Source organism: Amphiura filiformis, chromosome 3 (genome assembly GCF_039555335.1).
Source record: "Amphiura filiformis chromosome 3, Afil_fr2py, whole genome shotgun sequence".
NCBI lineage: Eukaryota > Metazoa > Echinodermata > Ophiuroidea > Amphilepidida > Amphiuridae > Amphiura > Amphiura filiformis.
In genome coordinates this window covers 57,041,033-57,100,836 of record NC_092630.1, presented here as the reverse complement: position 1 = coordinate 57,100,836, position 59,804 = coordinate 57,041,033, and the positions used below count along the sequence as shown (strand labels likewise).

The following is a 59,804-nucleotide window of genomic DNA, read 5'->3' as shown; positions in this document are numbered from 1 at the left end:
AGTTACTTCCGGGTTGCCGAGAAGGCAGGGAAAGTAGGCGGGGCTTGTGAGAACAACTTCTAGAATCGTTTGAGTCGGGACGGTAGAAACACCGAGTGCATTAAAAGTAACGAACCCAATGTGGTGGTGTGCCTTGGCCCCGACCTCGAAACAATTCAAAATGGCGGAATAAAATGGCCGTTTCTCGTTCGGGGCCTGAGAATAGACTTGATCCACCAGTCCTTCAACTGCTTACGCACGGTCATCGGGTTGTGCTTGCAGGTGAGGACTGGTAACGATTGCGTTCGAAAATTGGAGCATTTATTAGCTCATGAATAATTAATTAGTTCTTATACAAGCGAATCAAGCCTGCCGATACGTCTATTGTAATTACAATACTACTCGTGAATATTAATGAGATTCTCAATGACCTGACCTGGCTTGCCTGACCGCAATCACCTTTGCACTTGAGATAGTTGAAGAGTAGCCCAGATCAATATCGACTGATCGAAGCCGCCACTATCAACTTGCAGTCGGGGCTCTGCAGGGCTGCAGCGATCATGAAAGAATATTGAAATAATACTAAAAGAATATTTTAAAATAAATGCTTTATAAAAGTGGTCACAGCATTTCCTTTTAAGGATGTTATAATTTATTATGAATGAAATATTTGCATTGTTTACTATAATCATGACATTTGACATGAAATTATAAATAAAAGATAAACAAATTTGTATTGCCTGAATATTTATTCATTCTAATTTCACACATCATTTTCCAGGCCGTTTTCCATGCATTTTTGAGTTGTCGCTCGTCTCCTCATGCTTTAGCTCTTTGCAAAATATGCATGGTTTTTCCTTTTTTCCTTCATTTTTTAATACGCACGTGGGAAATTGAAAAAAAAAAAATAAAAATATTGATTGTAATACAATATTTCACTTTTTTTACTGTTTATTTTATTAATTGTTCAACTGTCTTGATTCACGTGTATTTTGTTTCTATGATATGACCAGTGTGTTTGTTTATATTAGGGGATGTCATTTTCTTCGAAAGGGAGTGGGTCATGAATATACTGGGGATCATAGAATTTTAGACCAAAAATAGAGGGGGTTATAATTTTTACCCCAAAATAGAATAGAAGGCTGATGACACAAAATTTGCCCAAGCTGCGCGTGCATTCTTTCAATTTACGCTCAAAATCTACGTACAATCTTTAGTTAATTCAAAATAATAAATAATTCAATTTTTTTACCCGCTCCGCGCACCTTCTTTACGCTTTTTTAACCCTATGATCAAAATTTTAACATGCTCCACACACTTTCTTCACATTTAAGTTTTGCATGCCTCGCGCCTTACTAGTTGCGGTGATGAATAATTTGTTGTCAGTCTGTGTAGGCGGGAGGGGGTCATAAAACTTTTCGACTCGAGATAAGGCAGTCGTAAAAAAATTAGCCATAATAGGGGTCATAAAAATTTACTTAGATTATACTGTTTGTAAGTCATGTATAAATGTGCAGTTGGGAGTGGGCCTAGGGACAGTGCACGGGATTGGTAGTCAGTATAGTGTAACGATACGGTAGTCACAATGTTACGCAACATACGTCACACAACTTACGTGGCGTAACTTACATTGCGTAACTTAGATTGCGTTGTTAATTTACATAGCGTGACACCCCTTTACGTTGCGTAACTTATGTTGCGTTGCGCGCAATTTACGTTGCGTTGCGTTGTTAAGTTACGCAAGCGTAACTTACGTTGAATAACTTACGTTGCGTAACCTAAGTTACGCAACTTACGCCACACAACTTATGTGGCGTAACTTACGTTATGCGTTGCATTGTTAATTTACGCAACTTACGTTACGCATAGCGTAGCGTAACTTACGTTGCTGCGCAACTTACGTTGAGTAACTTACGTTGCATTGTGTTGTTAAGTTATGCAACGTAACTTACGTTATGCAACATAACTTACGTTGCGTTGTTAATTTACGCAACATAACTTACGTTGCGCAACGTAACTTACGTTGCGTAACTTACATTCCATTGCATTGTTAAGTTACCCAACGTAACTTACAAACATAACTTACGTTGCGTAACTTACGTCACAATGTTACGCAACTTACGTTCTAATAACGGTAGGTACACGGCTAGGCTGTAGACTACAGCAAGTCATGCAAGTGTAACACCATGCATACATAACGATACGATGTGTGTATAATAGGTCCAGTCTTAGACTAATGTGTGTATGCGTGAGCGTAGACTACGGCAAGTATAATGCCCGATGGTACGATGCATGAGGGCCCAGCCATAGACTACGGTAAGTGTAATGCCTAAATGGAGAAATGCATGCAAGGCCCAGCCGTGAACTTGGAAAAGGTTAGGTAAATAGGATTACATGTACCGTACATAGTCATGGTACTACTACTACTGTTAGGCCTAGCATGACCAGTATTTTGTCCTACATTCATGCAAAACATATCATGACAGGCTAGGCCTATCCTACTCACATTTGAATACTACTTGGTGCTAAGCCTAAGCCATGAAGCCCGAGCCTAGGCATGCTATGCCTAGTCATAATTTTGGGACTCCGTTTTTTGGATCGAGTCTCGTCTTGTAAAATTGAGTGAGATCCAACCCATGATTTGGCATGAAGACATGAACTTACCTTTTTTAACATGAAGAATACCATCCATTCGATTTCAAGTGCAGTGCAGCGTCTGATGTACATGATGTAGGACTAGGACTCGTGCAGTTGCACAGCAGTTCTCGGTGAGGCAAGTTACCGTGTATTGACAGGTTGGTACTGAACTTTCACATGTTCAGCAGTCAAGTGGCTGTGCCATTTGAGTGCAGCACAGGCCTACTGACATGACCGACAGTCCGGCTTATTTCATTGTACTTCTACTTCTACGGTTCTACTATTGCCAAGCAACCAAGGAGTGTTGGACAGTACCAGTCAGATCATGACAGTGGGCATGGCCGTTGAATTTCTTTGTCTGTCTTGACTTTGAGACCGTGCATGACTGAGTAGCTTTCTGGAATCTGTAGTACTTACATGCTTTAATAGCCCGTGCCTAGGCTACACTGACAATGAATAACATACAAATCACGGTGTACAATCCATGTAGTTGAATCAGGCTGTTTGTTGAAAGTGCACATCCAATTCATGAACATGGTAGGCCTATGCCGGTGTGAATTGAAATCAAGAAAATGCCGATCGCCGAATACATGGCACAAAAATGCCTCCTATTTTGCTCTAAAACAACCGATGACTTCAAATAAACAGTCTAAAAGATCACCAGCAACGTCACCTTCAACTTCTCCAGCCAAAGTTTCAGCATTGACAACTTGGTTTGAAATTAAACATATTTTGATGTTTTTCCTATGGACGGTTACACAGACAAGCTGATGATCTGTCTCTGCTCTGATTTCTCACAAAAAATGTTATTTCATGAATATTCATCATGTATCAGCTGCCATATATGGCCGTACAACAAGTATTGCGCAGGCGTCAACCATATTGAGCTACTGCGCATGCACGCAGGATCCTGCGTAAAAACAATACAATACAAAAGAATTAATCGCCCCACTTTTTTTACACGTTTCGTTCTCAGGCCCCGAACGAGAAACGGCCATTTTATTCCGCCATTTTGAATTGTTTCGAGGTCGGGGCCTAGCCTGAGAACGAAACATGCAAAAAAGTGTCGAGAAATTTCTTTTGTATTTTATTGTTTTCACGACGGAATTCCGGGGTGCATGCGCAGTAGCTCAATAGAAACTAGTCAAACTCATCAGCAGTATTATCGTTGACGCCTGTGCAATACTTGTTGTACGGCCAGTAAGGGCTTGTAAAAGAGATGATTACATGATTAATTATTCATGAAATTGAATTTTTTTGTGAAATCAGAGCAGAGAGATGCCATCAGCTTGTCTGTGTGAAAGTGCATAGAAAAAACAACAAAATATGTTTAATTTCAAACCTGATTGTCAATGCTGAAACTTTGGCTGGAGAAGTTGAAGGTGACGTTGCTTGTTATCTTTTAGACCGTTTATCTGAAGTCATGGGTTCTTTTAGAGCAAAATAGGAGGCATTTTTGTGCCATGTAGACGGCGATCGGCATTTTCTAGTTTTATACAATTCATGAATTGGATGTGCACTGTCATGACTGTCAACAAGCAGCCTGATAAATTCAACTATACGGATTGTACACACACCGAGTGATTTGTATGTTATTCATTGGTCAGTGCAGGCTAGGCACCTAAGCATGTAAGTACTACAGAAAGCTCAGTCATGCACGGTCTCAAGACAGACAAAAAAATTCATTGTCGTGATGGTCATGAATGCATGAATGATCATGATGATTGCATACCATGGCATGATAGATAGTATCCTGAGTATGGCATACATCAATCATGTACATCAGATTCAGACATGCATAATTGACAAATATGCTGCACGAAGAGCAGAATGTTGTCATGTTCTTGAACCCGCCCAGGTCTTCATGTCATATTAAATCAAACCATGAATAGGCCTACAATGAATGAATAGCACCGGGGAATAGCATTAGCATGAACAGTGTGATCGTGATGGTGCTGGTTTACAAATTTAAATTACCATTACGATGTCCCAGTGTTTGTCATGTCTGAATCTGAGTATGCTTGTCACTGCACGACTGTCAATCCCGCTGTGAAAGTTTAGTGCCAACCTGTCAATACATTGTAACTTGCCTCACCGAGAACTGTGCTGTGCAACTGCACGTCTCCTACATCAGACGCTGCACTGCACTTGAAATCGAATGGATGTTATTCTTCATGTTACAAAAGGTAAGTTCATGTCTTCATGCCAAATCATGGGTTGGATCTCCAAGTCTCAATTTTACAAGACAAAGACTCGATCCAAAAACGGAGTCCCAAAATTATGACTAGGCCTCGGGCTTTATGGCTTAGGCTTAGCCACAAAGTATTCAAATGTGAGTAGGCCTAGAAGAATGATATGTTTTGCATGAATGTATGACAAAATACTGGTCCTGCTAGCCTAGGCCTAGGCTCGCCTAGCAGTAGTAGTAGTACCATGACTCTGTACGGTACATGTAATTCTGTTTACCTAACCTTTTCCAAGACGGCTGGGCCTTGCACACATTTCACCATTTAGGCATTACAAGTTACCGTAGTCTATGGCTGGGCCCTCATGCATCGTATCGCACTGTCAGGGGCAGGCATTATACTCGCCGTAGTCTCACGCATACACATTAGTCTAAGACTGGGCCTATTATACACACATCGTATCGTTATGTATGCATGGTGTTACACTTGCTGTAGTCTACAGCCGTGGACCTACTGTTATCCTACTGTTATTAGGACGTAAGTTGCGTAACATTGTGACGTAAGTTGCGTAACACTGTGAGTTGCGTAACATTGTGTGACGTAAGTTGTGTGACGTAAGTTGTGTGACGAAACTTACATTACTCAACCTAAGTTGCGCAACAGAAGTTGCGCGACGCAACATAAGTTGCACGACGCTTAGCGCCAGTTACGTTGGGTAACTTAACAACGCAATGCAAGCGTAAATTACGCATAGCGTAAGTTACGTTGCATAACGTAAGTTACGTTGCATAAATTAACACCGCGTCGTAAGGTACGTGGCATAACGTAAGTTACGTTGCATAACGTAGGTTACGTTGCATAACGTAAGTTACGTGGCATAACGTAAGTTACGTTGCGTAACTTAACAACGCAATGAAGCGTAAGTTACGCATAGCGTAAGTTGCACAAAGCAACGCAAGTTATGTTGCGTAAATTAACGATGCAACGTAACATTAGTTACGTCACGTTAGTTGTGTGACGTAAGTTGCTTAACATTGTGACTACAGTACCGTAACACTATACTGACTACCAATCCCGTACCGGAGTCCTAGGCCCACTCCCAACTGCACATTTATACATGACTTACAAACGGTATAATCTAAGGGGGATGTCATTTTCTTCGGAAGGGGGGGTCACATATATGTCGGTGACTGGAGTAAATTTTTTTTATGACCCCCTATCGCGGGCTAATTTTTTTTACGACCCCCTTAGGGGCTATGCAATAATTATTTGAAAAATCATGCAAACCTATGCAAAATATTGTTCAATCTTTAAAATTGAGTCATACCACAGTCCACAGACCATAAAAAGATCTGTGATCATATTCATACATAGTCATACACTTGCCGTACGGCAAAGGCAAAAGAACTAGCCAAAGGTGATAACTAAAACTTTAAAAAATCTCTTGGAAACCGGGTTGAAAAAGTAGTGAAATTTATTAAAATGGGATACTGAATTGATTTGCTTGGTTTGTTATTTAAAAGTAACTTTATTTTTAATCAATAAAATAGAAATGATATTATTTAAAATACGGTTAAAATAGTAAACACTTTATTTATATGTTATTTTTTTTTAAATCTTGTTTATTTGTTTGCCATTCATCGTATTTCGTAGTAAATTCATTTATTAAAAAGTTATTACACCCACGTGATCACAACTAATTAATTATTCATGAGGGCGTGCGCTCGACACTTTTCGAACGCAATCGTTACCAGTCCTCACCTGCAAGCACAACCCGATGACCGTGCGTAAGCAGTTGAAGGACTGGTGGATCGAGAAACGGCCATTTTATTCCGCCATTTTGAATTGTTTCGAGGTCGGGGCCAAGGGACTCAGGCTACTTTGCCACAGCTGTTCGTGTTTACTACAGTTTAGTATTTTGGGTAAGCTTATGACGTGCCACACGGAAATAGCTGAGAAAGTATACTATTTTTAAGGTAATAAGAAATTGATGCTAGTCTAAATCTGTTCTAAGCTTAACTTTAACTTAAGTTCATGGCTCACTGACTGACACACAGTGTCGACTTCCTATTCGATAAATATAAATTTAACAAACCGTTCAAACCCAAGGGAACGTCCATTATATATGAGCCTTATATGGAAGTCACCACTTGACTTCGATTATTCCGTGGTATTAAAAGCCACAAGTACTTGAGTACCATCACCCACGGTCAGCTGACATTATTTTAGCAGATTTAAAAATAAATAAAAATACATTTATCGTACATGAAAATGAATCATGATGTTATGATTTAAAAATAAATTAAAAATATAGGAATTATTAGCATGATTTAGTACTAGAGATTTATCATGTAAAATAATAAACAAAGTCGTTATTTTAATAAATCATGACAAACTTATAAAATTAAAATCATGCTACTATGCTAGCCTACAGTACCATCTAAATAAATTTAAATTAATTAATGAATGATAAATAAATGAAAGTTACCTGAAGAAATTAACAAAAATAATAACATAAACAAATAATATATTATACTTAGCTGTACAAATAAACGAAAAGGCCTGTAAAAAGAAAAAGATAAAGAAAAAATCTGAAATTAGTTCAGTGTAGGCCTACTTTTTAATTGTATTTTTACAAATTTAAAAATAAGATAGTGATATTAAATAATAAATAGTAATAATAATATTAGGTCTAGTAATAATAATAAATAATAATAATAATAAAATAATGATTAATATTTATAATAATAATTTAATAATATAATAGTAATAAATAAAAATAACAATAATAGATAATATAAATAAATAATAATAAACAGTAGTAATATAATATTTAAAAATAATATTGATTACAAAAAAAACATTTAAAAAAAACATTCATCCCATTCATTTATATCGTGTTATTTTCAATAATATTATCAAACTCATTTCTTCACTGAAAATTATAAAATAACTGTAAACAATTATAACTAAATATATAACTAAATATTAATTGAGTGACAGCCAATCGATCAAAACCCATCATAAACATCCAGGCATCCATTGCGAAGACGGCGTAAGAGGATTAGGTAAATAATAACAAAGAACTAGTATTATAATAATAAAGGACGTTCCCTTGGGTTTGAACGGTTTGTTAAATTTAATACTCCGTTGGTGAGCGACGGGCGACTGGTATTTCACCGAACGCAAGAAAAGGAGTTCTATCTGATTGGCTAGCAATCGATCGCTTAGGTCGCTTAGTAGTCAACTACAAACTCAAAACTGAGCATCGTATTCAATTCGATTGAAATCGATATTCTATTATTGCCGTAAATAAAGAGAGTGATAGTGTGTCAATAATGTACATTGTATTGCAGCTGGATTTTACATGCATTCTTTTATATCAATTTTTTCTCAAAGAGTTGAATATGATCAAAATTTTTACTCAGGATTTCAAATTTTTACCCGCAAATTGCAGTTAAACATATCCACAGCAAAATACCGGTCCTCACTAATTAGTGTATTTAATTTCCAGTTAGTGTATTTAAGATAAAACCTGACAACAAATAAAATTTTCTTGCAATAGAAATATCATATGGGATACTGATATGGTAGGCGCAACCGCCAGCGATGGAGCTGCTACGCGTAGCTGACTTTTTGCTCCGTGGAGCCAAATTGACCAATCATGATAATGTTAGAGTTTTTCATTACTCGGAGGTAAAACTGACTAATTAAGTACGACTTACTCATTACGTGAAGCGAATTTATTCATTAAGAATTTGCCAGACGAGCGTCACGTAGTTGCAAGATATCCTCGGTCACGAAAGTTAGGCCTATGATTCAAAAAGTAGTTTATGAAAAGTACGAACTGACTTATTATTAAGATGGACATGCACTCATAAGAAACTCATACAGTATTGTACATAACTATATAGCTAGGCAGAGTGGTGGTAAACTATGCACACAGTTCTGCGATCTGCAGTGTATCGCCGGCAGCTAATTTGTATAACTTGCGCGGTGTCCCTGCGGAATTCGACCTTCAGCAAACTGCAAACCAGTTCGGATTTACTTTATATACTAGTAGTAGGCCATACATACTGTAGTTACTGTCCGTTTTCCTATACACAATACTCAGTCGCCACCATTGACGCGTGACCTCTACAAATAGTGTATGTTAGAAGTATAGGCCATTGCCTAGTTGACGTCACTACTGTGTAAAAAATAACCGCCAATATTTAAAGTATTCTCTGAAATTCTAGAAAATATAGTTTTGCAACATGTCCTAAATTTTTAGCTAATTTAGGTGTTTGGAAATATTGGTACTTTTGTACCAAAAAATATGAAGAAATTATTTCTAAACCGTGTTAAGTCATTAAGTTTCTCATTTTCAAGAACGCTGGTTAACAATAAGCAGACTATTGTCTCATTTCGTAAACAAAAGCCCACAGTATTGTTACCTTGCGTTCGCTTTATAATCGTTCACCCAACTGAAACTATAATACCAGCTCATTGCTCATTGCACAGGTAAAACAGACACAAGCGTAGTGTGTATTTAACCAGAGAAGATCTGATGTAACATAGTTGAGCCGTTTTCATTGAGTGTTATCTTGGTTTAATAGCTTTTAATAGGGTTTAAGTCCTTCAAAGGTCGTGGTGAGTTCTACTGTAGACATGACTGCATCATGATTATTTTTAAGTCAACAACATTCAACAATATGATCACCGTGATAGTATGAGAGTATCAGTACCGTGGGTGTCAGTGATCCTGGCCTGACACAGTAGACAAACAGACAAACAAACAAACACGCCACACACATGACACATGCATGCAAGGTAACATTGACTATACACTAATCAAACAATGGTATTGATCCTGTACAACTGGTCGTGGTTTATTTACAATCGATTCATTTAAAATCCCCATAGTAAACATTAATTTTGGCAAGAGTTTTTCTCTCTGGAGCGAGGATGCATCCACTGGCTCCGCGTAATGAAAAGATCTAACATGATTGGTCAATTTAGCTCCACGTTGTGGCGGTTACGGCCAGCCATATATTGATCATGCGAATATCGTAAAACATAGAATAGAAACAGTGTGGCAGGCGCTCAAAATCTCAAATTGTATGCTTAGCCTGAGTTGCACGGCCTATCTCGAATAAAATCACCATGCGTAGTTGTTGAAAAACGTGAGGATTCATCGTACTATCACGGCAATTTATATCACGAAGATATAGGGATGATGACGGTGTGTGACACTGTACTGTAGTGACAGCATCATGCATGCATTACAATTTACATGATTGTAAAAATTTTTGTTGATGATGATGATGGCCATAGTCTATAAATTATCAAATTAAGTAATTCTTGGCCAAACTGGAACACTGTGAACGTACACTACATGGACGTAACGCGCATGTTCCAGTTTGGCCAAGAATTACTTAATTTGATTATAGATGATAGTAATATCCGTTTTTACTAATACTTCTACCGAAGTCACTCCCATTGTGGCCTGTACACCATCCGCAATAATCAACTTTTGAAAAGCACCCTAAACAAGGATTTAACCCTTGGCTAAAACAATACCCTAAACAGGGATTTTATTCCTTGCATCAAATTTCATACCCTAAATTTCATTTCCGCGTATTAGCAATTGCAGCTTTGCTACCCTTTTTTCCAATATTTCATGTTTTTGACACCCTAAACGTGTTACGCGCATATCGTGCCTACCCACGAAAAACTACCCTTTTTACGCATTTTCATTATCGCGGATGGTGTACAGGCCACAATGGGAGTGACCCCCCGGGCTTCTACCATGTCTACACTGGTTTTCAGAAAAGAACGGCAGTCCCTTGCTCAAATTGACGCGAGCGCCTGTTAATGAGCGACATACGCAGAGCTGAGCTTTGTGTTCACTTCAACTGCGCCGACCAACGATTTGTCGCACAATCGACCAATCAGATTATCGGTCTGTTGCTATGATTGTCAGATGATTGATTCCGCCAATCAGAACCCCACTTCCATGTTTACGCCCTACATGGTCTCAAAATGTAAACAAGTGCCGTTCTTCTCTGACAAAAACTTAAGTTTTGTACTAGGGCCAGAGGCACTTACATTGAAAAATTTGTTCAGCATGCTTGAACTATCCAGTACAAAAGTTGAAAGCATTTCAATGCTTGATCGAACCAATACAAATGTGATGCGATCAAGCAAAATGAGTCTGATGTCGATCAAAATCAAAATTCAAGCAAAATGAGTCTTGATGTCGATCAAAATCAAAATTCAGTTTTCAATCTCATTATATTGATATGAGCCATATGGCATATTCAGTGCTTTATTTTGCTGAAAACCCCATGATAGTTAGACTTATGATTCCAGAAATATAGCCATTTTAGTGTTGCTCGGAACAATAAATTACTAGAAGTTCAGGGAAGTTGAATACCATTTATTGATCTCAAAATCAACATTCCCGACATCCGACTCATTTTGCTTGATCACATCACAAATGTTTGTCAGGTCGCTAATAAACATGATAAAACCCACTTGAGAACACACAATCGCCGGTCATTTCTAAAGATATATTTATTTTATACTCGATCGCTTTTGCAGAAAACTGCAAAAAATCGCACGCATGATCAGTGTACTAATTCACTGTTGTATTTGCATACTGAGCATGCGCATGATTCGCTGTTTTTTAAAAGCGACACAAAGGCCTACATGTATGTTTGACACCCTCTGTCGGTCAATGTTCACTAAAATTACACACATAACTTGTGCAGTTGTAAACAACAATGATTCAGTCTGATGATAAGTAACCCATGAGTATAAACACAGCTTATTTACACAATGACTAATTTACATAGGCACAAAAGGCCGTGTTCATATACGTTACTCAGCCAAACATGGCAGAGTAGGACCCGGATGTCCTATCTTGACAACGTTATACCTTTTCAACAAGTATAGAGGTCATGATCATGATGTAGAAAGGAGAATTCAAATTTGTCATCAAACCACATCATTAGGCAAAAAACAAGTCTGTCTCAGTCCCGTTCTGTCTCGAACAAACGCACACCACTATTCACTGTGGTTTGTTTTTGAGTAAATCATGTAAAGAACAAACATTCATTACATTGCCTTGACTCTGGATACAAACAAAAAATAAAAACATATCGCATCTAGCTCATTTTCTAGAAGAAAAAAAACGCATAGCACTTTGCTTTTTTAGCAATGTATCTGAGATAGTATGTTCCTACATGATAATCAATTCCAAAATTGTTTCAAAGTCTTCAAATTCACATGATAGTCATCAAATTATTCAAATGTGGCCTGCAAACTATCATTGAAAACTGAGTTCCACATTCATACATCCTTGGAACAGTTTCAGACAATACTGAGGGATTATTGGTGTAGATGTTATGAGTCTTTTCATGGCCACTGAAGCATAGCCATTAGCCAATTACACTCACACAAATTGAAAGACTTGTAATTTTGGTGATGTTAGAGGTCATAAAATTTCTTATCCTGCCCCCTTCGGCCTGTCAAAAACTACTTGCCCCAATCCCTTCCCCTTGGCCTGCCAAAAGATCTTAACCCCCTAGCACATGCCACATTTTTGGGATTCCCAATATTTTGTATTTCTGTACCAGTTATTTTCTTTAAGCCTTTTTAGAGCTTTTTATTTAAAAGGTGCCCCCTTTCTGTTTGCCAAGAAATTCTCCCCCCCAATTTTACCATCCCATGGCTCATACTTATTGCACAGCCCCTTGGTGAACATTGACTGAAAGTGTCAGTTTATACCCAGTGGCTTTTGCAAAACAGCGAATCACGCACATGTTCAGTATACATGCAATTATGATGGTGCATATTTACATTGCTCAACTCCAAGGTTAATTGAATTACTTTTGTACTCGTTCATTCAAGCATTCCCTCAATGTAAGTAAAGTCCCTCTTGCCTTAGTAAAAGTTGAAACAAGTTATATAATGGCTTCAAGTTTTAGGGGTACTGTGATTCTTGCCATTTGGAAACCAGTTGTTTATGTAATCATTTACATCATGTTGGCCAGCCGTACATATTAAACTGCGTAACTCAATCAACGCTAGCTGCCAGTTGCGTGTGCTAACACAAAATTTGCAAGCCTGTTTAGTATCAGAATATCTTGCACAGTATTACTGTGCACTTTTGCAGTATTAAAAATTGGTGGTACAGCTAAGTAAAAGCTTCATATGAACTTAGGATTAAGTACAGCATCTCCAGATATCAGAACCTGGGATTATCCCCCTTCTCTTTTCAAACAAAAACAAGCTAGAATTTGTCCAAATACAATTACTTGTTTCTTCTTTTTTCTCTCTAGTACATTGTATGTAGGTGATGGTTAGCTTTCATCATTAATTATGTTTCATCGATGGACCATAAGTGAATCTGCACTGAATATGTGGATAGAATTACTAGTCAGATTTGTATTAGTTGTCATATTCTTGTAAGTATAATAATGTTTAAATAATTTATTGATTAAGAATAATTTTATGTGTTTTGACAAACTTTTAAAAATGACATTATGATTGCCTAGGAGCATGGTTTTTTAAGTTCATGCTCTGATGTCAATCATAATAATTAATGGACTTAATTTAAGTCCTACATTTGTATTATCCAAATAACAGAGAGATCTGTACAAAAGAGGTTAGGATAATTGAGCTTGGACTGTATGTATTTATCCAATGAGCCACAAAATAATGATTATTTGTTTAGTACAAATGTATTTTCTTGATTGAGTATGTTTGCTTGTGTACCTGATTTCCTTAATGTTTCAGAAATTTATTTGTAGTTCACACAATTGAATCATATATTGAATATTGTGCCATATCAATTTACTATCCCAATATAGTCCCTTGCCCAATAGTAATCCTGTCTCCTTGGAAAAAGTCATAAATTTGGTAAATATCTGATTATTATCCCATGGTAACTTTCGTAAGCTACACCAGTAACACCACAGACTACTACAGACTATTCACAAACAGTCCCCATGCTTTGTATATGGTCATTTTCACAGTAAAGGGTGTAACTTTTGATTTTTATGGTCAAAATTTCAAACCACTTAAATATGTTTCTGTTTACTGAAATCATGCATAGGAGCAACTTAAATTCCAGTAAAATAATGTTTCAAGGCTTAAACCTTTTGATTTCTAATAAAAAAAATTGACATTTCCATAACATTTTGGTTAAAATCCAAGAAAAAATGTATTTTACATAAGCTCAGAAAATTATGACATGAAAGCTGGAATACATGTGAAATCCCATTCCAAAGTAAGTCAACAGATATAAGTTACATTTTATACCATGTTTTGCTATGTTTGTAATTGCAGTTTTGAAAATTTTTAACATAAAGTGTCATTTACAATGGAAATTTCCCAACCTTAAACATATTTTTTAAGTTTTAATTGGGTTCCTAAAATAATTTGAATGTCTAACTTCATGTACAAATACTACTTGATAAAAGGAACCTCCCAGCCAAGTTTCACAGAAATTGGAGTTATTTTTTAGAATTGGCAATTCAAGCGATTTGTGTTTCGGAGGCTTCAGTTAACAACACAGGTGATCATAAAAGTAAAATATTTGGCTAACTACTGCAAGTTGACATGAAAAAATAGGTAAAAATATCACAATTACCAATTTTCATGCTTTGCTTCTAAGTATTGAATTTCAGTTGTGACAAAAATTAAATTATCACAGCAAGTCATGTTTTTTGTTTCGGAGGCTTCATGTTAACAATGGCTTAACACTGCAGAAGTATTTTTTTTGAAAACAACACTGTTGGGATCATCTACGCTGTTATTTTCTTGTGTGTATTGAATCAATGATTCTATGCAGCAGATATTGTAGATTTATAGCATGTTAACTTTTTCACCCATTTGTTAAGTATGGTGTTTTTTGCATGTGAAGCCTCCGAAACAGGCTTTTTGGGTATCAGTATATTTTTCAAACATTAACCATAACATCAACAATTTTTTTAATTTATGACATTCTGCACATATCAAGTAACAATTACAATGCAGATATCAGTATGAAACACCAATTTAGATATGCATAGATGATAATTAATCTTATTGTTGTTTCGGAGGCTTCATTTGTTTCGGAGGCTTCAATTGTTAATGGAAAGTTTGTATTGGGTCCCATTTTCAAACGGTGATATATATCTCCACGATTTAAAAACAAGTGACTTGAGGATCTACTTTGCTACATTTTGGTAAATAGATTGGATGAGCTCTTTTATTTATATTTGCCCAAGCTTGCTGAACAGTTTGTTTCGGAGGCTTCAAAAAAGTTAACGGAAAAATGGCTCCTTGAAGTCAAGATTTTATAAAAAATTTAAAAGCTTGCAAATCGACTAATTTTTGTTACCCATTTCAAGTTAAGATATCAACTGTTATGAATCAAGAAGAAGTGAAGAAATAACCAAGAATTATGAACCAAAGCTATACCCACAAAGTTTGTTAACAATTGTTAACGGAAAATGAAGCCTCGAAGCGACAAATCTCAAGTCCGGTTCTCAAAAATACAGGGCTGTTCACAATTAAATCTAATGTGGCAGTGTTTACTGAACATATGACCGTACTTTCAGGATAAGAAAAAAATATCCATGAACTAACTGAAGAAAACACAGGGTTTTACAAAAATGTTACTGTTTTTTATAGTTTTTCAAAATGGCAATATTAGGTACATTTAAGCCTGCTAAAACTGAACGCAGCAACTCCCGAAGATGATTATGCTACCCAAGGTAGCTGCTAACTAGATGACTTATGTGGCCAAAAATCATGGAATTCTGTGGCTTTATTAGAACGCTACGGATCAAAATGTTAAACATCCAAAGTTACACCCTTTACCGTGAAAATGACCATATTGTGAATTCCCGCATATTTATGAGGGCCGATCATTTGATCAAGCGTGTCTAACCATCATGCCTGCATTGCATGCCTTCGCGTAAAAGGCGATTTGTTACTTCTTTGATACATCCAATCACAATCCCATCTCAATTTTTTCCCAACCCCAAAACCAGTGAGTAAATGTGTATACAGTAATAGTACTACCAAAATATAAATTTCTTGCAATGCATAAAATATTGATACTGATAGATGTACAATATACATGGCATCATATTTTATCATATTATTATTATTCATCCCATTTTCTTTATGAAGTATTACAGAAGAGATGGAAGCATTTGTGAGAATAATTCAACCAGAGGAGCAGTGGTTGTATAGAAACCCAGTAGCCAGACCAGACACAATACCAACAGTTACATTATTTGTAAGTGTACGGTATAATGTTAATTGTTCTACTGACACCCATTGTCAAAATATCTGTGTAGTTAGTAGCAGGCAAATTTAGTTTCATAAGAAAAATAACCTTTGTCCATATTGAATGTTGATCTTTTTAAGTGGGGCTACTAAAAAAGAAAAAACAGACAAATTGTTGTATTCTTGGAGGCCTGGAACGGTCCTTGCTGAGAACTGTAAAAACAAACCAAAAACACACAAATTTTATTTTAAAAATCAAGTGGACTAAGTTTATTTATGGGATTTTTGTGATTTTTTGCAGTTGTTGAGGCATAGGGCTGTCATGATAAACTTGATGTTTGAGTTCTTTATTCCCATTGCAACAAATGCTGTGTTTTCTGGTTGTTCTCTTCTTCAATTTACCAAAATTATTATTTATGAGATTTTAGTAATTAGGATATTTACAGTTATGTAAGCATGGTAAGAACCGGTATATAATCTTGATGTCTTGGTTTGCTTTGTCCCCATTACACCAAATGCAGCATTTTATGCTCTCCGCTGTGATGCCGAGTTCTCTTCTCCAATTTTCCACTCCAATGATTAGCTTTATTTGCATGTAGATTATTCATTACTGCATAAAAAGGTTGCTACATGTATGTGAGCACACATACAAATGTAGTAAAAGTAATACAAGTAAGGTTCCAAGGAATGTAGATTATTCAGGTTCACAGATCAACAAGTATTTCATTTGTCAGTGTTTTGATTGGTAAGCTTAAGCAAATTGGGATGGAACAAACTAAAGGAAAAATAATAATCACACCAGTAAAAAATCTTAATTTCTATAGCATACTTGTAATGGAGGCTGTATCACAACCAATTAATAATTTACTTTTTTCTTTCAGACTATTGTGGTGACAGTACCACTTGCAGTAATTTTAATCTTTACCATAATTAGAAGAGACAAATTAGACTGTCAACAAGCCCTTCTAGGTAAGCAATGTTTTATTTCTATATTACAGCTAAACTTTGATTATTAGTTAAAAACAATAGATATATGACATAAATGGATCTTTATACATACAAACTTTGAACATGAAAGGCAAATATTGTGCACAATTTCTATTGATTTTGTACAAAATACTGTTACCGGTACTAATCAGTGTATTTAATCATGACAATGGAGGTAGTAAATAGAGATTTTACACAAACTGCATTTCCTTTGCGGACCGATTACCGAATAGGGTGCAATTCTACTAGTCTTATTACAAGACTACCCTACCCCGACCATAAACCCTAACCCTAAACTCTGTAAACAAAGACTGGACTCAAGTCCAGCAAGTTGTACCCAGTTTGGTAATTGTACATCCATTGCTTTGCAGGTAAAAAAGGACAATGGGTCAATCCATACCAAATCAAGGAGGGCTCCCACCTGACCCCCTCAGATTTACTTTACATTTTACTCAAATATTGTACCTGTAGAAATACTATAACAACCTGCAAGTTTGAGGTCTGTAGCTCTTACAGATTTTCTGTGGCAGCCATTTCAAGTTGGAGTGGACATGATCAGGTGGGAGCCTTCCTTGATTTGGTATGGATTGATCCAAATGTCAGTTTTCAAACGGAATCAAACCTCAATTTGGCAGAGCAATATCACACTGAGAAATAACATGGTACTGGATGAATAACATATAGCCTACTACACTACAATTGAGACCCCTACATACCTTTATACTCTTTTTTAAACACTTAAGAAAGTTCCTGCAATCTTATTGGTTCTTAGCAGTGTGATATGACACGATATCACACACTTTAGCATGTGTGCGTCGACGTGATACTCGTGATGCGCTTATTTGAACCAATCGGAGGTGCATAGCAACAACGGGACTGATCGATTCTAAGCCCTAGGTAATTCCTTGCAAAATGTAGGATTTGATTTGATTATACTTATGATTAATATGTGACGTGTCATGTCAAAAGGAGACACTTTTGGGCAGGTTATCAATTTTGAGGTTTTTACATATCTTAAATATAGAGATATTTTGCTCCACAATGCCGTTTTCCCCAATGTAATCGGACATTCGAAAGCGAAGATATTGAGTTCCTAAGTTATGGTATTATAAAATTGGAAATTGAGATATCGGCCTTTAAAAATATTATTGACAATGTTGAGAGTAGGAATTACCTTGAAAATGTCTCAAAAAATACAAGATGCCAGTTATATTTGGGTCTGAAAATATCAGACAATATTTTTAACATTAATAACATCACAAATTCGCAATAAACCGAAATTGTGAAAAAATTGTCCCGGGCAGATTTTTGGCTATTTCTCCATTTACGATCCTGCCCAAAAGTGTCTCCTTTTGACATGACACGTCACATATATGTATTTGAATGGAAGTGTTTAAGAATGAGAATAAAGGTATTGTTTTAGATGCATGCATCTATTGTCTCATGTAACACGCACCATCATCATTACTTAAAATAATGATGTTGCCCAGCAGCTGAAAACAAAACCTTTATTCTCTAACTGTACTATACAATGATTGAACTTTGATTGAAATTTTACACTATGTGCATGACTTTGTTAGTTCTAACACCCTTGTTATTTTGACTTTGTTAGTTCTAACACCCTTGTTATTTTGTTCAACTTTACAGCTTTAACATTAACACTCGTATTGAATGGAGTAGTTACAAATACCATTAAATTATTAGTTGGCAGGTAAGAACAACACTATGATCAGAGACTTAATTAAAAAGACTAGTTTGCTTCTGATGATCAACTCCCCACAGCCATGATTGGTTAAACAATGTACCTTCTGTGTCAGCGTTGTACCTTCTGCATCAGCGTACTTTTCATGGAATAACCCAATCATGCAACCTACATGACCAAACCTTCACCTTGCCTGGTGACAACCTTATTCAAAAACCTACGACCTTATTTGAAAACCAGATTGGTAAATTCTCAAAAGCTGTGTTTGCACCGTAAGCGTGTGGTCTTTGCGTAGTACGCTAGAAGCAAATATCTGTGCATACCCAAGTTGGCTCTCATGATCAAGAATTAGATATAGAAAGTTTCCTTATTCTTTTATTACTAAGACCTAACTCTTGAGACACTTTGTATGTTTGAAGGTGCAACATTAACCACAGACCATGCAGTTTTGCCATTTTAACTCACAACAAATCATAAAAATTGTTTCTGATTTTGATTGACAGGTGACGTCAGAAACAAACTAGTCTTTTTAATTGAGTCTCTGATTATAATAGACCTTCTGTATGCAGGGGCAGATCCAGAAGAGGAGGGCAGAAGGGGCACTACATCCTCAATCAAAAGAATCATGCACAAATGGCAATATTTTAGCCTTTCTGGGCCCCCTAATTTGATATTTTTTCAAATCCTGGATGTGCCTTTGGAATGTATTTACATGCCATGTACGTGGACATACAAACTATCCATGGTGCAACATTGACCGGGTGGAATATTTATTGTATTGAACAAATCAAGCATATAGTACAAAGAATAATGGGTGAAATAAAGTGACATCATTGGTAAATTCTAATTATATTCAACTTCATTTTAGGTGGCGCTGTTAAAACTACATCAGTAGTCATGGTAGTAAAGGTAGCAAAGTGATTAATTTATGTTCAAAACGTTTCAGCAAGCACCTGTAATGATAAAATGACTCCAAAATATGGCACTTTGTTTATTTGTCCCATATTATATTCCCAATTAGATTGTGTTCTTCTTACTTGTGTAATTTTAGAGGGTGATTAATTCTTTTTGAATTAAGTATCACTAATAAAGGTTCTTAATTACAGCAACAACAAAAAAAACTATCCATGGTGCTAGACATACTAAACATGATAAATAAGATTTTTAGTTCATTCATGGGGTGGGGTGCACCCTGCATGTGTTGTATTTTTAAGCCTATGTGCTTTTGGTCTACCTTTCATAGTGGCAAGGTTTAGCTACTGGTGTGCTGCGCTCTGTGAAACCTACCCAAGCTTGAATTATAGCACAAAAGCAATTAAAAATTGTAGTAAACATCTGCCTGAAGTAGTTGTACACTTTTAACCAAGTTTTCACATTTAAGTCATTTTCAGCTGGAGTATTTTTGTATTCTAACGGCCTATAAAATTGTTGCTATGTAACCCAATGATTTGAAGGAGTCAAACTATTTACATGGGAGAGTTAAAATTGTCTAATTGAAGAGAAACAAGGTGAATTTGCCTGGTTTGAGGGACTTTGTGCTTCATAAGGGAAACTGGAGGCTATTTTTGTTCATTTGAGGGTACACCCAGTGGTGTACAGAAAGGGGGGCTGTGGCCTCTCACCCTTTGCTGAAAAGTTAGGTTCACCTAGTTGGGTGACAATTTAGAGTTGAACTATTATGGTGAATGAAGCGAGCCAAATTAATTTTTTTAATAGTCAGGGGAATCGAGACCCGTGACCCCCACCCCGCTTTTGAAAACCTATGGACGCCACTGGGTACACCCTCAGTGCTGAAAACTAGTTGGTACCAGTCACATTGATTAAAAGTGTTCAGATGCAAGTACTTTATTTTTATTCTTTCCTTTTGTCTACAGGCCGAGACCAGATTTTCTGTTCAGATGTTTCCCTGATGGAAAGATCACCAATGACATGAAATGTACAGGGAACAGTAGAGAGATTATAGAAGGAAGAAAGAGCTTCCCTAGTGGACACTCATCATGTAAGTTACATAGAACAGGAGAGTCAATGAGAAAGGCTAAAAATTGAGATATTTTCTCACAAATTGAGAGGAAAATCGCAAAATTATACTTTTTGAGTTATGCCCAAGATTCATACACTCCAGAACATAAGTATAAATTGATATATGACTTGACTGGGTTGCTATGTTGTATTCAAATTGGATTTCTTGTTGCAATGTTAAATGGTTCCATTTAACCAGAGTCTGGTTATCATCCTCTCAATTTGTGGGAGTAGGTCTCATTTAGTGTGCATCATGGAAAAACGGTGGCATGATCGACGGGAATTATTTAAAATAAACACAATTTTTCACCAAGTTCGCCGTCGCAAAATAATAAAGGAGACAAGCATAAAAAGTGACCCCGCCTGGGAATCAAACCCAGGACCTCAGGTTTACAAGACCTGTGTCTTAACCACTTGGCAACAGGAGCTTCGTGATTAGGCTGGTTGCAATTCAAACTTATAAGCGGTCACTTAAACTTATCTCCACCCTGCAAGAAGCCCATAGTACATGTAGCTAGGGCCGTATATGCGAGAAAATATTGCCATCCTCACTGTAGAGGAAATATAACATGGAAAAACGGTGGCATAATCGACAGGAATCATATATAATAAATGCAATTTATCACCAGGTTCGCCGTCGCAAATAATAAAGAAGACACACAGAAAAAGTGATCCCGCCTGGCAATCTAACCCAAAGCCTTAGGTTTACAAGACCTGTGCCTTAACAACTTGGCCACAGGAGCTTTGTGATTAGACTGGTTGCAAATTGAACCTATAAGCGGTCACTTAAACTTATCTCCTCCTCGCAGGTAGCCCATAGTAGCTAGGGCCGTAAATGCGAGAAATATATTGCCACCCTCCCTGTAGAGGAAATATAACATGGAAAAACGGTGGCATCATCGACATCGATTTAGTGTGCATCTTGTGTTTACATTGCCTAGCATGGCTGTTTTTTGATGAAAAAGAGCTGCCATGATGATTTAAGGCCATAGCCAAGGGCAAGGTGGCAGTTCGTTCTTAGGTGCTGACTGCTGAAACCTGTCACTGCTCAATCAAAGGTGATTAGTTACGCTCATGTTTGTGTGTTCATCCCCATCTGTTGACAAATATTCAGAAAAATTATTCTTGGGTTTTCATCATAACTGAAATATATGCATGCATGCTTGTTGACCAAATTGAGATGGATAAATTCTGATTTGCCTTAGCCTCGGTCCATGCCTCCTTCGGACTGTGCAGAATGAAGAATGCATGTAGCTAGGCCTTTGGCACATTTTTTTTAATGAATTGGGGATCATCTTGAGTTTGTTATCAGCTTACAGTTTTTTTCTTGGTGTTTTTGCACAATTATTTTCTTTGGAATATCACATTTTGAGAGTAGGCAATTGAGAAAGGGTTGCTGTACAATGCAGAAGGTGTTTGTAACCTATAATAAGTTATGCCATGTTTAAGATCATAAGCTCTGTGAACCTTTGAATTGTCAAGGCCCAGATCATTTTCAGGAAATGGATATGGTACCCATTTACATCCTTGCACATAGGTCAACATTTAATTTTACATACAAAAAACAACAAACACATGCAGCAGCTGCGTTTCACTGGTGTTTTAGCGTACAGTATTGGGAAATGACTTAGCAATTTTATGTTTCTATTAGATAAAAACCTGCTGGTAAGAATCTTTAAAACGACTGCTAGGGAAGTTGTGAAGAAGATAAGAGATAACCTTATTTTGATGGCAAATCCACCTTCAAAAATGATTATTCTTGAATAGTGAAACAGCCCCCTCTATAGTTACCTTTTCATATTTCCATGTTATACAATCATGGGATCAATACACAGTTTGTCACATGTGTCACCCAACTGCCCACTCACATGTTCAAATAATTATGAAATATTGATTATATTTCCAACTTGAAAATTGTATAAGAGGGGGGTGTACACCATATGTTGTGGATTTTTCAAGTCAGCCAATCAGTTTACACTTACTACTAGACTGGCTTTTTTTGAAAGATTAATCTCCCAAAGTGCAATATTGAAGCAGCAGAAGTGGATTTTGCCAAAATTTCTTTTATTGCAGAGATGTAACTTTTCCAAAAAATATTGATTTATGGAAATGAGGCCATTAAACAAAAAGTTCCGGAAATAAAGATACAAATATAACAGGCAATAAAAGGTGAATTTTAATATTTGGCCAATATTTGGAAATAAGTGCCAAAAACATGTGTTTTTATAGGGGTTTTTATATGCTGTGATAATCTGTGACTTATGACTAATTTTAGGTTATGCATTCTAAGTTTTTTGCAAAACACATTTTCTATAATCTTTTCTTACTAATTAACATACAATATTAAAATTATGAGCAAACTTTCTATAGCCAATATTTTAAAGTCTTTGAATGTTGTGGCTGCAATTGTTGGAAAACATGCAGAAAGGCATATTTTGGCCCCTCAAATTGCAGTATTAAAAATTGGCTTTAATTACTTAGAAATGATTAAAGTAATAGGATTTAGCTATGTTTCATTTGGCAAAACAGGATGACTGTTTTAACCCAATGAAATTAGCACTGTATTTTTCTGGAATCAGGAGTGTACTGAACACAAGTGCTCAGCAACCTGGCCAAGAGCCAAGGTTTTAAGGAAATGGATATGTTATACTGAGTTATGTCTCTGATAATGGCTGTGATTGCTGCGGTCAACCCTTATTCAATAGAGGATGAGACATTGATTTCAGATGCAGTGGCTACTATAGCAGGGGTGTGAAATTTCAGCTTTTAAGCTGATTTCAGCTTTTTTTATTGCTAACATTTATGTGTTTTCTTTTATTTTCAGCCCATATTTGACGTTTTTACCCTGCTTTTACGCTGTTTTTCAGCTTTTTTTTTAGTAATTCTCAGCTTTTTTGGTCTGAGGCCTCTCACACCCCTGCTATAGTCTGTCTCCTCTCAAGTTGAGCAATGCCATGTTGGATTTTGCAGTGGTAGATTCGAATCAGTGCATTTACGCGATTGCGTTGCCCAACAATATGGACAAATCGCACTTTTACGCATGTGTACATACACCCGCGGAATTAAGTTAGCTCAAAATTTGAATCTGCCGCTGACCTTACTCTTAACTTGAGATAGACTAACATTTGTAGATGATTCATGAACATATTTACCTTTTGTTGTTTTCAGAGGATTTGATTGATTGTGTTTCATTAAAGCAAACAATACTCCATTTTTAGAATTTCCTTTAAAAAGTGACTAATTATCTTTTATAAGACCAATAATTTTATAGACATGCCTTGGCCCACTGGTAAATTGTCCTATCTTCATTGATTACCATTTACCAATCAATTCTATCCCGAACCAATGGGTATTAATCAATTGTGAAGTCGTCTTAAATATTCAGTCCATTATTTCTATTCATCCATGGGTTTCCGTTTGGATTAAATTGGTTCCATGAAATGTATTGTAATCTATACAAACAGTTATTATTATGACAACAACAAAAGTATCGAATATACGGACATCACACATGCATGTCGTTATTCCATATGAATATTATGATATGCTTGTCATTGCTTAATAGCATGATCAATACTGGTAACTGACTGGGAAGGTTATTGGCATGATGTTGGACTTCGAAGTATGTAGTTCCTTTATTCAGTACCACGAATCGTGAAGGCTGAATCGTGATGGAAGATTATGCAAGAACAAAATAAAATGTCATGTCATCCAAACAATCTGCAGTTTGTTTGCACCTAAGACAACCAGACAGGCTTTTGTTGACAGATCAATCTCCTAAAGTGCAATATTGAAGCAGAAATAAGGGCCACAGCCTCATCCCCCCCACTTTTCTCAAAAAGAGTTGAGATTTTTATACCACTGCAAACCTCTAGCTACATAATGTTTATGTACCAAACATTTCTTGCAGATTAATTCGTTTGGCAAAAATATCATCAAATTTGAATTACATTTTGGTACACCAGAACGAAATTACAACACTGGCCTATGGAGCAGTGTAATACACATTTATTAATCATTCTTAACTAACAAACATAAAATTGGAATCAACTGAAATTTTGGGAATAAGCTTTTTTCATTGATATCTACTGAAAAATGTCAATGTCATTTTATAACCATGCACTTTCTGTGAAGTGATTATAATCTGCAAACATCAATGTTATACTACCAAGTCCATTCAAATATGCACCATTTGACAAGTTGCCAAAAGCAGTGAAGATGAAAAAAGACATACATTTCATCCAAAATGAATACCATTTAATTATAATAATTGATAACTTAATAAAAAAAAAAAAAAAGCGCAGTGATTTATAGTGCGCTACGCACAGGCACAACGCCTAGATGTTGATCCACAAGCCTCAGCACACTTTACAGGGGGTAACTACTAATTTATGTTAATTAAAACTGTGAACCATTCAATAATAATTGGCGCTTTGCAGGCTCTTGATAATTTGCATTCAGAATAGAAATAAAAAAACCTCTCCCCTGCAAAAAATCAGGTATATATAAAGAACAGAACAATGCATTGATCAGCTGAAAGAAGACTGGCTTTTTGAATTGGCCGTGGGGAATTAAACTCATCCGGACTATTTTGTTCTTTTGATCATTAGTGTGTTTTTTTCTCAAAATGTCATTATAAACTTGCCGACTAAAGAGCACACATACAAGTGCGTAGGCAATAAATAACATTTTGCAATACCTCTGGCATTATACTTCCTCCAGAAGTATAAATTAGCCCACTAATAGCTATATAATGGCAGAGAACATCTGTGTCTGTTGACATCACAGTCCCTGGAGGGTTATACTTCCATATTCAAAGGTATACCATGTTGGGGTTGTAAGTCCCCCTTTATCACCAGTGTTGTCCGTCACCCAAAGACCATGTGCTTATACAAAATATTAACTTGTATTTTATATATCAGGTAGGACTACTTATAACAGTATTTTAACTTCAGTAGAACTACTTACGCCTCACTCTAAGATCCATATTTTCTATAACAATCATAGTGTCACTCAATTAACCCCCCCCCTCCTAAACTACATACAAAGATTCACTCTTGACCCAAATACCCACTTTGGTATGACTTGAGCACCATTGATTACCCCAGTCAGCACCTCACACCTGTTTTCATTACAAATACAGTGTGGGCCCTCTCCCTTACAGTTCATTGACACATACTTAACACAAGATACACATTTATTTAAACAGTCATAGTGATCATTACAGGTTACCTTATCACATTGCACCTGCACCTTGGCATTTATTTCAGACACAGACCCACCATTTAGACTTCAAGGGTGGGGATGGGAAGTTTTGGAAAAAAAAAAAAAAATCACCCACAGCATGAGCAACAAAAAAAACCTTTCCCCACCAACACTAAAAAAGCCTTTCCCCACCTAACTCACAGTGTATAAATGCATGAAAATTGAAAAAATTGCCCAGACCCCAACTTCCTACCCGCTCTTGAAGTCTAATGGTGCATCCCTATAAGTGGTGGATTTGTCAAAATCAAACTTTGCCTCGGACTGAATCATCTGGTATGTGCACAGGGGAGTTTTGTAAAGTGATCAGTGATGTGATATCATTTACACATCATCTGTGCTTTCTCTGTTTAGCAGGATCTTTACCCCCACAAATGCTTAACTTGCACTTCATTGTTTCATATGCGTGTCATGACAGTCCTGGCATCAATGCACTTGATGTTGACTTATGCGCATCTATGACAATACATAGTGTGTGTTTTTTACACAGCCACCCTCTGGCATGTATTATAACAGCTACATGTAGGATATTATGCATGCTATCTACTGAAGACAGCTATTAGTACTACTATGTATGTATCATAGATTAAGATTATGCCAGCCAATATGGCACCCATGAGCAATTTTTTATATTTAGGTCATTAGGTCATACAGGCCTAACAGGGGTCAAAAATTTAAATGAATAAGCAAACCAGTGCGCGCAAGTGTATAGTTTTTCAGGTTTGTACTATCTTCAATCTGTAGTTGTTCTTGTAGTGATATGACTAATGACATGAAGCTGATTTCTAACCAAGGAATGCAAGTTGCAATGCACTTGGCATCGGATCAAGTGAAATGGTGTACTCTTGTGAAGACCACAGCAGCGCTACACAGCGCCACCTGACAGAGAGAGGGAGAGAGCCCAAACGTGTCAAAGGTCAATAAACTATCATAATGGGGGAGCAAATTCAAAATGCTTTTGATTTCTTTCAAAACTGGCTGAAACTGTTTGCATGAATAATTATCTGACCCCGGTATCTGACCCAAAGGACAAGGTGAAAAAGTTATGACTGGAAAATTATTGAAGAAAATGTAACCAAGCATGAATAATTTATACAAAATTTCTCTGTTTGTTTGTTTAAATAGATTGGCATAAAGCTATTGATTTTCTGTACAGAAATTATATCCTGTGAGATTAATTAAGGTTAAGATCAGGGCCCAAGGACAGTTGATGGTGTTGATTACATTGATCTGCCAATTAGGCATTGTTGTGGTTGCATCATATTTATAGACCCATCTGTTATAATGTTGCCCTCCAAGTACTTGACCCTGTGGGCTCTGTTGCTCCACTTATCCAAGTATCCAATCAAAATAAGAGTTTTAAAGTCTGTCAACCTTCATAATCCCCCTGAACCTAGTCTTTGTCAAAGAATGACTCGAGATAGTGTCGGACTCGCGATCAAGGGGGGTGAGCGAAGCGGCAAATTCGACGAGCGAGTCGGTTTCCGAGAGTGTGTGGTTCCCAGTAGTTTCTCTCCCTATGGATAATATAGGTACACGGTCTGTAACACAGACTACCTGAACCCAACCTGATGATTACCCAGGGTTGCCAAACCCGTGATTTGGTAGCCCAATTGGCGACTTTTGAAGATTTTTCCGCGACTTTTGACAATTTCCTGTCCCATAGAAACCAATGGTTAAGAAAAAAATATGGGCGACTTTTCAACATTGGCTCCCGCAACTTTCGATAGTTTCATGCCCCATAGAAACCAATGGTAAAGAGAAAAATTGGGCAACTTTTCGATTATTTGACCCGCAGTTCGGGCTGAAATCTTTTGGCAACCATGTGCTTACCATACCTCTGATTGGCTCAATAGATGATAACCATCTGTAACCATTCCAATCAATTAGTTCTTGAGGGCTGATGTAGAGGCAGGTAGTGCCCATGCCTGGTGCCCATGATGGAGTTAAAAAATGTCTTACAAGAACTTCTGTTCAAGAGCTGAAAAATGCCATAAGCTATTGATTTATTGTACAGAAATAATGCCCTGTGAGATTAATTAAGGTTAAGATCAGGGCCCAAGAACAGTTAATGGTATTGATTACACTTTACACCCCAGGAATTTACAACAACAATTGATCTGCCAATTATGCATTGTTGTGGTTGCATCAAATTTATAGACCCATCTGTTATAACATTGTCCTCCTAGTACTTGACCCTGTGGGCACTATTGCCTTTTTACAGTGCCTCTGATAAAAAATAAGATTTTTAAGATCTCTCAACCTTTATAATCCCCTTTAACCCCCAGTGGGGTCACTCCCTGGCAGGGATAACAATAACTTGTGTTTTGCCATTGCCCAATAACTCGTCTTTTGCCCTTGTCCAATAACTCGTCTTTTGGTAACTCGCCTATCCTCAATCCCCACTCGTGTTCCCTTCATTGATTTACTTGAAAGTGAAACCTTCACAGCTTCCTGTCTTGCACTCATTTTTCACCGGTCATTGGCCAGCATATTATGACATAAATCCACACTGAGTGAGACATATTGATTTATTAACATTAATCCATTTACAGGGATTATGTTGGCCTTTGTGAATTGTTTTTATTCAAATTATGAATGCCATATTTAATAGATAAATAACATAGTGTGACTGATATCTGGCACTGACGCTGTCCATAAAATGTGGGGGAAAACCCACGTGAAGAACATTTTTAGGTACGGTCAAGAAAATCAATAGGGCTGTATTGTATGCATTCAGTCTGGTATGGTATCAATTATTTTGATTTTTTTTCACTTTGTGATCAAACGAAAAGTGCAACTCGCTAATGATTATTGCTTTCAAACAAAGAGTTAACCAAGGTGACTGCCCATATCTTCACTACTGTACTTCACTAAGTTCACTTTTCACACGACCTACCTGTACAGATGTACCCACACCCAAAGAGTAGCTTTGATTTTAGCCTTGTGAAATTGATTAGTTCAGGGGTTCTGAATTAATTTGTTTCAAGGGCCAAATTGTGTTAAACAATAATGCTGAAGGGCCAAAAAAAAAAAAATTCAATAGAGCGCAGCGAGCGGAGAGTCTTAGCAGGTGGGGTCCAGGGGGCTTGAAGCCGAGAGTTTACCCTATTTTTAACACAAATTTTGCATGAAAAATGCAAGCAATTCATCAATTCAACAGAGGAGTAACATTTTTCAGTGTTATTTTCATTCTTTTTTCTTTGACTATTTTGATTTTTCCCCAATATTTTATTATTATTATTATTATTTTTAATCATTGCCCGGCCGCGGGCCACTTTTAAGTACTCCGCGGGCCGGATTTGGCCCACGGGCCGCCCTTTGAGAAGGCCTGGATTAGTTTTTCAAACCTTATTTTTTGTTAAATTTGTAACATTTACACATGTCCCAACTTCAATCCAAATGGAATCAGCCAAAATGTTTTGTCTTTGTAGGTAACAGAGCAATTTTGACATTATGTGGTAATACAACATTAAATCCCCATTGAACTCCACAGCCAAAATAACCAGTGGAGTTTTTTTTCACTTTTTCTGACAGTTATAACTAATATTATTTCACCATTTTGGGTCAAAAATTTAAAAAGTAAAAATTTGACAAAATTCATATGTTTCTGGCTCATTATCTCTTTCTTAGACAATGTAAAAAAGGTCAACTCATTTACTCATTCTAGGCTTAATATTCAGGAAACAGAGGATTAAAACATTTAATTCTGTTTTGCAGAAGGTGTAATTTAAATAGGAGAAAGGATAATATCCACATAGCTAGGTTTTTAATCTGTTGATAGTCATTCATTCCTGTCAACCATGTGTATGATTGGAATTAGTCTAAATTATACTCATGCCATTTGCAGGCTAAAAAATGTGGATGTATTTTTCCAATAGTATTTTATTTACAAGATAAATTATACTGATCCTAGTACAACAAATTATCTGGAGATATATTCTTGAGAATGTGACTCTTTTTGAATAAAAAAAATTACCGGGTACTTAATTTTAAAAATGTAAGTAAGAATTTCCTCTTTCAAAAAGGGAAAAGGGGTAGGAGAATAAAAGCAATTAAAATAGAACTAAAGGGAAGAATTCTCCCTTTTGAAAAGGGAAAGAAAGGGAATGTGAAGATTCAAAAGTAAATAAAATGAAAAAGAGACTGCAAAGACTCTTTCATTATGCACAGATTAATAGGAATTCTATTACCCCCACGGCCCATTATTCAAAATCGCGCACTGTGATTTGTTGAAACGCGTCACGTGAAAGACCATTAATTAGCAATAAAGTGGCCAGGGCAACGCACTTTATGTTCTTCTCGCATCACATCGCACTGCAAAGCGCGATGCAGTATGTTAGCGTCATTACGCATTCTACGCAAAGCATCACGCTTGGTTACGCGGTCTGCAATACTCGCTATCACTTACGCTTTGGCTACGCGTAGGCGCTCCACCTTGAGTTAAAGAACTTGAAATATTTAGGCAAAAAATGTGATATTTTCTCTTTAAATCGCACCATTTTGTGGTAATACACTAGAAATAAGGGTGCAGCATTATCCTTTACATGCAAATAATGTGTCTCGGCAGTAAAACGTTTAAATAATGGGTTCGGCTGCGCCTCACCCATTATTTACGTTTACTGCCTCGACACATTATTTTCGTGTAAAGGATAATGCATTACCCTTTATTTCTTAAATAGTTCCTTTGGGATGTTATAAATTATTCATCTCATTCGACAGTGATGAACTTTTAATTTGTTTGCCATAATTTCAATACTTTATTAGACCATGATGTCTACAATCAGATCAAATGTACTCTATAAATGGCAACATTTTCACGGGCAGTTAATTTTAATGCTTTTCCTGTTTGAGCAGGCAACCGCGAATTTTAAACCCAGCAAAAATAGGATTCAATAATATTTAGCTGCTTCATACTGCAATTAAAGAAAATACAAAACTGTTCATAATGTTAGAATTACACAAATTTAAACCCCATGAAAATAACCTGTTTAAGTGTTAACTTGTCAATCAAACATGATTTATAATGATTTTATTGACTTAAATGTTCCATTATTAATGTTTGGGTTATTTATTCATGCCTCTGACATGCATATGATTGGATTACTTAACAAGTTAACATAAGCACTATGTGTAGTGATTGTGATGGAAAACCCATGTATCATATTTTAGACCATATCATGCGTATCGCAACATAATTTGATGTCATTCACCTATCAATCTTCAATTCTTATTTCATTAATTTACTCTGACAGTTACATTACGACGTTTCAAAATTGATAAAGAAATCATCACAGTAATAAAGTAGACAAGTGTGATTTCTGGAAAAGGAGCCATCAAAGTGCATTTCTTGTTAAAAGTGGCCCATATTTATGACTTTTTATGTCAATTTACAAGTTCTATTTATTCTGTTACCAATGAGATATCAGAATAATTTTGCTTCAGCAAGGGTCCAATTTAATTAATTTTCAGGGTTGTAACGAGTCCCAAAAAATTCTGGTCAAGTCAAGTCATTTGCACTAATTTTATTCTTGAGTCAAGTCAAATGACTTGAGTCACTGTACAAATTCAATGGGGTAGAGTCACTGGATATTACTTGAGTCATTTGTTTTATTTTATCTGAAGTCACAAGTCATGACTTGTTACAATTTTGTTAATTTGCCCTGAGACAATGCCTCAGCAAGTTGCCACTGCCAGAGATGAACACAGCACCTGTCATGCGCGTACGCAGGAATTTCTCAAGGGGGGTGTGATGATAAACAATACTAAAATGGCCGCATATAGCGGTCATCCCGTCCCGCCCCCTCAGAAATTCAGAATTAAGAAACTTTTGGAAAATGAAGACCGAATTGAAGCGATTTGGTGAACAATTTTGGCACTATTAGTGTGTAAAAGTTCAATTTGAAAAAGCCGAAAATTTGTGAAATTACGGTCCATGAAGCCTTTCGTGAACAAGTTTTTTATACAGTTGTAGGCCTACGAATTGTGTTAAACACAAACAGGTAAATGTCGAAAGCAGGAGCAAAAATGGCTGCTTGTTTATCCACTACGCAGGGGGTGTCTGAGGGGGTATATGTCCGCCTCAGAATTAAGAAACTTTTGCAAAATGAAGACCTAATTGAAGCAATTTGGTTGACCATTTTGGCACTATTAGCATGATTAGCGATGCAGGGGGGTGTCTGAGGGGGGATGTGCCCCCCTCAGAATTAAGAAACTTTTGGAAAATGAAGACCTAATTGAAGCGATTTGGTGGACAATTTTGGCACTATTAGTGTGTAAAATTTTAATTTGAAAAAGCCGAAAATTTGTGAAATGACGGTCCATGAAGCCTTTCGTGAACAAGTTTTTCCTACAGTTGTAGGCCTATATGAATTGTGTTAAACACAATTTTTGGTAAATGTCGAAAGCAGAAGCAAAAATGGCTGCTTGTTTATCCACTACGCAGGGGGGGGCTCAGAATTAAGAAACTTTTGCAAAATGAAGACCTGATTTGGTGGACCTTTTGGGACTATTAGCATGATTAGTGTGTAAAATTTGAGTTTGAACAGGCCGAAAATGTGTGAAATGGCGGTCCATCGATATATGAAGCCTTTCGTGAACAAGCCTTGCCTACAGTTGTAGGCCTATACATTGTGTTAAATACAAATTGGTAAATGTCGAAAGCAAAAGCCAAAATGGCTACTTTATCCACTATGCAGGGGGGTGTCCTCAGCATTAAGAAACTTTTGCAAACTGAAGACCTAATTGAAGCGATTTGGCGGACCATTTAGACACTATTAGTGTGTAAAATTTTAGTTTGAAAAAGCCCAAAATTGGTAAAATAATGGTCCATGAAGAAGTTGGAAAAATTTGCAAAATGAAGGTCCGATTGAAGCCATTTGGTGCATAATTTTTACTCTATTTAAATCATTGCTTCAAACAGAAAAAAGGGCCCAAACTCAGGATGTGGGATGTGATGCCGATGTGGAGGTGGAGGTGTTGGTGTTAACATGTAGGCCCTATATCCATGTCAATTAAAATAAAACCTTACGTACGTACGTTGCCAGGGCCCAGGGTAGAGGTGTGACTGCATGATGATGATGATGTGTGTGTGGGGTGTGGGGGGTGGGGGATGTTAACATTAATCGACACATTTACGTACGTTGCCGGTCAATACCGGGTAAAGGGGTTAGAAAAATTTGTGTGGGGATAGTTAAGGCATCTATAGGCCTATGATAATTTGATAATATGTCCCCTATGCCTTGCTCATCTCCCTCTCTCTCTCCCTTTCTCTTTCTTTGCCTTTTCTCCCCATTTTTATTTTTTTGGACAGACACAAGGGGGTGTTTCACACCCGTAAGGCCTCGTATCCATAGGCTGTTCCCTTGTGGCGTGTGCCCTTGTTCCGTGTTTACTTTTTCCCATGTGACCTGCCACACAGACAACGAACCGTAGCGGCCACTAAGCAAAACGGAAGGTTCGTTGTCTGTGTGGCAGGTCACATGGGAAAATGTAAACAAGGAACAAGGGCACACGCCACAAGGGAACAGCCTATGGATACGAGGCCTAACACCCTGCGTGACGCCAATGGCACCTGCTGCACTAGAGGCTTGAAGTCCCTTCCAAATACCAAAGCAATTGAAATTCCAGGATGTTTGTGCTTGTTCATCCATCACAGCAGACAAAGTCCTCATAGGGAAATGTAGGCTAATTGCCAACACACACCAGAAAGTCCAAATAAGCCATTAAGGGATGGGGTATGAACGTTTGGACAGTATTTATTGTGGGACATTAGAGCACATCAGACATATCGAATTGCATTCTGAATACGAAGAGTGTCCTTCTGATATCAAATAATTTTGATTTTTTGAAATTGCAATGTAATACACATTTTATGGCAAATGATTAAAATTGATATTTTGATATTTAACAGTACTCGAAACTAAAAAGTTTAAAAGTTTAAAGTGTATGTAGGTGGGATGAAAAGCCGACGATCAATTGAAAATTTTGACCTTTCGTATTGAGGATATGGATTTTTTTCCCAAAACAACAACAAAAATTAGGTCTTTTTGTGGAAAAAATCCATATCTTCAATATGAAGGTTAAAATTTTCAATTGATCGTCGGCTTTTCATCCAAGCTATATACACATTAAGAATATATCATAAGATTTATAAAATTTACTTCGAGGACTGTATTATATCAAAAATGTGAAAAATATCAAATTTTAATAATTTGTCATAAAATTTGTATTATATCGTGAATTTCAAAAATGAAAATTATTTGATATCAGAAAGACATTCTTCAGTATTCAGAATGCAATTTGATATATCTGATGTGCTCTCATGTGCTCTCATGTCCCACAAAAATACTGTCAAAACGCTCATTCCAGATCCCTTAAGCTGGGCATTTCATAATTCCTTACAATACTTGGATCTATCTCTCTAGCCTAGCTTTCCAGCAGCTGCTCTTCAAGCAAAACAAAGCTAATAAATACAGCTATATTGTGAAATTAATTTGGGTTTAACACTTTGTCACAGATACTTGACTAAGAAAAGCTTGAAGTATCCTAGTATACACCGCTGTCAGGAAATGTAACCTGACATGACTTATATAATCAAAACAAAGATCAAGCATGTCACAATCCAACAGACCCATTGCATAATTCTCTCCTTCCTATATTAATGGTTACCGAAATACCTAGATTTCTAGAAAGTGTTAATCTTGACAGTTATCCTAATGACTATTTAATGGTCCAGGAAATGGCCTCACCTGGACATGACACTTTAAGGCCAATCTATGGTCAAATTCATTGAAGTACATATAGACATTTGTCATCAGGCAATTTCCCAAGCAGTTGCTTGCAATTAAGAAGACTGTGCTATGTGATTTGAACTTGCAAGATGAAATTGTTACCCTGACCAACCCTGCAACATAGTAGAGCATTACTCTACTTTCTTAAGGATTGAAGATCTTGCAATCTAATGTAAGGTCATTTGAATGAAGAGTGCAGGTGAATGCAGTGGGGAGAATTTGCTTTGCCTCCCAGGGAACAAAAAAATATTGCAAAATCACAATATTGTAGAAAAATTGCCCATATTGTTGGCATATTGTTCGACTTTTCCCAACCCCATATTTAACCAGCCCCCCTTCCCCTCCCCTCAGAACAATCCTGGATATTGTGTATACTGCCACTATAAACACTGCAAAAACATTATTCAAGGAAATCAAGCAGCCAACTCAAATTTGTTACTGGGATAACACATGTTGATACAGCACCGGCAATATAGAAATAATGTTAACTAGACTTAGCTGTGGTCTAAGACCACGAACACAGCCGTGTTGTGACCCCTTACTGACCTTTGACCCCAAAATATATGAAAACCCCATAGGCATTGGCTAATGTCAATGTATGCGTGCCGCGATGGCATTACTTTGCCATGTTATTTGTGGCAGAATGGACATTTTGAATGTTTTTCGTCTCAGACCGGAAGTGACCCTTTAATGACCTTTGACCCCAAATCTGTGTACACCCCATGGACACTGGGTAATAACAATGCATGTGTGTAAGTGGCATCACTGTCCTGCATAATTTGTGGGAGAAGATGCATTTTAAAGGTATTTCCTTTTATACCGGAAATGACCCCTTAATGACCTTTGACCCCACATAAAAAATACCATATATACATTGGTTAAAAACAATTCATGTGTGAACATACCATCACTGTCCTATGTTTTTCTTAGCTAATAAAATGTTTTGAAGATATTTCGATTTATACCGGAAGTGGCCCCTTAATGACCTTTGACCCCAAATCTGTGTACACCACATTGACACTGGGTAATAACAATGCATGTGTGCAAGTGGTGTCACTGTCCTAACGTAATTTGTGGGAGAAGATGCATTTTAAAGGTATTTCGTTTTATTCGGAAGTGACCCTTAATGACCTTTGACCCCAAACAAAAAATACAACATATACATTGGGTAACTGCAACTCATATGTGAACATACCGTTACTGTCCTATGTTTTCATTAGCTAATAAAATAATTTGAAAGTATTTCGTTTTATACCGGAAGTGACCCTTTAATGACCTTTGACCCCAAATCTGTGTACACCATATAGACACTGGATAATAACAATGGATGTGTGCAAGTGGCGTCACTGTCCTACGTAATTTGTGGGAGAAGATGCATTTTGAGTTGAAATCACGTTTTTGACCCCTATGACCCCTCGTGACCTTTGACCCCACAAGTTTCATGTGACATGTAGGGCACGGTCAATGATCATTGTGACTAAGTTAGGTCAAAATCGATGTAAGCATGTGAGTGCTAGAGCAAATGTAATGGTTGACAGAAAGAAGAAAGAAAGAAAGAAGAAAGAAGAAGAACCTGTAAGAAAAAAGACACAGCCGTGACTAACGTCACGGCTGTGTAAAAATGGGGCCGGTATCATTTCGGTGGCTAATTGAAACTGGCCCTATTGGTCGCCACTATAACGGATAGGTATTGAAACTGGCGCTATTGGTCGCCACTATAACGGATATACGTGACATTCCAGTCCAGTCAGTTACGCGCACAAGGATAATGTTTAAATGCCGAACACCACTACTACTATTAACATGCTCTTAATTGATTTCCAACCCCAACCAGAATGACATAACAATTGAAATGGCAGCAGTGTAGGTGGAACAGGCACTAAGTATTTCTGAGTGGCAATTGAATCACCTGTTCAAATCATGTCTGATGTCTCTGGAATCCATGTTGGTTGACAGTGTTTTGATGACGTAGTATTCAATAGGGTCTGTTGATGTGGACGCACCATCAGGTAGAAGAGTGCCACTGTTGTAAAAGTGAAGATTCCAAATAAATCTATCTATTTATGGTCTTGTTCTTATAACTGTTGAAGTACACCACTCAATCAATGCACACAAAAAGTGGAGAGGTTATTAGTGGTTGCATATAATTGATCAGTTACAATTGAAGATGGGAATTGAACAGGAATAATTGATCATATCTGATATCATAATACTGGTTGGATTCACTTGCTTTGTTATGATTACTATAATAAGATTTGCTTTGTGAAGGTTGTCTATTTTGTACAATAATTCACCAGAATTTCTGGACATGCAAAACATATTACTGCTCAGTGTCAGAGTGAGTGAGTAAGTGCAAATAACATTTGGCAATTTTCACACAGTATATTGTATTCATCTACATATGGCAGCTATTGCACTTGCCCACTTCTGGCACTGAGCAGTTGACATGTATGTGTTTCACTCTTATTACCGTATTGGTCCGAGTATAGTCCCACCCGTTTTTTAGGTGAACATTTTTCACAATTGGGGGGTGGGATTATATTGCAGATTTACAAAAATTTTTGCTCAAAAACCGCATTCTCATCTTCTCTGCAAAAATGCCTCTGTGTGAATTGGGTGGGCAGACAGTAAGTCAAAACTAGAAACTAGGCATCTTTCAGTGAGGAATTTTGACACCAAAAAGGGGTGCTCATTAGCGAGAGGGTCCTTTTTGACAATGGGGGTCAGGTAATAACATTGCCAAAATACACATTTGTGATATGAAAATGCCAACAGTAGTTACAATTGTGGAAATTGCAAAGACAGTAAAAATTAACCAAATTAATTAAAGGGGAAACCCCATTTGGCCAGTTTACCACAGAGGAACTGACTTACACCTGTTACTTTGATGACAGACAGAACATAATTTACATGGACAAATTTCAACCTTGACTAATTCCTAAGAAACTTGAACCAACAGTGGGATAGCCTCTTTAAGGGAAAAAATGAGTCATTCTGTGAGCCACTAGGAGAAATTTGTACAGAATTCTTGCTTTTGGGTGATGCCTAAAGAGGGAGTTGAAAAAGGGTCACATTCTGCACATCATCCTCACTACCCATTTTCAGTGTGTGGAAAATGATAGTACTTGCTTATTTGATTTATTTATTGCTTCTCGTTTCTTTTCCAACAGGGTCATTTTCAAGTTTAGGTTTCACATCCATGTATCTAGCTAGCAAACTACACTGTTTTGAGTCGCAAGGTCGTGGTAAGTCGTGGAGGCTATGCTTGTCCGGTGCTCCATTATTAGCGGCTATCATGATAGCGATAACAAGGACGTCAGATTATAGGCATCATTGGCAAGGTGAGTTTTATAGAAAAGGCATTATGCTGTTCCGTTTAAAATCCACACACCCCCTGTAGATTTTACTGTCATATATACAGTTTCAACTTCTGTTCATTCCTGCTGCAGGTTGAGATTTTTTACTTTTATTTTAAATTCCAGTTGAAAATTGATCAAAGTCAGTTGAATTGTTTGGAATTCCAAAATCTTTTTTAACTTTTTCCACTTCTTATGGATGAAAATGGATGAATCTGCAATTATTTGAACTGGTTAGGATGTTTGATTCATGTTTGAGACAATTTGACACCAAAACAGGAGTGGTCATTAGAGTAAGCCCTATACATGGGATCTTTGCCAAAGTACATATTTTTCATAAGAAAATGCCAACAGTAGTAAAACAGTAGTTTATGTTAAATTCCAGTTGAAAATTGTTGGATTTGATCAAAGTCAGGTGTATTTGAATTGTTTGGAATTCCAAAATCTTTTCCACTTTTTATGAATGAAAATGGTTGAATCTGCAATTACTTGAACTGTTGTTACCTGGAATATCACAGTCTTCCTCAGTGGGGGTGTGGATGTCAAATGGATTAGCCTATTAGATATGTACAGGGTGTATCCAGGACCCAGTTTGGCAAATTATATATTGGTATAAATGTGGGGAAACATATACTTTTTCCTTACATCAACACTGTATGTAATAAACTGTCAGCCCATTGGGCATCAGGTTGGCAAGCATCCTAACTAGGCTTGTACCCTCTTAATTATAAATGTAGACATACAGGCTATATATTACACCATTCGGCTGCTAACAAGTTGGTACATATACGACTACCCTGACTACCATGACTCCCCATTTTACGTGTGGGTGGAGCAGGACAAGCAAGATAAAAGTGAGCCCAAGGACATATCATGTTGGCCCTGACAGGGTTCAATCCCACAACCTTGTGCTTGTGAGTTGGACATTCTAACCATTAATCCACCATGATTTTGCATTAGGGTTTCAATATGGCACTTTCCCATTTTCCGGTTCAGCATTGTAAATGCATCGGGCAGATTATAACACGTCTCATTACTTTTTTCAAAGTCCAGTTGTAGAATGAGTGTTTCCAGTAAAATCTCACCTAAGGTGACGAAAAAACATCAACCTGTTCTACAGGCGGACAGACCTTTCAAGTAGAGTCGGTTGGTGAGGCGGGTTTTTGACAAATTAAAAAAACCTGAAGATTGCACGCACATTGCAGACAAACAGACACAATCAATTTTGACGGGGCATTAATCAATTTTGGCCCCCAAAACAGCTGATTTTGCATGGCCATATTCTAAGCAAAATCATTTTACAAATATCTGGGCAAATAAATGCCGGAAGTTGTGAACCATGGCTGCTTGAACCAAATCTGCAAACAGACATAGCAGTTTAAATAAAAGATTCAGCATGAACCCCATCTTGCCCCATCTGGTTATGCAACTGAATATGGCCATGCATATTGCATACTCTTTAGACAATACTGCATAACCAATCTCCATGTATCTCATCTCATCGCAATTATCTGTCTGGTAAGTTTTGAAGGAAGTGCTATAAGAGACTCACAATTAGCACAGCTTTATTATTAACTCAATATTGACTGGGATGGAATTAATTTATTATTAGCGTAACCCTTACGTAATGGTGTCAATTTTCTGAAGACATGGGAGACAGGATGTTCATTGATGAAATAAGATTTTATAGAAATAATGCAATACCGTAGGCATTTTGATGTAATCTCTTGGAAGTGGGCAAGGTCTCTTCTCTATACTGATTATCTAGACTAGAGGCCCATATATAAACTAGCCCTACTATAGGGCCTTTGTGGCAATCCAAAAACCATGCTATATCATAGCCCTTGGCTATCCAGAGAACTGCTAAACCCAGTGACCTCTCTCCCCGGTCCGATCGGGTGGAGCGGTCACTGGGTTTTAGTCGTTCTCGGGTATAGTGTGTTTAAGGGGTACTACACCCATTGATTTTTTTTGCATTTTTTGCATTTTGTGAAGAAATTACAAAAAAAATTGGACAAAGTGGTATGCAAAATGAAGGGGCAAATCTTCTCGTTTTATTGGTGGCATCGGTATCAATGTAGCTTACATGCTTTTGAAGATAGAAGCCAAAAGGAGGTACATCACTGATGATTTAAATTCACTTCATTTTGGAAAGCTTACTATCAACGGATTTCGTTAAAATTTTGGATATGTGTTGCTAACACATTAGGGAAATAATGTTGATATGTAAAATGGGAATAAGTGGTCCCTGATTTCTTTTATGACTTCGTGATCTTGGTGCTCCATAACTATCAAAAAACGAACCGGTTAAAATGCTTCTATTTTCAATGTCGAGCTATATTTTGTATTTTGAACTTGCAACACTATGTCACTGAAACTTAATTAAGCCATAGGTAACAGGTTACCACAACCACACTACAGCAATGTTGAAAAAGATTGTATTTTTGGTCACCTATACCACCATATTAGGTAGTTTTCCGTAAGCTTCATTTTTATATTTATTTGCCCAATCCAACTCAACTAGGCAATCTAAATTGTACTCACCATTTACATCCCAAGGTATTTTAGTATATCCACCTCACACATTTCCATTATATATCCAGTAACAGACAAAATATCAAAATTGATGCCTCATTATGACATGTATGATATCACAGACTATCACATGTATTCAAAATTGATGCCTGAATTTGACCTGAACCAATTGACCTATAACCTGACCTTTGATGACCTTATAGCCTTTTTAAATCTCTTTTCCTAACAACATATTATAGAAGATACATACATGGTGTAGTATTAAATTGTCTATGTGGAAGAGATTATTTAGGCCTATTTAATTTATTCAGTGTTATAATCAGTGAGTATATTTCTATAGATAGTATAACAAAGGATTTAATGTATTCTATTCATGTATTCTACTTGGACATGTTCAATAGAATAAATTATGGTTTGTTATGAACCACACATCTCAGTTACCAGGATACAGTAAACAAAAAAATATATAGGGCTAAAATGATTTTCTAAAATGGTTTAAAACCACTTTGTATGTAGAGATATTTTATAAGTTCAGGACATGAGATGATGAACATATTTATATACTTTATAAATTTGCAACAAAAAAAAGAAGATGTGTACTGATGAAAATCAGGGTATTAAATCGCCTTAAAAGGCCCTAGAGTAGGCCTAATATAAACTCAAATTCATTGCTGAAGATCATAATAACCATTGGTTTATAGTTGGTTAGTTGGTCTAAAACAAAATTTTAGTTTTGTATGAATTTTTCATCAAATATTTCTGGCCTGCTGGATAAAACCCAGGGGTGAAGTTAAAACACAAATGACCATACAGGTATGCTCCCCTGAACTGAAAAGACCCCCATTTTTGGACCGTGTGGCTCCCAAAGAGCCCTGAATTTTACCAAACATCACTGAAAGACCCCCCCCCCTCCCTTGATTTTGATAATTTCAGCTCTGAAAGATCCCTAAATTACTTATTTGTCACATTTCATGTTTTTTCAGGCAATTTTCAACCAGAAAGCCATAAAAGACCCTTGATTTTTGACCGTTTCACAGCTCTAAAAGACCCCTTTTACCGGTACGCTATCAGCTCCCAAAGACCCACTACCTCAAATTTCCGAGGGGGGCATACCCACCAAAAAATTGATGATGTGGCCCCCAGAGGGTTTAAAAGGTTGCCCTATCCCTACCAAGTTATGTTGTCTAACACTTTATTTCTTTCTTTTGTTTCAATTACAGATATTGTTGTTGGTTCTATTTTAGGATTTTGTATCATGTTGATATGCTACAAACAGTACTATCCACCTTTAACATCTCCAGCGTGTGACAAACCATATGCAAGCAAGACGAACCATAGTACAGATATCAAACGCACAGATTTTACATTAAATAGTGTGATGGTTATGGGAGGCGGAGAGTCTAACCCAAATGTTAAACATATATGATTCTACATGTATCAGAAAACATGGGTTTTTGAAAGAGGAGTGTGACCAATCCACAGATGGTGGGCAAAGAGGGGCAAGGGGGGGGGGGCAAGCCGACATTTCAGGGGGAAACTTTGATGAACATGGGGTAAAAGGTACAAAAAAGGGCTGAAAATCTTACATGGGGGAGGGGGAATTTAATCATAGAAGGGCAGACTTCTTACAGGGAGCAGCTTCCCCCCTTTGCCCCCCCCTTCCAATCCATATTGGGAAAATTGGAGAGATGAGAATGACCTATTTCATAGATGGGGAGATGAATCACTTCGCTCTTTGATTCAGTATGTTATGGAAGACTCAAAACCAGTATTGGACATATTCAAAATTGACATTTCAACTGCTCAGTGCCAGAAGTGGCTAAGCACAATAGCTGCCATGTGTAGACATGTGTAGATGAGTACAATTTACTGTGTGTAAATTGCCAAATGTTCACAGGGCAGCTATTGCACTTACACACTCCTGTCACTTTGTAGTCAGATTGAAGAAATAAGTCTTTAAGATCTTTATTTTACAAGTACAATTCTCTATGCTCTTTTGACATAATATTAGGTAATTGATGGTCTTTTCAAATTCATTTTAACCAAAAGTGGGCGTTGCCATAATATGATCATTCATAAGGCCTAAAAAATGTTTGATTGGCATAACCCGACCGACCCTAAAATTAGGCCCGACCCTGACTTATAAAAAAAAAATTAAGTTAAATTAAATTTGTTTAAATCCCGACCTACCTACCCTATGTTTTTTATGTTACGCCAATCAAACAATTTTTTAGGCCTGAGTGGCATGTATTCAGACTATTCACAAATGAGAAATCTAACTTTAATTTTGGACTGAAATAGATAGCAGAGAGGAGTGAGTATTAAATCCTACCCCTAAATACTGACATGATAAGGATACCAAACAGATAATTCCAAAACATGCCATAATTTCATGCTGTGCAGTGTGAGATATTTTTTGTACATCATATGTGACGTGTCATGTCAAAAGGAGACACTTTTGGGCAGGTTATAAATTTCGAGGTTTTTACATATCTTAAATATAGAGATATTTTGCTCCACAATGCCGTTTTCCCCAATGTAATCGGACATTTCTAAGCGAAGATATTGAGTTCGTAAGTTATGGTATTATAAAATTGGAAATTGAGATATCGGCCTTTAAAAATATTATTGCCAATGTTGAGAGTATGAATTACCTTGAAAAATGTCTCAAAAAATACAAGATGCCAGTTATATTCAGGTCTGAAACTATCAGACAATATTTTTAACATTAATTACATCACAAATTCACAACAAACGCAAATTGTGAAAAAATCACGCCGGGCAGATTTTTGGCTATTTCTCCATTTACGATCCTGCCCAAAAGTGTCTCCTTTTGACATGACACGTCACATATTTGTAATGCATGTGGAAAATTAGTAAATTATTCAGATGTTTTTTCCAGGGAGTATTGCTTTATTCCAAAAGGTTCGTAACACAATCAACAGCGTCACCCACCCCCCCCCCCATTTTTCTCATTGTTTTATGAGTTTTTGGTATCATGTAAATAGATCATATTTTTCTCTTTACCATCCTGAAATTGGACATTCCAAATTGATGTATTTCCGACAAAATCGTGAAAAAATGATCAATTTGTGAGTACCAAATTAAAGAAATTTCCGCAGCCCTTAGAATCATGGGTAGCCAAGGAACACAAAAATTTGGCTCTGAAATATTATGATATATACTTTAAATTTCCTCACTACATACGGTAGAGTTGATAACTCGGTGGTATCTGTGTCCGACTGTCATGCAGGAATAACCAATAGGCTTACACCCTTTAAATTTACGAAAAACAGGAAAAAAATTACAAATATGATGTACATAAAAAAAGATCATGTGCATGACATGCCCTATGATGAAAAAGAATGGCCTCACTAGCATTTTCATGCCATGAATTTTAGTAACCCCAAATGCTACCTAGCTCCAAGAATGAAGTTAGTCCTAAATTGTGAAACCCTATAAGAGGCTGGACACCTCTGTGGAAAATGTGTGAATTTTTGTTGGATTGATTCGTGCATTTTTCAAAATGTTATTGAGGTGTATATGATCCTGTGTCACATACTGGGGTACTAAAAAAGGTGGCTTTGTTACATTTTGATGTGCAGCTTGGACTTCAAAACAATGTCTCTTGAGTATTCCTTCACTGAGAAGATTCAATTAGGTCTTAAATTGAGGCTAATTTATTCTATATTACTCATGTTTTTATCCTGTTTTAAAATATGTTTTAATTATTTTCTTATGACGTTTGGCATGAAATGTGCCAAGGGTGGCTGAGGATTAGGGGGAGGAGGATTAGGGGGAGGGATTCATATCGTAAATTTGATTTAAAACCCCCATTAAAAATTTGAATCTAGTAAAAAATGTCTAAATGAACCCCAGACATCTAAACCAAGTAAATAAATACAAAAGTTCATTTAAAAGACCAATACTTGCTCAGAATGATTGTAAATGTAGAAAAAAGAGGTGGGGTTACATCCTCCCTACTTTGTGATTGTTTTTGCTCGCACTCTCTCATTTTTTAACCGATTTCCATTAAAGGTGTCAAAATGTTCAGGAGGATGAACCACTTCAAATGAGATGTGTAGGTAAAATGGTTGAACCATTTCATTTTTTTACTATGTAACACAAAGGTACCCCAGGTTGTGACACAGGACCATATATATATATATATCGTCATTAAAAAAAACGGGAAGAAACATAAAGTAACAAACTTAAGTCTAATTCAGACTCCACATCGCAGGGTGATGTCATACTGGGATGCTACTTGTATTCAGAGTTGTATATCACCCGCATACCAAAAAGACAGGTTAAAAGGGTGCTTTTTAAACAGACAGATTTGATATCTGCATATCTGTAAAAGGGTAGAAAAAAACAGCAAAAACAAAGTGTACCTTAATCACACAGTTGATACTCGAAAAGGGCACTTCAAGTTCACCCACATGCCAAAAAAATAGTTGATATTATGTAATAAAAACTACTTGCTTTTGGGTATAAAAGTCGGGAAAATACTTGCTTAGGGTAGGAAAACAACTGCAAAATAGTTGCTTTGGGTCCATTTTACACAAAGGAAAAATACATGCTGTAGGTACTTTTTGATGTACGTGGGTGATATAGAACTCTGAATATAAGTGGCCCGGGCAATCACTTTAGTAACCTACACTAGTATATTTACAATATGGATATTCAGTGGCAAGTTAGGTTGTGGGAGGACCACCAAGATATTATTGGACACAGCCACAAATTTTGCCAAATTTTATGCTGTTTTTACAATATTGTATTTGTTACTACATGTAGTTAGTGTAATATATATGAGAAAATAGTATTAAATATATTTCTAACATAAATTCACGAATATCTTTTTAATAAATTTAAAAAAAAGGTATATATTTCGAGGTAAGCATGCATGATTATTAAATGCTGCTTTATTATTGTTAACATTTATATTTTTGTCACTTGTCAAATTCTGGTAAAGGGTACATCATGTCAATGCAATGTGGGATTCAAGTTCTGCCAGGGGCACCCCCCCCCCCCTTTAAAAATGACAAACAAGGGTGGAAGAAGAAAGTACATTGAAAACCTGTATAGAGATATACGGTAAAAATGGCCAATTTTGACCCTTTATTTGTAAAAATTCCCCTCATGAATGGTCACCATGAAAAAAAAGAGTCAATTAATGGTGGGGGGGGGGGTGAAGTGAACCAAACAATTTTTTTTACAACTACTCCGTTTTAAAAACATGGCTCTGAGCCCGATTTCTATAATTTACCCCAGCCACTAAGTCAAAATTACATTTTTCCATGAACAACAATGTTAAAATGTCACATAATCACAATCATTGCAACTCAATTTTCAGGTGTTTTTCCTGTAATACAAGTTGGGAAAAGTCCACAGGTTGCGCTTAGGCGCAAATCTTGTTATATTGGCATAACGGGCTGGGAAAGAGGTAGGTAGGTCGGAAATTGTTTTTGTTTTGTTTTTGCACATTTCCTTTAAAAACGCTCAAGTTGTTTGGATTTTGGTGCATTTTCCAATATCTTTCCAAATCAATGCAGCCAATATGAAAAATTTGGGTGCTTTTCCTAACCCAAAATAGTTTTTTGCTCCCATAAATTAGGATAGGCTATACCAATGTAAAAATGTTTTTCTTTACTTCATTATGGTATATGTGCTATTAATTAGGTTGAATTTAGTACATTGGAATGGTATTCAAGGGCGAAAAAATGTTTCATTTAAACTTTTCATCAATTATAGAAGTGGAAATTAACTTTTGTTAAATGTTAATAGCTATAATATTAACTTCATTTTACAAATGTCAAGGAGACGGAAAATAAATTTCCTGGGAAGATATTAATCTAATATCTTCTCAAGTTAAGTTGTCGTCAAACAGCTGAAATATTTTTCAACATTGTGTAACCAAAGTGTGTCTTTGATCTTTTTGTCTGTATCGTCCAACTCACTGGGCATTATAGACGAGTTAGTTTACGTATGAGCTAGACAAAAATGGAACACCCGTGTTTTTGCTTGCTAGTGACTCTAAATACACTCCTGAACAACATATCCAAAAAGGGCAAAAGAGGGCACAGCGGGAAAATGTTAATTTGCATATTTCCAAAATGGCTGCTGAAGCAGGCCTCAAATTTCGAAATGGGGGGAATGTGGATAAAAATCATAATTGATCTCATTAGGATTCAGAAAAAGTATAGTTTGACCTATCTCCGATGTAGAGTTCTTGAGTTAATAGGCATAAAGGGCAAGTGTCAAATTTTGGTCTCCCTATGTACAGGGGTACATGTAAAAAAAAATCAAAAATGCTCCGATTTCGCTCAAAAGGGTCCCAAATTGTTCCACTTGGAACAACCTTTTAAACAAAGAATAGTTTGCTATATCTCAGATATTTTGGTAACATCACAAACATGATTCAATGGGCTTTGAATTTGTTTCCTGTTACCCGTGTAACACAACACCTGAGATATAGCAAAGTATTCTTTGGTTAAATCTTTTTCCGTGCAGAACAATTTGAGACCACTTTGAGCGAAATCAGAGTTTTTTTATTTTTTTACACTTGTACTTAATTATGGAGACCAAAATTTGACACTTGACCTTTATGCCTATAACTCAAGAACTATACATCGGAGATAGGTCAAACTATACTTTTTCTGAATCCTAATAATGAGAGGAATATAATAAGATGATTTTTATCCATATTCGAAATTTGAGGCCTGCATTAGCGGTCATTTTGGAAATTATGCAAGTTAACATTTTTTTCCCTGCGCCCTTTTTTTGCCCTTTTTAGATATGTTGTTCAGGAGGGTGTTTAGAGTCACTAGCAAGCAAAAACATTGGTGTTCCATTTTTGTCTAGGTGCGCCCATTTTGGTACTTGACTCGTCTATAAAATTAGGCCTATTATCCCATCGTTGCGTACTTCCCTTAGGTCCCATTAATTTGAAAGATTGTCTGAAAGCTCCTCTGATGTTCAAAATCTAATGTGGAAAGCGTTTTTTATATATAATATTCTGTATTTTCATTTTAGATTTAATTGATTTACGATGGGTTTTTGGGTAGGTTTTTTTTGCAATAATGATGCATACAAAATATGTTTTGCATCATTTGACCTGATAATATTCGGATATTATCGATGCACTGTCTTTCATGTTTTTAATGGGGAAATGTTTAAAAAGAGATTTGAGACAATTTTTTGAATTAATGGGGCTTTGGATATCTCGAAATGTCAAGGGTGTCCATCAAATTCTTCATTTGCACACCTGAAATATATCAATATGATAGTCATAACCCAAGTTTACACTTTCACGATTAAGGTTATTGAGTATACTAGAGGTAATACCCGTATGCGTAAATGATTATTAAGCTCAATATGCCCATATGCACAACAGCAACATATATAGCCGGACCCACATGACCTTTGACCTGTTTGATGGCCTTTGACCTCAGATGACAATTAATTAATTAATTTATTTATTTATTTATTGAACTGACCATTTCTTTCTTCAGTTAAAGGGTTAATATAATACAATCACCAGCATGAAGTGGTATAGGTCTAATCCTGGGGACCTTTATTTACCATAGCCTAGTGATTCCTCAGATTTATTTTACCAAGTTTAAGCCCAATCCAGCTGATAGGGTACTCTTTCACCCCGTTGACCCCTTATGACCTTTGACCCTGGATGACCTGTTGGATGACCTTTGACCTCAGATGACATCACTTATTTACCAGTATTTAATTAAATCAATTTATTTATATATTTTTTATTGTTTTACTGACTACACTTTCTTTCTTCCTTCATTTAATGGGTTAATATAAAACCCACATTGGCTTTATAGCAAGAGTTGGTATATTGTGCAAGGCCTTTACATGTATCAGCATGATCAGAGCATATCTGGGCCTCAAGGAAGAACAGATGATTAATTGTGTTTTCAACTGATTGAGTGTCCCAGGTTAAAGAAGAAATAAAACGAACAAACAAATATCATCAGAGCTATTTATAGATTAACAGAGAGGGCATTCAGGGTGCAATACCATACTGTGGATTTTGGATAAAACAAACAAAAAATCACATTTTCGCTGATTTTGAGCCCAATTCTTTACCGATCGCAACCAAATGTGACCTCCGCATTCCCCTCACATCAAGGATTCCACCCACCGAGTTACAGCCCAATCGGACCAAGTTTAAAATTGTGTTTTCAACTGATTGAGTGTCCCAGGTTAAAGAAGAAATAAAACGAACAAACAAATATCATCAGAGCTATTTATAGATTAACAGAGAGGGCATTCAGGGTGCAATACCATACTGTGGATTTTGGATAAAACAAACAAAAAATCACATTTTCGCTGATTTTGAGCCCAATTCTTTACCGATGTATGCATGTATTTATTTTACTGACTACTCCCTTTCTTACTTAAAGGGTTAATATAAACACCAGAGCAAGTGCATATATGTACAGAATGCATCAGAGCTATTTATAGATGAACAGACAGTGCACACAGGGTGGCACTATGGATTTTGGATTTTTAACAAAGATTCGACCTCTGATTTCGACCGTAGGTAGCTAAAGACACTCCCCATATTTTGCTTGATCTCCCGTATAAATTACAGCCCAATCGGCCCAAGTTTAAAATTTGACCTTTGACCTTCGACTTCGACCGAAGGTAGCTTAGGACACTCCCCGTATTTTCCTTGATCTCCCGTATGAATTACAGCCCAATCGGACCAAGTTTAGAATTTGACCTTTGACCTTCGACCTCCGATTTCAACCGAAGGTAGCTTAGGACACTCCCCGTATTTCCTTGATCTCCCGTATGAATTACAGCCCAATCGGACCAAGTTTAGAATTTGACCTTTGACCTTCGACCTCCGATTTCGACCGAAGGTAGCTTAGGACACTCCCCGTATTTCCCTTGATCTCCCGTATGAATTGCAGCCCAATCGGATCAAGTTTAAAATTTGACCTTTGACCTTCGACCTCCGATTTCGACCGAAGGTAGCTTACGACACTCCCCGTATTTTCCTTGATCTCCTGTATGAATTACAGCCCAATCGGACCAAGTTTAAAATCTGACCTTTGACCTTCGACCTCCGATTTCGACCGAAGGTAGCTTACGACACTCCCCGTATTTTTCTGCATCCCCCGTGCGAATTTGGCGAGGCTGGGATCAAAACTGACGGAGCCTTTGACACACATACATACATACATACAACATTAGGCAAATTATAGTAAGACTAGAGGTATACCCGTATGGCCGTATGCGTAACAGCAGACATATAATTAGAGTATTATAACTTCGTTGGAAAAATAGTTTTGTAACATTTTAAAGATGTTTTGTATTTGCTTGTTGGGAAGTCATTAAACAATGCAGTTTAAAAAAATTAATTTATTATCTTTTGCTATAAATGTAGTCATTTGGAGCGTGGCTTATGATGTACAACAGTTATGAAATATTTTCACAAATTTTAAATGAAAGTCGCTTGTCGTTGGTCTTGTTTGCTTCTTTGAACTTCTCCCTCTTCCTCCTTTTCTTGTTCTTCCTGTTTTTATATGATCTTTGACGCCTTTTCATGTTGATTGTCGTCATCATCACATCTGTGGGTGACAGAAAGAATGGCGAAAGGTGTTGAGCAAGGAATATTAAAATGAATAGAATAAATAGAGTTTGGAAAGAAATAATTTATAATTGAAATTGAAGTGGGCACATTGTATATGTAGTAATGTACATAGTTAGATTTCATTTTAGCCATGTTAACGGTCAAGTTGTACATGCATGAAAATGATGGAGAAAGGGAATTCTATACTCCTATCAAGCTATATAATATGCAATTCTTACTATTGTCATCATCATCATTTGGACATCGGTCGACCATCTTCATCAGAGAATGGTACATCATGCTGATTCATGCAGGACTGGTTTGGTGGAAGAGTAGGCTTATACTATGCATGTTCTTCGTAAACGCTGCTAACTTCCAGGAATTTGTCCCCTTTATCTGTACATTTGAAGAAGGTAATGTAAATTCTGTAGTTAATACCTGATTTCCATTTAGTATGAATTCCATTTAGTGGTTAAGACATTCTTGCACGGAACTGACATGTGCTAGGCCTGTATTAGCAAGCTATAAATGTGAATATAGAAAAGTATTATCTTACCATGCTTACTATTATCATCATCATTTCAACCTTGGTCGACCGTCTTCATCACATATTGGTATAGGGCTGAGGGGGAAGCTCATGTTGACAGCAACTTCTTCAGGCATGTCCTCCATAATAAGGGCTAGCTGATTTCCTGGAATTTGTCAATTTACATGTACCTGTACATTTGGAAGAAGGTGATGGAAGTGTTAGAACACATGTAGATTATGACAAATTTAACTTGGAAGTTGGCATTTTTTAGCGTTTAAGACATTAGTGCATGGAAATGATGATATACTCAAAAGTGACATGATGTACAATGTAGGTCTATGTGGAGCTATATTTACTGTATTACTCTGTTATCTACATCACAGATCGGTAGAGCTGATGGAAGCACATCAAGGTATTTTTTTTATTTTGTAAAGCTCTTTCTAAGTATTATTCGTAGGCAAATGTAATAAAATTTCACGAAAAGAGTATTGAAGAGCAGAAATGGAAAACAAAATAAGATTCATGTTAGTATATTATTGAAACTAACCTGCATCTGTATCCTGAAAATGTTGCTGCTGCCAGTGGTGCTGGTGGGGTGGTGGTGCTGATGGTGGTGCTGATGCTGCTTCTGGTTGTGGTGGTGGTATTGGTGGTGCTGGTACTGCAGCTCGTGGTGGTGAATGATTAAAGGATCTCATGGAAAACAACATTGTCTGTGTAGGTGCCGTCCCTGTTCGGAAATGTTCCATTCTTGGTCAGGATTTTGAGATGGTTTGGGTTTCCCACTCTGCTCATCGACACGTACAGTTGACCATGGGAAAAAAAGTCCTTTTCCAAATAGATGCCAACTCGTGATAGTGTTTGGCCTTGAGCCTTGTTGGAGGTCATGGCAAATGCCGTTCGCACTGGGAACTGACGTCGCTTAAGTTGGAAAGGGTAGAGGTTCTCAGATGGTGAAAGAGAAATACGTGGAATGAAAAGGGTTTTTCCAACATGGACTCTGCTGGCGATGGTGGCATCGATGACATGGTCATTCAGATGGGTTACTACATACTTGGTGCCATTGCAATGTCCTTGGATGGGGTCGATATTCTCAACAGGATAATGGGGGCGCCCGGTTTGAGTGTTATTACATGAGATGGTAATCCTGATGGGTTTAAGCTGTTCAGAAATTCTTCTGGATATTGATGCCGTTCCTTATGATCCTCAATAGTGTCACTGCTCTTATATACTCGCCCAGGACCAGGGAATTTCTTCAGAAGGTAGTCGTTGACCTTATCTACTCCATCGTTTGTTGGGCACAGTATTGCTCTGGATGTCAACCATTCAGGATTCTTGTAGTTGTGTTGCAATTCATCAAAGACAAAGTTTGCAAAGTGTTCGAAGCTGTCTGAGTGGTAAACAAATTCGTCCTTAATTCGAATTTTATGTTTGCCGAGTTTGTAGTCTACTGGTACTTTCCCCTCACCTATATCCAAAAGATGTTTTGCGTAATCACATTCATCGCCCCCTGCCATTGCTACTCTCATATTTCTGGTAAGCTTCATAACTTTGACATCAGACCACAGTGGTGATGATTTGATGCATGCGTTGATAATCGCAGATCTACTTCCCTTCCTTACGATAGGTAATATCTGGCGCCAATCACCAGCCAGCACAACTGTAACACCACCGAATGTGCGTTTATTCTTCCGGATGTCTTGCATTGAACGATTTACAGCTTCGAGAATTCGGCGGTCTGCCATGCTCACCTCATCAATTACCAGGAGCTTGCATCGACGAATCAGTTCAGCTGTTGCACAACGTGGTGTGATGTTACATGTACTCTCCTCTGTTATGTTGATGGGTACTTTTAGTCGTGAATGAAGAGTTCGACCTTTAGGCAGAAGGGTAGCGGCAATTCCACTTGTAGCTGTAGCGAGGGCAACTCCCTTCTTGGATCGTACGTGTGCAAGAATGGTAGACAGGACAAAGGTTTTGCCTGTCCCGCCACTGGCGTCTAATGAAATAAGTAACCCTTGCTCGCTGTCTACTGATGTAATGACAGTGTCGTATACCTCCCGTTGTTCAGCATTCAGTTTTTTCCAATTGGTGACATCAATGTGTTGTAATGCATCAACGTCATGGTTGATTTCTTCTCTGATCTCTCTGGGCATATGACTGTCAGGAACGTTGGCATCGGGCATGGGCAGGCCAAAATCGCGCTGCAATTCTAACTTCTCTCTTTCCAACCTATCCTGCAGATAAATGAGCAGCTCGTTCACAATGATATCAGTTGGGTCTTTCACCTGATCCCGGCGTAGGTAATCTTCTACCAATTGATGCTTGTGTCGCTCATAAAAGGCCAGAGGATCTGCCGGTCGAATCCAAATGAGGATAGTAGCGAACACATCTCGTAGCTGGTTGCCAAATTTATGAGCTGCAGCTTCTTCCATGACCTTGTCGATCTCTGTGTCGTCTTCCAGTAGTCCTAATTTTAAACATGCAGCTTGAAAGGTAGCATGTTCCTTGTCTTCAACTGTCTTCAAATCTGCGAAGCTAGTAGCACCAGGTTGATGATGAAGTAGCATTCTCAGGAAATAGAGCTCCGATTGGTGGGCATTCAAGCTAATGACAGGTATACGGCCAATCATATCGGACCTTGTATCGTCGTTGTTGAAGCCGCTTCTACGTTTTCTCTTTTGCCATCGATTTCGGTTCCATGTGTAATGTTTTGGGATGTCTGTGTATAGAATAGTTGTTGCATCGGGATCTGCTTGATTTAGTTTAAACCATTCTGTCAGCTTTGTTTTGGTGGACCTTCACATACAGCCTGTTCAGCCTGTCCCTCGTTGAATACAACCAGCTGTTCATTTTCCAGATGGCAAGGCAACTTCATAACAGCAGGGTACCTTTGGTGGAGTTTAAACTCGTATATCCTCCATAATGCTTGTGACGCGCTGACATATCGGGCATTCACAAAGCGTTCTATCTCGTCATTGGTAATATCTATCTCTTCTCCATTGCTTAAGCGTACCATTACACGGTCACATCCCTTGGTGATATATTTGTATAAGTATTTCACAGCTTTTACACTGTGAACCACTTCAACATTGATGTGAGCATTGAACTTCAGACTCAGAAAAGGATTGTATGGAACGATAAATCGGTTGTCAACTTCGAAGTTATTTCCATGAACTTTCATCGTATGTGTTCGGCCACCATTTTCTGGAGATCTTCGTCTGTATTCTGGATACGATGATTGTGTGACTACTGTGTGATTCCTGAAGTCTTTTGGAAAGTGTTTTCCACATGTTCGTGATGCACCTTCTCCAACCATGCATGGGGAGTTTCTGTTGATAGTACCACATGGTCCATGGATGTTGTTGTGCGTTATAATGTCATATAGCTTTGGATTTGTTTCCTTGTCTGGTATTTCAGCACACACGATGCAGTCAATATCTTGAGGCATTTTTGGCTGATCTTCATCCTTTAATATGAGTAAGATGTGGGCATGCGGAAGGCCTCTCTTTTGATCCTCTTTCACAGATGTGAAGGCCGCTACTTTCCCAAGGACGTCACCTCGACGCAAGTCTTTCAGCAGCTCTTCGAGTTTGATATTAAAGACTCTAACACATATATCTGGCCTGTCGCTTGGTCTCTCACCCTGGAATAATGATGCCTTAATCTCTGGCCAACTTGGATTGCAGGTGAATGTCACAAATAAGGATGGCTTACCATAATGGCGAACAATTGCCATTGCATCTTGGAAGGCTTCTGCATAAAAACGAGGACCTTTGGAATGAGGGATGTGCAAGTGATATCCATCAGTTCCATAAGGAAATAGTATGACATAGTGCAGAGGGTCATAGCTTCTGTGCAGTTGGTTTATATGCTGCATGGGACCTTCCCGTGGATGAATAACAACATCAAGGTTGTTGACTAAATCACCTGGTAGGATCACTGCAACTTCACTTCCTGTGGGAAGGTTGTAACGCCTTGCATGATCTTCTGATGGCTTCTTCTCAGCATTCAGCACAATGTGGAGACTGTCTTGATTCTGTTCTTGAACCTCTATGGCTGCTTTGAAGGACTTGATGTACGGATTAACTTTGCGAAGCGTTTCTTGCAGTGTACCAATTGTCGTAGCTTCAAGATCGGGATTGTGCAATAGGCGGTTGGAGACTGCGTTATCAGTGTCATGGAAGTATAACTGAGCAAATTTTGGTACATTACCATCAGAAGGAAGCAGGGTGTCAATAAGATGGTACATCTTGCCCTGGATTGTTACGGTTGGACTGTATCCATGCTGTATAATTTCACGTCCTACACCGAGTGATGCTAATGACAGGGAGTTGTTATATTTTCTAAGTTTGTTCAGAAATTCAGATTGCAGGTATAGGTTCTGAATAACAGTGGGTGGTGGTGGGAATGGGTTAAGTTTGACCTTTGCGTTTGAGCAACAAAGGCCTGATCTTTCTTCTTTCCATCGAAAGCTTTTGCAGTGTGGACATGCAGTGGTATCAAAGAGACCAGATAATTCATGGTGTGCATCTTCTGGTGTAAAATCACTTTCAAGAAAATCTGTTGTGTCTTTGATGATACCCAATTTTCTGTGTCGGGCGAGTGCTTCTGCTGTTTGATAGAGACGCTGTTCTTGAAGTTGTTGTAGCCGTGATTGTCTTTCTTCAGGGGTTTCAGAGGCTCGCACATTGGTAGTGTGTTCTCTCTTTTGTTGTAGCCGTGATTGTCTTTCTTCAGGGGATTCAGAGGCTCGCACATTGGTAGTGTGTTCTCTCTTTTGTTGTAGCCGTGACTGTCGCTCTTCAGGGGTTTCAGAGGCTCGCATTTTGGTAGTGTGTTCTCTCTTTTGTTGTAGCCTTGACTGTCGCTCTTCAGGGGTTTCAGAGGCTCGCATTTTGGTAGTGTGTTCTCTCTTTTGTTGTAGCCTTGACTGTCGCTCCTCAGGGGTTTCGGAAACTCGCGCACTGGCAGCATGTTCACTTATTTGTTGTAGCCGTGACTGTCTCTCTTCAGGGGTTTCACGATGTCTAGATAGAGCCATCTGATATGCACCTGTGGTTTTCCGCGACATTGTTCTTTTTCTCTTCTTAACTTTAGGCATTATGTCACGGTAGAAGTATGTTACGACAACGTATTAACTGCAATATAGAATACAGAAAGAATACATACCAAAACGTGCATGCTAGTATAGTACTACTTATAGTACTACTTGAGTGATAAGTAATTTCAACTTAGTGTGGACATGTACCTTTTCTCTTCATATCTTCAGCAAGAGAAATACTCATTACAGAGTAGAAAAATGTGAAAAAGAAATATACAAATCAAAGAAGTTTAAATTTTCTACTTTTCCAGTTGTAGAACTTTCATAACAGAAGCTTTCTTTTTACTCTTTAAGGCAATTAATGACCTCCGTTGAAAATTATTGTGGTTATTTTGGAGGAAGCTTGACAAAGAATTCAAATATCACAGTTACACGTATTTGCAGCACTTGTGGTTTTGAGTTATGATATAAAGAGTGTCAAAACGAAACATTTTCCTAAACGATCTCAAGTACCAGCATTATACTATTAAGCAATTTTTGCAAATTCTTCCAAGGCAAAATCCCCTAATCATGCTAATATAGACAATGATTTTTTTAAATATATGAGCAACCATGACTACCAGAATTCGCCTAAAAGGCCTGCATATCATTACAGAACTTTTTTTTATAATTGCAAGAAAAATACACATTATAGAACTTTCCTAATAAAAACAATGCTGAAAATGAGATATACATCAAAGACCTGTTAATTTTGTACCTTTTTATTTTTTGAACATAACAATAAAGTTACAATAAAAGTTGAAAAAAATCAGTTGAGAAAATGCGAAAAAAGAAGTACATGTTAAAGAACTTTAATCTTATTACTTTTCTCAGATTTTTTGGGTACCGGTAGGCCTAAGCCTAAACTTCCCTAGATTAAAAAAAGATACTAAAAACAAATACTGTTAAGCATCTTATAGAAGTTTTAGCTTTCACTGATGCATGATTTTATCTTGTATGAATTAAAACAAAATGGGGGGGGGGGGTGCATTTGACAATAGATTTTAATATTTTCGCAAGCAGTAAAATATCTTTTTAAAAGCAAAAAAAAAAAGAAGCAAAAAGAAACAAAAAGGAAAAGAACTTACGCATGTAGGCCTAATCGCAAATCACACAACAGTAATTTTTGTGTTGAAAGTTTTAAGTATCTCAAGTTTAGTTGGACGTACTATTTTTTTCATGTGCTCAAATATGTATGTCCCGGATGTATGTACATGTACCATAAATCAAAATAGCTTATTTTGCCAATATACCAGGACCTGTAAACATACTACCTGAAACTATAAAAATTACATAGTTTTGGTGCATTTCTGTAAACTTATTCCAGATCACCAATACTCAAAATTCTGTACACGTTTAACGTCGTCTCTCAAAATAATTTATTTTCCAGCTCACTATTATATTGCACCACAGTCTGTAACTTTTTACTCTAGGCCTATATGATGAGTCCACAATTTTTACTAAGCATTTAAAAGTTATTGGACCTGACCTCTCTTTACAACTAATTATGCTTTGACATACAGAGACTTGAACAGCAGCACTTATTAGAAAAGCATCCCTAATAAGCGCCCTCCACTAAATGCCCCTAATTAGCGCAACCATTACGAAATCTAGTTCAAGCCACACGGTCCAGATTTGTGGTGCAAGAACTGCTCTAGTCAGTGGAATAGCCAGGAAGCAAAGGGAGGCAGCTGCCACCTGTGGCCCTGAGGGATCCTGGCCGCCCTCTGTGCCCCCCCGATACTGGCCGTCCTGATATTGCAGACTCTTTACTGTTTTTAGCCCATTTTTGACAATACATGTACTTGTTAAATTTTCCCATCTTGGAAGTTGGCTCTCTCCCAAGTTTGCCTCCGTCCTCCCCTCTATCTTCAAAAAAATCCTGGCTATGCCATTGGCTCTAGTATATATTTTAGCATACATGTATGTACACCGTATCCTTTTTATGCATATTTATTTTGTTTTAACTTGTTGGACTTTAATTTGGAGTGTTTATTTGAGCCGCAAATATCATTTTAAATTGCACTGCATAAATATTGTTTAGAGTTGAAACACTTTTTTTAATTTCTTAAAACTATAAATTGAAATGGTAAAGATGCTTAAGAATTTTACGGCTTCATGAATTTGATGTATGTCTGACCAAAATGTCAAAAGTGACATAATCCAATGACACAATATGAAATGTAAACATATAACCAATTTATGAAATTGATTTCGAATTTCTGTGAGCGTGAGTTTATGTGACAAATTTGAAATGTCTTTCTACTACATCATTAAGCAAGGTCAGTGGCGGTGTCAGGAATTTTTTTTCCGGGGGGGGGGGGGGGCCGGGGGGGGCAAAGGGAATTTCAGGGGGGAGAATCAACAAATTTTGCACAAAATTACTGCAAAAAGGTGAAATTTTCGTAATTTTGGGTTTTGACTGGGGGGCACAGTTCTGACTTGGGGACATTTGCCCCCTCATGCCCCCATTTCTGGTGGCACCGCCACTGAGCAAGGTACAAAATTAACTGTATGACAATGTGCAGAGTAATAATATTAAAATTACAGTACAATACAATAGGCCTAGAATAAATATCAAATGGTGCTGCATGCATCAAAAATAGTTACTGTTATAAACCATAAAATATATAAGATGCACACAGTAAGGGATCTGGAATGAGCGTTTTGACAGTATTTTTTGTGGGATATGAGAGCACATCAGACATATCGAATTGCATTCTGAATACGAAGAATGTCTTTCTGATATCAAATAATTTTAATTTTTTGAAATTCATGATATAATACAAATTTTATGACAAATTATTAAAATTTGCATATTTGTTACATTTTTGATATATAACAGGCTTCAAAGTAAATTTTATAAATCTAATGATATATTCTTAAAGTGTATGTAGCTGGGAGGAAAAGCCGACGATCAATTAAAAATTTTGACCTTTCATATTGAAGATATGGATTTTTTTCCCCATAAGACCTAATTTTTTTTGGTGTTTTGGGAAAAAAATCCATAGATCTTCAATACGAAAGGTCAAAATTTTCAATTGATCGTCGGCTTTTCATCCCACCTACATACACTTTATAAATCATCAGATTGATAAAGTTTACTTCGAGTACTGTTAAATATCAAAAATATCAATTTTTAATCAGTTGCCATAAAATGTGTATTACATTGGGAAATTACTTGATATCAGAAGGACATTCTTTGTATTCAGAATGCAATTCGATATGTGTGATGTGCTCTAATGTCGCACAATAAATACTGTCCAAACGTTCATGCCCCATCCCTTAATAACACATTAAGTTGAGCTAACGGTCCTTATTTTAGATTGCTTAATTGACATATTTATGATCATTGACACATATTAATGATCATTGACACATCAGTAGCTCTAAAATTTGAAAGGGCATTTCGGATCCACAACCTCATCCCCTCAGTTTTCTAAAAAAAGGAGTTGAGATTTTTATACCAATGGAAACCTCTGGCTACATAACGTTAGTGTGCCAAATATTTCTTGCAGATTCATTCCCTTCGCAAAAGTGTGGTCAAATATCTTATGTATATATTCTGTGAACAGAACGAAATTACAACACAGGGTTGGCATATGGAGTACTATGTAATATAATCATGCATAACTGTCAATCAAAAAATCAGAATCAACTGAAATTATGGGAGTATAAGCTTTTTTTGTGGATAACTACTGAAACATAACATAAAAAGAGGTTGTTAGAATCACGTAATACTCCTTTAAGTCCTTTTACCAATATTTTTAGAATAAATTCAATGACAGCTTACCTTGGTTGTTTCTCATTCAAGATGACAGAGTAAAAGAAATACACAAATGTGATGTAAATCGGTTCTGCAGTTGGT

The 59,804-nt window shown here is 37.1% G+C and overlaps 3 protein-coding genes across 4 annotated transcripts; 1 reads left to right on the top strand and 2 right to left on the bottom strand.

The window, feature by feature from the left end:
* The first annotated feature begins 6,681 nt into the window (after positions 1-6,681).
* Positions 6,682-43,348, top strand: LOC140148806 (phospholipid phosphatase 4-like). Of its 2 annotated transcripts, none has more exons than XM_072170878.1 (8): positions 6,682-6,778; positions 13,130-13,255; positions 15,972-16,080; positions 16,952-17,039; positions 18,705-18,768; positions 20,634-20,758; positions 38,003-38,173; positions 41,944-43,348. In XM_072170878.1, the coding sequence occupies exons 2-8, from the start codon at positions 13,170-13,172 to the stop codon at positions 42,147-42,149; spliced, it is 849 nt and encodes a 282-aa protein (XP_072026979.1). In that variant the 5' UTR covers positions 6,682-6,778; positions 13,130-13,169; the 3' UTR covers positions 42,150-43,348. The 2 variants fall into 2 exon arrangements, with proteins under 2 accessions (XP_072026979.1, XP_072026980.1); XM_072170879.1 differs by having other exon boundaries at positions 6,708-6,724.
* Positions 43,349-51,899: 8,551 nt separating this feature from the next.
* LOC140147355 (ATP-dependent DNA helicase pif1-like) lies at positions 51,900-53,486 on the bottom strand. Its single transcript, XM_072169133.1, has one exon. It carries the CDS (start codon positions 53,484-53,486, stop codon positions 51,900-51,902), a length of 1,587 nt encoding a protein of 528 aa, XP_072025234.1.
* A 146-nt stretch (positions 53,487-53,632) lies between these two features.
* Positions 53,633-55,957, bottom strand: LOC140147354 (uncharacterized). Its single transcript, XM_072169132.1, has one exon. It carries the CDS (start codon positions 55,955-55,957, stop codon positions 53,633-53,635), a length of 2,325 nt encoding a protein of 774 aa, XP_072025233.1.
* Positions 55,958-59,804: the final 3,847 nt, after the last annotated feature.

Excerpts from the sequence above, each read along its gene's own strand:
- LOC140148806 (XM_072170878.1), top strand. The coding sequence starts at position 13,170 with ATGTTTCATCGATGGACCATAAGTGAATCTGCACTGAATATGTGGATA. Across the intron at positions 17,040-18,704 it reads CTGTCAACAAGCCCTTCTAG|CTTTAACATTAACACTCGTA; the intron begins GTAAGCAATGTT and ends TCAACTTTACAG. Across the intron at positions 38,174-41,943 it reads TTATAGGCATCATTGGCAAG|ATATTGTTGTTGGTTCTATT; the intron begins GTGAGTTTTATA and ends TTTCAATTACAG.
- LOC140147355 (XM_072169133.1), bottom strand. The coding sequence starts at position 53,486 with ATGATTGGCCGTATACCTGTCATTAGCTTGAATGCCCACCAATCGGAG.
- LOC140147354 (XM_072169132.1), bottom strand. The coding sequence starts at position 55,957 with ATGCCTAAAGTTAAGAAGAGAAAAAGAACAATGTCGCGGAAAACCACA.